General features: G+C 39.7%; 2 protein-coding genes across 2 annotated transcripts; one reads left to right on the forward strand and one right to left on the reverse strand.

Moving 5' to 3' along the window:
- The first annotated feature begins 10,775 nt into the window (after positions 1 to 10,775).
- LOC115420206 (uncharacterized) lies at positions 10,776 to 38,266 on the forward strand. The gene is made up of 3 exons (XM_030135467.1): positions 10,776 to 11,168; positions 37,229 to 37,447; positions 37,812 to 38,266. Exons 1-3 carry the CDS (start codon positions 10,861 to 10,863, stop codon positions 38,017 to 38,019), a joined length of 735 nt encoding a protein of 244 aa, XP_029991327.1. The 5' UTR covers positions 10,776 to 10,860; the 3' UTR covers positions 38,020 to 38,266.
- Positions 38,267 to 39,222: 956 nt separating this feature from the next.
- Positions 39,223 to 47,098, reverse strand: LOC115419933 (G2/M phase-specific E3 ubiquitin-protein ligase-like). The gene is made up of 9 exons (XM_030135006.1): positions 47,018 to 47,098; positions 44,716 to 44,943; positions 43,151 to 43,215; positions 42,915 to 42,998; positions 42,037 to 42,353; positions 41,428 to 41,606; positions 40,849 to 41,021; positions 39,547 to 39,761; positions 39,223 to 39,458 (listed from the first exon to the last, which is right to left on the reverse strand). The coding sequence occupies exons 1-9, from the start codon at positions 47,096 to 47,098 to the stop codon at positions 39,223 to 39,225; spliced, it is 1,578 nt and encodes a 525-aa protein (XP_029990866.1).
- Positions 47,099 to 72,089: the final 24,991 nt, after the last annotated feature.

The following is a 72,089-nucleotide window of genomic DNA, read 5'->3' on the forward strand; positions in this document are numbered from 1 at the left end:
CAGCCAGAATATGTGCAGTTGAAAAGCTCAGTGTCAGCCCTGAAATGATGTTTATGTTGACATTGTGTGTTTTGGTCTGATGCCCCGCCCATCACCTGTCTGCTAATCACAGAGTCAGAAGCCTTTCAGCATCCAGGTTGCCAGATCCCCGTGGGCTGCAGCTGGAACATTTCTGATCACAAATGTCTGATGTTATTAAACCTAAAAGGACTCTTATTATTCCCAAATACATCGTGACAAAGTGAGAAATAAAACAAGGAGATGTATAGGAGATGATTTAGAAACATGGAGATGGCTGAAAGAGGAGAAGGATTTGAAGACCGACGCCGGCCCTGCCTTAGTCTGACCACCGGTAAGAGCCACTCAGAGCCGGGGTCGCGGCCTCTTCACCTGGTCCTTTCTTCCGGGGCCGGGCAGCAGTCTCTTCTCCTGGCCCCGGTGAAGAGACTGCCGGTCCGGGACTGGTGAACAGACCAGGTACCGGTGTAGGACTTGTCTCTTGCCATGGTAGCTCCTTGTAGTTCAGTGTTTTCTGTGGAAGTGACCTGTTCATTTAGCGGTGTGTAATCCGAACGAGGGGGGGGGGAGTGTTCGGTCCGTGGTTCGGGGGGATCGGTAGCTCGGTGTCCGTGGTTCGGTCGGGGGGTTCGGTTGATAGTTCGGCGTCTGTGGTTTGGTGTGTAGGGGGGGGATCAGTAGTCCAGAAAGTGTGTGTGTGTGTGTGTGTGTGTGGGGGGGGTTCGGTAGTTCGGCGTCCGTTGTTCGGTCGGGGGGGGGGGGGGTCGGTAGTCCGGTGTCTGTGGTTCGGTGGTGGTGGGGGGGTGTCGGTAGTTCGGCGTCCGTGGTTCGGTGGTGGTGGTGGGGGTGTTGGAGCTCCTGAATCTTCGCAAATTTTTATTTGACTGTGCAGGACGTTTGTTCTGGCCTGTTATATATTAGACTTATGTAGAGTAAGTCTGGTGATGATTTTTTTGTATGAAATTTATGGTGTGGTGGCAAGGAGTAGAGGAAACGCTAGTAGTGGATGCTCATGCGGGATCTGGCAACCCCTAGCCTGGGCGGAGGAGGAGGGGATACCACGTTCTACAGTATTTTGAATGTAACTGCAGTACCAGTTTTGGCCACAATCCTACATACTGCAGCTTTAAACAAGATGACTGACAACAGCAACAACAATAATAATAACAATAATAATATGAAAGATAAAAAATTGAAATGAAGTAAGGTCAGGAGTGTCTATTTTATTATATGAATGTATTTATTGTGTTTTATCTATCACCATTTATTCTCACGATTTATTTTGTATTCAGTACATGATAAACATTATTTAATGTTTTTTTCACAAAACATTTCAAGTACCCCTGGGCTTCTTCCAAGTACCCATGGGGGTACGCGTATCCCACTTTGGGAACCCCTGCACTACATGATCTATTTTCAACACAGCCTAAACAGTGGTTTTGGTAGTGTTTTAATAATGTTTCAATGTGTCTTTCTTTTGCAGTTTCATTACATATAATTTGCCCCTCCAATTGTGTTTGTGGGTATCATATGGGCTCCAATGTCAGTCTGTCATCATTTCTCTTTCTCCTACTCACATCACTACACATACATTTTTGTGACTGTGTTTTTTTTTCCCATCTGCAGAATTGTGTTGGATTAAGATGCGAGAGCAGCACAGTTTGCCACTGACTGCAGCCTAGTGGAGGTCATTCTGCTGGAGCGATACTGCCTACATGACCATGAGGGCACTATATTTGGCAGGTTTGGCATTCATCACTTGGGTATTGCCTTGAATGTCAGCAGGATGGTAAAGTATGATGTACTGAATTGTTCTGCTCTCATGGTGAATTTTAATAAGTTAACACAATAACAAATTTGCTTTTACGAAAGGAGTGTTTGCATGTGTGCAAATGTGTGGTAGCACGCATGTATTGTTACAATATCCAATCTTATTTGTCTTTTTTTCTCCTCTCCTGGCCCCAGCCACAAGATGAACACAACAGTGATGAAGGATGAAGCCCCTGCCTACTCCTCAGGCACTGCTGCAGACAGAAGAGCAACACCACATTCCCAAAAATTCTTCCCACCACATTCAATGCTGCTAACATCTGTAGACTGCTACCAGCTGCGATACTGCCACATCCTCCTCACTCATGTTTACAGGCCACAGTCATTGTTCCTCCTTCTTGTCCACCAGCTCTCCTATCATTAGCTACACTCTGTACTATCCACCACTCCCTTAACCCTATTCAGGATAACCGAAAAACTTACATCTCTGGATAACCAGGGTCCAAATGGACCCTGTTTTTCAAAAAATCTCCAAAAATGTATTTGAAGTCCAATTTTTATGATCAATAGCTCAACTGAAAGCCTGGATTGTCCACTTTTAGATAAACTGCAGATAATTTGGATCAAAGTAGTCTGTAAGGGTCCCATATCTCAGGTTCATCCAGGGTCATGCAAAAAAATAGGAACGTTTTTTCATCCACAGGGTCCGTTTGGACCTTGGTTATCTTGAATAGGGTTAAGCCTCTGCTGTTCCCTGTACCACCTCCTGGAGGAGGAGCAGGCACAACATACCTAAAGGAAGGATAACTGTTCAAGTTTCATTTGTGAGCCACACACTTCATCTGTGGCATGAGTGGCCACAGGTGCAACAGACAGATCAGACACCCTGGCCACAGGTGCAAGCATGGGATCTCCAGCTCCCAAGTTGATGGGATGACTGGACCAATGGCTGGCTTACATGATAAAAAGACACGATAAGGCAGCCCCCCCCCCCCCCGCCCATTAATTGAAAAGCATATAAATGTTGCAAACGAATCTCCCAATGCAGTGTGCCATGTAGTGATGGAAAAACGCAATTGTTTGTTACACATTGAAGCCTATTACAGACAAAATGCAAATGCTGGTGTTTGCAGGATTGTATAGTTTTTGTTTTTTTTTCTTTTTAAATATTTATGCTCATATTATCAAATTACGAGGTTATAAAACAGTGCTCAGATCATCAAGTCCTCATCAGAACCCATTTCCAGTCAAGGGTCTTGTTTGCTGTTTTGGCCTATGTTGAGATTTATGCAAGGAAATTATGTAGTCATAGGGTTAGGGTTAGGGTTAGGGTTAGGGTTAGCCTAACCCTAACCTAGCCTAACCCTAACCCTAACCCTTTCCTTGCATAAAGGCACTGAATAGCCCCTTTGTCCCCTTTCTGTGTGTGCATGCATATTGTCTGTGTGTGTGTTCGTGTGTACAAAGTTTTCTCTTCCAAATGAATACATGGACTGCGTTAAAAGGTGTGATTAGCCTGACTGCATCTGAACCTTAATTAAATAGAACGGAATCTGAGCTTCAGCAGAAGTTCCTTGATTAAAGTCAACAATTCTGCAGTTTCATGTCTGCAAACATTTCAAGTATGATTAAATTTCCTGAAGACTAATGTCATCGGTAAACCAGTCAGAATGTGCATCTCAAGGCTACAGCTTATACTTTTACAGAAGATAAAATAGTGAGGAATATTATGTTGTTACTTGGGGTATACTTTGGCCAGTTACACTGGGTCAGAGAAACATGCACACACATGATTTCATCGCACTCCCACCTGACTGAAAACAAGCATGATTGTTTTGATGTTTTTATTTGTTGTTTATATGATGCACAGATTGGATTGCACTTTTAATATCATTGTACTTTTTACAATGACAATAAAGATATTCTATTCTATGTAGTGTTTAACTTTGAAAATTTGTAGTGAGGAGTAGTCTTAGAATTTTAAGTTTCATGACTTTCATTTTATTCAGACCAGTTAGATTATTTGAACATTATGTTCCAATTGCATGTTGTTTTGTTTTTGTTGTGCTTTTATTTTAATGTGTAAACACCTGAGGCGATTTGTCAAAGACTGCAAGGGAAGCTCAGCTTCCCCTAAAATTACAAAAATTAAATGGTCAAATATGTACGTTTGTGTTGACATTTCATTGACTACAAATGTGTTTGAACACGTTCATCTCAAATACGAGTTCGTACAGAATCAGCTTTATCACAAATCAACGGACTCGATGTTGTTCACTTCTCATACATTCCCGGTGTGCTGTTTTCTCGTTCGATCTCTGCTCAGTGCATTTGCCCGTAGACGCTCAGCGTCCATGGACTTCAATGGGACTGAGTGGAAATTTTTTTTTCATTGCCTCAAACCTGGATGGTAATTGGATAAATGCCACAATGTTGTCCCGCCCTCTGGGGGTGAATGGAGCTGTGGGCAGAGCTCGGCCGGGCTGGACGCTGGGCTTCCACATGCTGATTGGAGGATCAGTCAAAAGGCAATCCCGCTTGATTGACAGCTGTTTTGAGCTCAACTCCTTCACTTGACACAGTTCAATTTAATACCGTCACGCATTCTGCTTGTGAAATCGAGAGAGAAACCACTAACGAAATTACTTGTTCATTTCTTACACTGTAAATAATCAAAGGGTCCCAATTTTTCACACCAGTTCATGACGCTCTAGGTTCAACCAGTGTCCAAGTGCGCAGTGAGCTGTCTAGTCACAAGTTGGGTCTTCAGAAGTAGTTGGAGTTGCGAAGTAGTGGAGCACTAGCTTCTATGGAGATTTAAAAGTGTGCTAGTTCAAGAAACCATCCTAACGGATTGTTCGAGTTGGCAAATTTGAGGTAAGTCTATTTATTTATCTCAGTTTAAAGAATAATTTTTCTATAGTATATCTGCTTATCATATTAAAGTTATCTAATGTGATATAACAGGCGTCTGTCACAGCATGGGCAGATTAGGCCATCTTATTGTTACTGAAAGCCATCATGATTGACAATATGCCAGTAATTTTTGGATTATCGCTATATGATACATGGTTGGCGCATTGTATTGAAAATCTGAAAGCCATTTTATTTTATCTTGGTATTTAGAATTTGTCAGGTGTGCAAAGTTTTTTTTTTTAAATGATCATAAAAATGATAATAACGTTGGAGTTGCCCAATATATCACCACAATGTAGAATTTCAACTTTTCTACAACAAGGAACTGTAAAATATTACTGGATAATTCCAAGGAGGGACAGGCACTTGTCATTTTTTTTATTTTTATTTTTTCAGTCGAGTGAGGGGACGGGGTATGTTACCTTGTGTTGTATTTTTCCAGGCACCCTTGTTCTATCCCTCCCACAGGTGTCTGTATGGCCTGTGCACTGAGGCGCCAATAAGGGGGGGACGCAAAGATGACAAATCAAGGGGCTCAAACAGTAGTGGAGTGGGCCCGGAGAGTTAGAGCGCTCCGACAACCATGGTGCGCTACTCCCCCACTCCGAAAATCATCACTGCATGAAAAACCAGATTATCACCCCCATAAACACCAGCTAACTTCAATGATTCCCGGTAATTTTCGTGAGTTTACAGAGCAGATCAGCTATGCCGGCAACTGCCGGGAATGGAGCGTCAAAGGTGGAGGTTAACACCTTACAGCAGAGGTGTGAATGGCCCTAATTTACATTTGAATGTAACTGTCCTTATAGCAGAGGTGTGAATGGCCCTAATTTACATTTGAATGTAACTGACCTCAGAAACACCCATTGGATTTTTTTGTTTGTTTGCTTTTTTTCTTTTTTTTTTTTTTAACCCTTTCATGCACACTGGTCACTACAGTGGACAGTTATTCTACAGCCGTTCTCTTATATATTCATGGATTTTGTTGTTTTAGTTCCATATCATCCAACACAGTGGACACTTATGCATCATCCCATTCACAGCAATTCATACCATTAGTGTAACTTTGCTGTTCTTGATAAACCTGATCTAGAGTAACATGTTTAAGTGTAAATCAATTGTTGTTATTAGTCTGTAATTAACAGTTTGTGTAAAAAAAATTGCGTTTTTTTTTTTTGCCTATTATCTCCATGAAGTGAGTAATGACTGGTATTAGAGTGTTAAAATGTGAGAAAACATCAGAGTAGCAGCATTAAAAATAAATGTCTGGTAAAGGTTCATACTGTCTTCCACATATAATTATTGTAGGTCAATCATTTATCAGACAAACTAGTAAAGAGAGTAAACAAACAACTACCCCTGTCTGACAAATGAATTACCTAAAATAAGCATTAAAAATGTTTTTATTTCATAGTTTTGACACAAAATATCAGTAAATACATGTTTCCGTGCTTCAAAAGTTAAATGTATGGTGTCCAGCTGAGTGGACATTTTTGCAGCTCCATGAGAAATAGGTTCAGAAGAAAATTTTCTTCAGGCATGCTTTTTTCATGCCCAAAGAGGAATAAAAACACTCAGGAAAAAAAATCTTGATTAAGGGTCTCATAATTCATGCATGAAAGGGTTAATATCAACCCACTGGATGTTACCACAGACATTTCTAAGGACAGCTCACATGTGATTGGATAGTATTGGTCATCTGTGCGGCATTATAATGTGCCCCACCCATTAGAAATAATAATGTTATTTTTAATGTTTTTATTATTCAGGTTTTTATTTGTTTATTTATTGTTGCAGGCATTTATTGTTGTTGCATTTATTGTTGCATAATTTACATACTGAAAACATCACCACCAATATCCACACCAATGTGTGTGTGTGTGTGTGTGTGTGTGTGTGTGTGTGTGTGTGTGTGTGTGTGAAAGAGAGAGAGAGAGAGAGAGAGAGAGAGAGAGAGAGAGAGAGAGAGAGAATTTCACCTTGCAGGCACGCCTGCCTCCCTCCAATGTGGAATGGGCTATTTATTTCAAATCAGCAGGCCTATATTGCATAGAATATGTACAAAAGTCAAGCCCTGGGCCATTTAGCTGCAATGTCACAATGCAATAGAATGTTAATATTATCTCTGTCTTCCCCACCCTCCCTACAGTATTCTCCCCACTGAAGCATTGGTGTGCGTGACAAACGATTTCAGTGCAGATCAAATTTGCTTGGAGTGGGAAATGGAAAGTATGTTTAAGAAAGCATTAAATATTTTCTGACATAAAAAGTTAGAAAAGTTGAAAGACAACCGTTATAGGCTTCTTTACTGTCACACATCTGCTCTTAATTTGCACACACACTGTAATAAATAATTCTGTGGTCATTTAGAGTTTAATTAATGTATTTGATCACATATATTCAATACAATTGTGTCTTTGGTTTTGTGGCAATCATTTAATTAGATTTCAAATAAAAATGTTCGAAATAAAATCTACTCATTGTAGTTAAATAAAACATAAGCCTTCTGTTTATTACCTCCGCCAAGGAGGTTATGTTTTTGCCAGGATTTGTTTGTTTGTCTGTCTGTCTGTCTGTCTGTTTGTTTGTTTGTTTGTCTGTCCGTTAGTGTGCAACATAACTCAAAAAGTTATGGACAGATTTGGATGAAATTTTCAGGGTTTGTTGGAAATGGGATAAGGAAGAAATGATTAAATTTTGGTGGTGATCGGGGGTGGGGGGGTCCCATGGGGGGGGCCACTGATCGTTAGTGTGCAACATAACTCAAAAAGTTATGGACAGATTTGAATGAAATTTTCAGGGTTTGTTGGAAATGGGATAAGGAAGAAATGATTAAATTTTGGTGGTGATCGGGGGTGGGGGGTCCCATGGGGGGGGGGCACTGATTGTTAGTGTGCAACATAACTCAAAAAGTTATGGACAGATTTGGATGAAATTTTCAGGGTTTGTTGGAAGTGGGATAAGGAAGAAATGATTAAATTTTGGTGGTGATCGGGGGTGGGGGGGGCCATGGGGGGGGGGGCACTGATCAGCCTTGGCGGAGGTCTGCGCTCTCCGAGTGCTTCTAGTTTAATTCCAAACACAGAGAATATCGAGTGAATTCAAATCAATGTATTCAGGTAATTTTTAATTGAAAAGCACTTCCTGCCCAAGTGCTTTTTTTTAATGAAGTGGGCTATCATCATATGACATTTGAAAAGAGTTCAGAATGCCCATCTTCTTCCCCATTGCTCATCTTGCACAATTCCTGGTTGGCTAAAGTAAGGAAACATTTTGTTTTCACTGGGCTATTCGCTCTAAAAAATAACTCAGGGCCTTAGTAAATATCACAATAATATAAAAATGTAATATCTTAATACAGTCTGTGAAAATCACTTAAGTTCTTATTTGAGTTGGGTGTACCAAAATAAATACTTAAAAATCCAACATTTAATTTTGTCTCATATTTACATCTATTATTTAAGTTCATTTCAGAAAAAGAAATGAGTATTTGAGTAAAAAATTATATTTGTAAGATATCCACTTATACCCATAAGTTTGGCGAACTTTAATTACTCATTCTAACTCAATAGTCTTCACCTCCAACAACAACTTAAAAAAAGTGAGTAAGTTTTATTACATAAAACATCATGATGTGCGCCATTTGCATATTGTGGCATGTTTGCCACATTGCATTGTGGGTATTGGGCATGTTGCTCGATTATGTGTTGCTGTTATGTGTTCAGCAGGGTTGTGGCGTTAGTGTGAATTTGGGGTTAATGTGTGTATGGTAATGTTTATTGGCCTTTATGTATCTGTTTTGTATTTTTGTTGAGGTGCACCATGAGTGAAAGCCATAGGCTGAACAATGTCTTAACAGTTCATCAATGATTGTCATCTTACTGAATTCAGTCAGTGAATCTAAACGAATTCACTTCTTTCAAATTTACTCAATAAATGTGAGTGTAAATATATTTCTATGAATAAATTGAGTAGAGCATAATTAAATTTCTTAGAGTGCAGTCATTCCTAAGATATAGGAATGTTTAGACCTAATTAATTGCTTTGGTTGAATTCAAATTAATGCACTAATCAATGTATACGATTACTGCTCAATTATATATCACTGAAATGTAAAATTAAAGACATTTGTATAAGTACTATTTACACATTCAGAAGTTTATTTTTTTTGTATCAAATCAATATTTTTGTTGAAGTTTTAATTAATTCCATTTTATTTAGCATTCAGATCTACTCATATTAAGTGGATAAGTATTAAGGACTTCATTTAATTAACATTTACTCAATACCAAACTACGGTGGCCCAGAGGTGCAACAGGCCAAAAATTTATCCACTAGACGAAAAAAATTATCTTCTACAAGAAAAAAAAAAGAGAATAACCCAAAAAAATTATCCACTATAAGAAAAAAAAAGAGAACAGCCTAAAAAAATTATCCACTAGATGAAAAAAGTTATCTACTACAAGAAAAAAAAGAGAACAGCCCAAAAAAATTATCCACTATAAGAAAAAAAAGAGAACAGCCTAAAAAAATTATCCACTAGATGAAAAAAGTTATCTACTACAAGAAAAAAAAGAGAACAGCCCAAAAAAATGATCCACTATAAGAAAAAAATAGAGAACAGCCTAAAAAAATTATCTACTAGATGAAAAAAATTATCTACTACAAGAAAAAAAAGAGAACAGCCCAAAAAAATGATCCACTATAAGAAAAAAAAAGAGAACAGCCTAAAAAAATTATCCACTAGATGAAAAAAATTATCTACTACAAGAAAAAAAAAAAGAGAACAGCCCCAAAAAATTATCCACTATAAGAAAAAAAAAAGAGAACAGGCAAAAAAAATTATCTACTAGCCCAAAAAATTATTCACTATAAGAAAAAAAAAAAAAAGAACAGGTGAAAAAAATTATCTACTATGAGAAAAAAAAGAGAGCAGCCCAAAAAAATATCCACTATAAGAAAAAAAAAAAACATCATCCACCTTTTCAATTACGGGGGCGCTGTTTTCCCGAAAGGTGTCTTGCTTTAAAATTAAGGCCACCACAAAAAATAAAAGGATAGGCTGAAAAATTTTAAGGCTTTCGGCTAATGTGGCTAATGCTAAGGAAGTACCCCACCGGAAGTGGAGGTCGTGCGCTAAAAAATAAAGTTATTTTAAAATATAGATATTTACATTAATATAGTTTGCAAAGCAGTTAAATGATTAAATACGGTTCCAGTGTCTGCTCAAGGTTAGGCATGGGCGTTAAATGGTTAAGGTTAGGGTTAGGGTATGGTTGGGGTTAGTTTTCAGTGGTAAATGCCCCTTGTGTGCACTGTGTGAAGGTTCGTTGCTAAGCTAATGCTAATGCGAAAAGTTGACGGCAACTTTGTGAACTACCAGTGCGAGTAGCAATTGTGTGATTACGGTGTTGAGTTGTTCAACTGCCTGACATTTAATATCATTTTTGATGAATATTCACTACAAGAAGTTCTAAAATTATTTTATTTTGAGAGGAGGAGAAGAGGAGCTTCCTGTGGAGCTCCACTATCATGGCATCGCCCATTTGTTTGCATGTAGACCTCTCCTCCTCAACTCAAATGGAGTGTCTTCACTAACAGTAGCTCAAGAAGGACCTTTTGTGGAGATAAAGATGTTTTGCGTTTTTTGTGGTGAACAGCTGTGCGAAGAAGGCTCATTTTGTGTGCACTGTGGTGGAGATCAAAGAGGTAATTGTTTACCATCAGAAGACCTCAATTTGTTAGACAGCTTGCTTTTTACGTACTTTCATGCAGGTCATACGTATAAGACAATAGTTGAGCTACTGAAGATGAAGCACAACATCGATCTAAGTATCCGTACTATTAAAACAAAACTAAAGAAACTAGGGTTGTTTCGACGTCGCCAATATTCCTCATGGGTCGAAGTGAGAAGGGCTATAACCCGTGAACTTGCAGGATCTGGGCGACACTTTGGCTATCGTGCAATGTGGCAAGTTCTGCGGGTGAAATACCGTCTTGTTGTGCGAAGGCATGATATAATGACTCTTTTGGCTGAAATGGATGCTCCAAGAGTACGTGCGCGAAGGAGAAGGCTATTTGTCCGTCGTAGCTACAACTCACTTGGACCCAATTATGTCTGGCACGTGGATGGTTACGACAAACTGAAACCCAATGGGTTTTGCATTGAACGGGTGTATTGACGGGTTTTCTAGAAGGTTGATGTGGCTTGAGACTGGACCCAGCAACAACAACCCAGCAGTTGTTGCCCATTATTTTGTGGAATGCGTGCGGACATTGGAAGTGGTTCCAATGCACATGAGAACTGATTGCAGAACTGAAAATGGGACACTTGCGGCCATTCAGTGTACGCTCAGATCTGGACATAATGATTACTTCGCTGGACCCAGAAGCCACATGTTTGGTTCTTCAACAAGTAATCAGAGGATTGAGTCGTGGTGGTCCTTCTTCAGGAAAGGAAGGTATGTATTTATTAGGGACCGAGCCGAAAGGTAAGGCCCTCTCACACAGTGAGAGGCCTTGCCTGCAAGCAAGGCCCTATTGTTTTTCGTTCGTTTTTTAGGGACCGAGCCGAAAGGTAAGGCCCTCTCACACAGTGAGAGGCCTTGCCTGCAAGTAAGGCCCTATTGTTTTTCGTTCGTTTTTATATTATTAGGGACCGAGCCGAAAGGTAAGGCCCTCTCACACAGTGAGAGGCCTTGCTTGCAAGCAAGGCCCTATTGTTTTTCGTTCGTTTTTATTAGGGACCGAGCCGAAAGGTAAGGCCCTCTCACACAGTGAGAGGCCTTGCCTGCAAGCAAGGCGAGCCGAAAGGTAAGGCCCTCTCACACAGTGAGAGGCCTTGCCTGCAAGCAAGGCCCTATTGTTATTCGTTCGTTATGATATTATTATTATTCACACACCACTTTGACCTGGATTTTGACCCCCTAAACATGCTCAAAAACTCACCAAATTTGGCACACATGTCAGGCGTGGTGAAAAATTTGATAAAATGTAAACATTAACCCCATAAGTGCAAAAATGAGCTCTCTAGCACCCCCTAGAAAAAAAAAACGGCCCTAGTGGCCAGTAGGAATGTCGTAGAAACATGAAACCAACGCCAAAATTTTTGTCTCATCGAGCCCGACAAATCACGTGCTGACACTCATGACCTAACTTCAACAGGAAGTTTAGAATTTGCCTTTCAAAGTAAAACGCTCAAATTGCAAACTTCCAGTAGGAATGTCGTAGACACACAAAACCAACGCCAAAACCTTCATTTAATCGAGCCCAACAAATCACGTGCTGACACCTATGAGCTATCTCCAACAGGAAGTTCGCAATATGCCTTTCAAAATAAAATTTTTAAAACTAACTCTGATTACACTGTTTGTCGTATTGACTTCTAAATAGCACCAAAAGAACCCTCCTCAAAAAAGTTACTTCGCACTTTTTCCATAACTGTCTTAGTTTTTTTTTTAGAAGCCCGCAAATTTGTGATGTTTGGAACTCATTTTTCACTTTGGAGTTTTTCCCCACATGTGACATATCTACGCGTTCAAGGGACTAAGAATAATGCTCACATGCAAAAAATTTTGAGATAGGATGTACGGTTATTGATTTATTGCAATTTGTTTATTTTCATACTTTTTCTACTTCAGACTGCCATTTGACCCCCTTAACATGCTCCAAAACTCACCAAATTTGCCATGTATGTCATGGCTGGTGAACACTTTGAATCAATATCAAATTTAACCCCTTGGGTGCCAAAATGGACTCTGTAGCGCCACCTATGTACTAAAAAACACACAAAATCCGCCCAAGTGGCCAGTAGGAATGTCACAGAAACATGAAACAAATGCCAAAATGTTGGTCTGATTGAGCCCGACAAATCATACACTGACACTCATGAGCTAACTCCAACAGGAAGTTGGCAATCTGCCTTTGAAAGTTACTCTACGTTTCTGCAATTGCTGCTTATTCATTTCACACTTTTGACAAAAGAGTTATCCCTCATTAAATTCCCACAAGTCTGCAGAATCCAAAAGTGAAAGAATTTTTCAGATACAACCTACGGTTATGGAATTATGGCGATTTTTTGAAGACTATGTTTACTTTCACTTTTCACAATTACAAAGTCCCTATAAAACTCTTCCTGGTGCAAACTTGTAAGTGTCTGTCTGTTTGCAGTGGTTCATGTAGCTGCCTATTGAAGAAGAGGACCCAGGTACAAGTCCCAGGCAATCCAATTTTTTTTTTTTTTTTTTTTTAATTTTAAAACAGGTTTTACTGCATTGTATTGTGGATATTGGAAATTTTGCACACATTCAAAAGAGCACGGAGTACATTTTTTCAAAATAAAACCCCAATTAAGAAAAATACAAAATGTCTATTACATAACTTCTTTTCATTTTTATGACCAAATGCTCAACTGTTTGTACAATGTTTCTTCATTCAAAAGTACTCTTTCTCACAGACACACATGCTCACACAATAGGGTTTTTCCAAAATAAAAGCCTTAAATATGGTAAATCATCACTTTAATGCTCAATTATTCATACAATTTCAATTCATTTTTCAAACTGATGCTTTCTCTCACATAAAAAACAAATGCACATACACAATGTACGGTTTCCAAAATAAAAGTCTCATTTTAAAGGTGATGGTGGTTTCAGCAGAGGGTCACTGGTGTTCTGTACAGATGTAAGGAGGACAGACACTAAAGGGTGGGAACTGGTATGGGGACGGAGAGGTGTGAGTGGAGCTGAGGCGTCGACAGTTACAGGTGACGGATCGCGGGGGAGGCGGATCGCCCGGTGCGAGGTCCCGCCCAATGCTGCTTGCAGCTTTAATTATTAGGGACCGAGCTGAAAGGCAAGGCCCTATTGTTATTCGTTCGTTATGATATTATTATTAGGGACCGAGCCGAAAGGTAAGGCCCTCTCACACAGTGAGAGGCCTTGCCTGCAAGCAAGGCCCTATTGTTATTCGTTCGTTTTTATTAGGGACCGAGCCGAAAGGTAAGGCCCTCTCACGCAGTGAGAGGCCTTGCCTGCAAGCAAGGCCCTATTGTTTTTCGTTCGTTTTTATATTATTATTATTCACACACCACTTTGACCTGGATTTTGACCCCCTGAACATGCACAAAAACTCACCAAATTTGGCACACATGTCAGGCCTGGCGAAAAATTTGATAAAATGTAAAAATTAACCCCATAGGTGCCAAAATGGCCTCTCTAGCGCCACCTATGTGAAAAAAACGGCAACTGCCCTAGTGGCCAGTAGGAATGTCGTACAGACATGAAACCAGTGCCAAAATTTTTGTTGGATCATGCTCTACAAATCATCCACTGACACTCATGACCTATCTGCAACAGGAACTTCGCAATATGCCTTTCAAAATAAAATTTCTAAAACTAACTCCGATGACACCGTTTGTGGTATTGACTTCTAAATAGCGCCAAAAGATAGAGTGAACCCTCCTTAATACAACGATTTCACACCTTTTCCATAACTGTCTTAGTTTCTTTTTTACAAGCCTGCAAAGTTGCGATGTTTGGAACTCATTTTTCACTTTGGAGTTTTTCCCCACATGTGACATATCTACGCGTTTACGGGACACAGCACAACTCTCACATCCAAAAATTTTTGAGATAGGATGTACGGTTATTGATTTATAACAATTTGTTTCTTTTCATACTTTTTCCACTTTAGACTGCCATTTGACCCCCTTAACATGCTCTAAAACTCACCAAATTTGCCATGTATGTCATGACTGGTGAACACTTTCATACAATATCAAAATTAACCCCTTGCATGCTAAAATGGACTCTGTAGCGCCACCTATGTACTAAAAAACACACAAAATCGGCCCTAGCGGCCAGTAGGAATGTCACAGAAACATGAAACAAATGCCAAAATGTTGGTCTGATTGAGCCCGACAAATCATACACTGACACTCATGAGCTAACTCCAACAGGAAGTTGGCAATCTGCCTTTGAAAGTTACTCTACGTTTCTGCAATTAGTACTCAGTCATTCCAGACTTTTGAATAAAAAGTTATACCTCACTCATTTCCCACAAGTCTACAGAATCCAAAAGTGAAAGAATTTTTCAGATACGACCTACGGTTATGGAATTAGGGCGATTTTTTGAAGACTATGTTTACGTTCACTTTTAACAATGACAAAGTCCCTATAAAATTCTTCTTGGTGGGCAGCTGTCTGTGGCTGTCCTTAGTGTAGTGGTTCATGTTGCTGCCTATGGCGCAAGAGGACCTGGGTTCAAGTCCCAGACAATCCAAACTTTTTTTTTTTTTTTTTTTTCTCCATCTTAAAACAGGTTTTACTGCATTGTATTTTGGATACTGGAAATTTTGCACACATTCAAAAGTACACGGAGTACATTTTTTCAAAAATAAAACCCCAAATACCAATAATACAAAATTTCTATTACATAACTTCTTTTCATTTTTATGATCAAACGCTCAACTCTTTGTACAATGTTTCTTCATTCAAAAGTACTCTTTCTCACAGACACACATGCTCACACAATAGGGTTTTTCCAAAATAAAAGCCTTAAATGTGAGACATCATCACTTTTATGCTCAATTATTCATACAATTTCAATTCATTTTTCAAACTGATTCTTTCTCTCACATACAAAACAAATGCACATACACACAGTAGGTTTTCCAAAATAAAAGTGTCATTTTAAAGGTGATGGTGGTTTCAGCAGAGGGTCGCTGGTGTTCTGTACAGATGTAAGGAGGACGGACACTAAAGGGTGGGAACTGGTATGGGGACGGAGAGGTGTGAGTGGAGCTGAGGTGTGGACGGTCACGGGAGGCGGATCGCGGGGGAGGCGGAACGCCCGGTGCGAGGTCCCGCCCAATGCTGCTTGCAGCTTTAATATTATTATTATACTTCTGTGTTTTTGAACTGGATTTTTACCCCCTAAACATGCTCAAAAACTCACCAAATTTGGCACACATGTCAGGTCTGGTGAAAAATTTGATAAAATGTAAAAATTGACCCCACAGGTGCCAAAATGAGCTCTCTAGCGCCCCCTACATACACAAAAACGGCCCTAGCAGCCACTAGGAATGTCGTAGAAACATGAAACCAATGCCAAAATTTTTGTCTCATCGAGCCCGAAAAATCACGCGCTGACACTCATGAAGTAACTCCAACAGGAAGTTAAGAATTTGCCTTTCAACATAAAATGCTCAAATTGCTAACTTCCAGTAGGAATGTCGTAGACACACGAAACCAATGCTAAAACTTTCGTTTAATTGAGCGCAACAAATCACGCACTGACACCTATGAGCTAGCTCCAACAGGAAGTTCGCAATATGCCTTTCAAAATAAAATTTTTACAACTAACTCCGATGACACCGTTTGTTGTATTGACTTCTAAATAGCACCAAAAGATAGAGTGAAGCCTCTTCAAAAAAGTGATCACGTACTTTTTCCATAACTGTCTTAGTTTTTTTTTACGGGCCTGCAAAGTTGCCATGTTTGGAACTCATTTTTTACTTTGGTGTTTTTCCCCACATGTGACATATCTACGCATTCATGGGACTCACCACAACACTCACATGCAAACATTTTTGAGATAGCATGTACGGTTATTGATTTATAACAATTTGTTTATTTTCATACTTTTTCCTCTTTAGACCCCCTTAACATGCTCCAAAACTCACCAAATTTGCCATGTATGTCATGGCTGGTAAACACTCTCATTCAAAATCAAAATTAACCCCTTGGGTGCCAAAATGGACTCTGTAGCGCCACCTATGTACTAAAAAACACACAAAATCTTCCCTAGCGGCCAGTAGGAATGTCACAGAAACATGAAAAAAATGCAAAAATGTTGGTCTGATTGAGCCCGACAAATCATACACTGACACTCATGAGCTAACGCCAACAGGAAGTTGGTAATCTGCCTTTGAAAGTTACTCTACGTTTCTGCAATTACTGCTTTTTCATTTCAGACCTCTGACAAAAAAATCTTTACCTCATTCAATTCCCACAAGTCTGCAGACTCCAAAAGTGAAAGAATTTTTAAGATACGACCTACGGTTATAGAATAATGGCGATTTTTTTCAAGTCTACGTTTTGTTTCACTTTTCATAGTAACAAAGCTGGTGCACTTTTCTAAGTGTCTATCTATGGTGCAGTGATTCATGTAGCTGCCTATGGAACAAGAGGACCCTGGTTCAAGTCCCAATCTATCTTAATTTTATTATTTTTTTAAATTTCAAAACAGGTATTACTGCATTGTATTGTGGATATTTGAAATTTTGCACACATTCAAAAGTACACGGACTACATTTTTTCAAAATGAAACCCCAATTAAGAATAATACAAAATGTCTATTACATAACTTCTTTTCATTTTTATGACCAAATGCTCAAGTGTTTGTACAATGTTTCTTCATTCAAAAGTACTCTTTCTCACAAACACACATGCTCACACAATAGGGTTTTTCAAAATTAAAGTCTTAAATGTGAGAAATCATCACTTTAATGCTCAATTATTCATACAATTTCAATTCATTTTTCAAACTGATTCTTTCTCTCACATACAAAACAAATACACACAGTAGTGTTTCCAAAATAAAAGTCTCATTTAAAGGTGATGGTGGTTTCAGCAGAGGGTCGCTGGTGTTCTGTACAGATGTAAGGAGGACAGACACTAAAGGGTGGGAACTGGTATGGGGATGGAGAGGTGTGAGTGGAGCTGAGGTGTGGACGGTCACGGGAGGTGGATCGCGGGGGAGGCGGAACGCCCGGTGCGAGATCCCGCCCAATGCTGCTTGCAGCTTTAATTATTATTAGGGACCGAGCCGAAAGGTAAGGCCCTCTCACATAGTGAGAGGCCTTGCCTGCAAGAGAGGCCCTATTGTTTTTCGTTCATTAGGGACCGAGCCGAAAGGTAAGGCCCTCTCACACAGCTTTAATTTTTATATTATTAGGGACCGAGCCGAAAGGCAAGGCCCTCTCACACAGTGAGAGGTCTTGCCTGCAAGCAAGGCCCTATTGTTATTCGTTCGTTTTTTATTAGGGACCGAGCCGAAAGGTAAGGCCCTCTCACACAGTGAGAGGCCTTACCTGCAAGCAAGGCCCTATTGTTATTCGTTCGTTTTTATATTATTAGGGACCGAGCCGAAAGGTAAGGCCCTCTCACACAGTGAGAGGCCTTGCTTGCAAGCAAGGCCCTATTGTTATTCGTTCGTTTTTATATTATTAGGGACCGAGCCGAAAGGTAAGGCCCTCTCACACAGTGAGAGGCCTTGCCTGCAAGCAAGGCCCTATTGATTTTCATTCGTTTTTATTAGGGACCGAGCCGAAAGGTAAGGCCCTCTCACACAGTGAGAGGCCTTGCCTGCAAGCAAGGCCCTATTGTTATTCGTTCGTTTTTTATTATTATTATTATTATTATTAGGGACCGAGCCGAAAGGTAAGGCCCTCTCACACAGTGAGAGGCCTTGCCTGCAAGCAAGGCCCTATTGTTATTCGTTAGTTTTTATATATATATATATATTTTTTTTTTTTCCCGATGCCACTTTGACCTGGATTTTGACCCCCTAAACATGCTCAAAAACTCCCCAAATTTGGCACACATGTCAGACCTGGCAAAAAATTTGATAAAATGAAAAAATTAACCCCATAGGTGCCAAAATGTGCTCTCTAGCGCCACCTATGTGAAAAAAATTGGCAACAGCCCTAGTGGCCAGTAGGAATGTCGTAGAGACATGTAACCAGTGCCAAAATGTTTGTTGGATGACGCACTAAAAATGATACACTGACAGTGATGACCTAACTCAAACAGGAAGTTCACAATATGCCTTTCAAAATAAAATTTTCAAAACTAACTCCGATGACACCGTTTGTCCTATTGACTTCTAAATAGCACCAAAAGATAGAGTGAACCCTCTTCACAAAAGCGATCTCGTAGCTTAGTCTTAACTGTCTTAGTTTTTTTTTTACAAGCCGTCAAAGTTGCGATGTTTGGAAGTCATTTTTCACTTTGCAGTGTTTCCCCACATGTGACATATCTACGCGTTCACGGGACTCACCACAACGTTCACATGCAAAAAATTTTTAAGATAGCATGTACGGTTATTGATTTATAACAATTTTTTTTCTTTTCATTCTTTTTCCACTTTAGACTGCCATTTGACCCCCTAAACATGCTCCAAAACTCATCAAATTTGCCATGTATGTCATGGCTGCTCAACACTTTCATACCATATCAAAATTAACCCCTTGGGTGCCAAAATGGACACTGTAGCGCCACCTATGTACTAAAAAATACACAAAATCTTCCCTAGCGGCCAGTAGGAATGTCACAGAAACATGAAACAAATGCCAAAATGTTGGTCTGATTGAGCCCGACAAATCATACACTGACACTTATGAGCTAACTCCAACAGGAAGTTGGCAATCTGCCTTTGAAAGTTACTCTACGTTTCTGCAATTACTGCTTATTCATTTTAGACTTTTGACACAAAAGTTTTATCTCATTAAATTCCCACAAGTCTGCAGAATCAAAAAGTGAAAGAATTTTTCTGATACGACCTCCGGTTATGGAATAATGGCGATTTTTGGAAGAGTGTGTGTAGTTTCACTTTTCACAATGACAATATCCCCATATAAAGGACACTGCTGCCATCTGGTGGGTGTCTGAAAATAGATCAGTGGTTAGAGCAGTGTTCTGTTATGCAGGAGTCCTGGGTTCAAACCCCAAGAAGAGAAATATCTTTTTTTTTTTTTTTTTTTTTTTTTCTTCCCTCCATCACATTTTAAAACATGTTTTGCTGTATTTTGTTGTGGATATTGGACATTTTGCACACATTACAAAGTAAACACAGTACATTTTTTTCAAAATAAAACCCTTATTAAAAATAATACATACTGTCTTTTACATAACTTCTTTTCATTTTTATGACCAAACACTCAACTGTTTGTACAATGTTTCTTCATTCAAAAGTACTCTTTCTCAAAGACACACATGCTCACACAATAGGGTTTTTCCAAAATAAAAGCCTTAACTGTGAGAAATCATCACTTTTATACTCACTTATTCATACAACTTCAATTCATTTTTCTAACTGATTCTTTCCCTCACCTACTAAACAAATGCACATACACACAGTAGGGTTTCCAAAATAAAAGTCTCATTTAAAGGTGATGGTGGTTTCAGCAGAGGGTCGCTGGTGTTCTGTACAGATGTAAGGAGGACAGACACTAAAGGGTGGGAACTGGTATGGGGACGGAGAGGTGTGAGTGGAGCTGAGGTGTCGACGATCACGGGAGGCGGATCGCGGGGGAGGCGGAATGCCCGGTGTGAGGTCCTGCCCAATGCTGCTTGCAGCTTTAATTATTATTATGGACCGAGCTGAAAGGTAAGGCCCTCTCACGCAGTGAGAGGCCTTGCCTGCAAGCAAGGCCCTATTGTTTTTCGTTCGTTTTTATATTATTAGGGACCGAGCCGAAAGGTAAGGCCCTCTCACACAGTGAGAGGCCTTGCCTGCAAGGAAGGCCCTATTGTTATTCGTTCGTTTTTTATTATTATTATTATTATTATTATTAGGGACCGAGCCGAAAGGTAAGGCCCTCTCACACAGTGAGAGGCCTTGCCTGCAAGCAAGGCCCTATTGTTATTCGTTCGTTTTTAGGGACCGAGCAGAAAGGCAAGGCCCTCTCACGCAGTGAGAGGCCTTGCCTGCAAGCAAGGCCCTATTGTTTTTCGTTCGTTTTTATATTATTAGGGACCGAGCCGAAAGGTAAGGCCCTCTCACGCAGTGAGAGGCCTTGCCTGCAAGCAAGGCCCTATTGTTTTTCGTTCGTTTTTATATTATTAGGGACCGAGCCGAAAGGTAAGGCCCTCTCACACAGTGAGAGGCCTTGCCTGCAAGCAAGGCCCTATTGTTATTCGTTCGTTTTTTAGGGACCGAGCCGAAAGGTAAGGCCCTCTCACACAGTGAGAGGCCTTGCCTGCAAGCAAGGCCCTATTGTTTTTCGTTCGTTTTTATATTATTAGGGACCGAGCCGAAAGGTAAGGCCCTCTCACACAGTGAGAGGCCTTGCCTGCAAGCAAGGCCCTATTGTTTTTCGTTCGTTTTTATATTATTATTATTATTATTTTTCCGTGACGCTTTAAACTGGAATTTGCCCCCCCTAAACATGCTCAAAAACTCACCAAATTTGGCACACATGTCAGGCCTGGCGAAAAATTTGATAAAATGTAAAAATTAACCCCATAGGTGCCAAAATGGCCTCTCTAGCGCCACCTATGTGAAAAAAATGGGAAAAGCCCTAGTAGCCACTAGGAATGTCGTACAGACATGAAACCAGTGCCAAAATTCTTGTTGGATGAAGCACTACAAATCATCCACTGACACTTATGACCTAACTCCAACAGGAAGTTCGCAATATGCCTTTCAAAATAAAATTTCTAAAACTAACTCCGATGACACCGTTTGTCATATTGACTTCTAAATAGCATCAAAAGATAGAGTGAAACCTCCTCAAAAAAGTGATCTCTCACTTTTTCCGGAACTGTCTTAGTTTTTTTTTTACAAGCCCGCAAAGTTGTGATGTTTGGGACTCATTTTTCACTTTGCAGTTTTTCCTGACATGTGACATATCTACACGTTCATGGGACTCAGCACAATGCTCACATGCAAAAATTTTTGAGATAGGATGTACGGTTGTTGATTTATAACAATTCTTTTATTTTCATACTTTTTCAACTTTAGACTGCCATTTGACCCCCTTAACATGCTTCAAAACTCACCAAATTTGCCATGTATGTCATGGCTGGTGAACACTTTCATACAATATCAAAATTAACCCCTTGGGTGCCAAAATGGACTCTGTAGCGCCACCTATGTACTAAAAAACACACAAAATCTACCCTAGCAGCCAGTAGGAATGTCACAGAAACATGAAACAAATGCCAAAATGTTGGTCTGATTGAGCCCGACAAATCATACACTGACACTCATGAGCTAACTCCAACAGGAAGTTGGCAATCTGCCTTTGAAAGTTACTCTACGTTTCTGCAATTACTGCTTATTCATTTCAGAGTTTTGACATAAAAGTTAGACCTCTTTGAATTCCCACAAGTCTGCAGAATCCAAAAGTGAAAGAATTTTTCAGATACGACCTACGGTTATGGAATTATAGCGATTTTTTGAAGACTATGTTTAGTTTTACTTTTCCAAATGGCAAAATCCCTATAAAAGTCTTGCTGGTGCACATTTTCACATGTCTCTCTGTAGTACAGTGGTTCATGTAGCTACCTATGGAGTTGAAGGACCCTGGTTCAAGTCCCAGGTAATCCACAAATTTTTTTTTTTTTTAATTTTATTTTAAAACAGGTTTTACTGCATTGTATTGTGGATATTGGAAATTTTGCACACATTCAAAAGTACACGGAGTACATTTTTTCAAAATAAAACCAAAATTAAGAATAATACAAAATGTCTATTACATAACTTCTTTTCATTTTTATGACCAAACACTCAACTGTTTGTACAATGTTTCTTCATTCAAAAGTACTCTTTCTCACAGACACACATCCTCACACAATAGGGTTTTTCCAAAATAAAAGCCTTAAATGTGGTAAATCATCACTTTTATACTCACTTATTCATACAATTTCAATTAATTTTTCAACCTGATTCTTTCTCTCACATACAAAACAAATGCACATACACACAGTAGGGTTTCCAAAATAAAAGTCTCATTTTAAAGGTGATGGTGGTTTCAGCAGAGGGTCACTGGTGTTCTGTACAGATGTAAGGAGGACAGCCACTAAAGGATGGGAACTGGTATGGGGACGGAGAGGTGTGAGTGGAGCTGAAGCGTCGACAGTCACGGGTGGCGGATCGCGGGGGAGGCGGATCGCCCGGTGCGAGGTCCCGCCCAATACTGCTTGCAGCTTTAATTAGGGACCGAGCCGAAAGGTAAGGCCCTCTCACGCAGTGAGAGGCCTTGCCTGCAAGCAAGGCCCTATTGTTTTTCGTTCGTTTTTATTAGGGACCGAGCCGAAAGGTAAGGCCCTCTCACACAGTGAGAGGCCTTGCCTGCAAGCAAGGCCCTATTGTTTTTCGTTCGTTTTTATATTATTAGGGACCGAGCCGAAAGGTAAGGCCCTCTCACACAGTGAGAGGCCTTGCCTGCAAGCAAGGCCCTATTGTTTTTCGTTCGTTTTTATATTATTATTATTATTATTATTATTTTTCCGTGACGCTTTAAACTGGAATTTGCCCCCCTAAACATGCTCAAAAACTCACCAAATTTGGCACACATGTCAGGCCTGGCGAAAAATTTGATAAAATGTAAAAATTAACCCCATAGGTGCCAAAATGGCCTCTCTAGCGCCACCTATGTGAAAAAAAATGGAAAAAGCCCTAGTGGCCACTAGGAATGTCATACAGACATGAAACCAGTGCCAAAATTCTTGTTGGATGAAGCACTACAAATCATCCACTGACACTTATGACCTAACTCCAACAGGAAGTTCGCAATATGCCTTTCAAAATAAAATTTCTAAAACTAACTCCGATGACACCGTTTGTCATATTGACTTCTAAATAGCATCAAAAGATAGAGTGAAACCTTCTCAAAAAAGTGATCTCTCACTTTTTCCGGAACTGTCTTAGTTTTTTTTTTACAAGCCTGCAAAGTTGTGATGTTTGGAACTCATTTTTCACTTTGCAGTTTTTCCTGACATGTGACATATCTACACGTTCATGGGACTCAGCACAATGCTCACATGCAAAAATTTTTGAGATAGGATGTACGGTTGTTGATTTATAACAATTCTTTTATTTTCATACTTTTTCCACTTTAGACTGCCATTTGACCCCCTTAACATGCTCCAAAACTCACCAAATTTGCCATGTATGTCATGGCTGGTGAACACTTTCATACAATATCAAAAATTAACCCCTTGGGTGCCAAAATGGACTCTGTAGCGCCACCTATGTACTAAAAAATACACAAAATCTGCCCTAGCAGCCAGTAGGAATGTCACAGAAACATGAAACAAATGCCAAAATGTTGGTCTGATTGAGCCCGACAAATCATACACTGACACTCATGAGCTAACTCCAACAGGAAGTTGGCAATCTGCCTTTGAAAGTTACTCTACGTTTCTGCAATTACTGCTTATTCATTTCAGAGTTTTGACATAAAAGTTAGACCTCATTGAATTCCCACAAGTCTGCAGAATCCAAAAGTGAAAGAATTTTTCAGATACGACCTACGGTTATGGAATTATAGCGATTTTTTGAAGACTATGTTTAGTTTCACTTTTCCAAATGGCAAAATCCCTATAAAAGTCTTGCTGGTGCACATTTTCACATGTCTCTGTAGTGCAGTGGTTCATGTAGCTGCCTATGGAGCAGAAGGACCCTGGTTCAAGTCCCAGGTAATCCAAAAGTTTTTTTTTTATAATTTTATTTTAAAACAGGTTTTACTGCATTGTATTGTGGATATTGGAAATTTTGCACACATTCAAAAGTACACGGAGTACATTTTTTCAAAATAAAACCAAAATTAAGAATAATACAAAATGTCTATTACATAACTTCTTTTCATTTTTATGACCAAACACTCAACTGTTTGTACAATGTTTCTTCATTCAAAAGTACTCTTTCTCACAGACACACATCCTCACACAATAGGGTTTTTCCAAAATAAAAGGCTTAAATGTGGTAAATCATCACTTTTATACTCACTTATTCATACAATTTCAATTCATTTTTCAAACTGATTCTTTCTCTCACATTAAAAACAAATGCACATACACACAGTAGGGTTTCCAAAATAAAAGTCTCATTTTAAAGGTGATGGGGGTTTCAGCAGAGGGTCACTGGTGTTCTGTACAGATGTAAGGAGGACAGACACTAAAGGATGGGAACTGGTATGGGGACGGACAGGTGTGAGTGGAGCTGAGGCGTCGACAGTCACGGGTGGCGGATCGCGGGGGAGGCAGATCGCCCGGTGCGAGGTCCCGCCCAATGCTGCTTGCAGCTTTAATTATTATTATTATTATTATTATTATTTTTCCGTGACGCTTTAAACTGGATTTTGACCCCCTAAACATGCTCAAAAACTCACCAAATTTGGCACACATGTCAGGCCTGGCGAAAAATTTGATAAAATGTAAAAATTAACCCCATAGGTGCCAAAATGGCCTCTCTAGCGCCACCTATGTGAAAAAAATGGGAAAAGCCCTAGTGGCCACTAGGAATGTCGTACAGACATGAAACCAGTGCCAAAATTCTTGTTGGATGAAGCACTACAAATCATCCGCTGACACTTATGACCTAACTCCAACAGGAAGTTCGCAATATGCCTTTCAAAATAAAATTTCTAAAACTAACTCCGATGACACCGTTTGTCATATAGACTTCTAAATAGCATCAAAAGATAGAGTGAAACCTCCTCAAAAAAGTGATCTCTCACTTTTTCCGGAACTGTCTTAGTTTTTTTTTACAAGCCCGCAAAGTTGTGATGTTTGGAACTCATTTTTCACTTTGCAGTTTTTCCTGACATGTGACATATCTACACGTTCATGGGACTCAGCACAATGCTCACATGCAAAAATTTTTGAGATAGGATGTACGGTTGTTGATTTATAACAATTCTTTTATTTTCATACTTTTTCCACTTTAGACTGCCATTTGACCCCCTTAACATGCTCCAAAACTCACCAAATTTGCCATGTATGTCATGGCTGGTGAACACTTTCATACAATATCAAAAATTAACCCCTTGGGTGCCAAAATGGACTCTGTAGCGCCACCTATGTACTAAAAAACACACAAAATCTGCCCTAGCAGCCAGTAGGAATATCACAGAAACATGAAACAAATGCCAAAATGTTGGTCTGATTGAGCCTGACAAATCATACACTGACACTCATGAGCTAACTCCAACAGGAAGTTGGCAATCTGCCTTTGAAAGTTACTCTACGTTTTTGCAATTACTGCTTATTCATTTCAGAGTTTTGACATAAAAGTTAGACCTCATTGAATACCCACAAGTCTGCAGAATCCAAAAGTGAAAGAATTTTTCAGATACGACCTACGGTTATGGAATTATGGTGATTTTTTAAAGACTAAGTTTAGTTTCACTTTTCACAATGGCAAAATCCCTATAAAAGTCTTGCAGGTGCATTTTAAACATGTCTCTCTGTAGTGCAGTGGTGCATGTAGCTGACTGTGGAGCAGAAGGACCCTAGTTCAAGTCCCAGGCGATCCAAAATTTTTTTTTTTTTTTTTTTTTTTTAAAAACAGGTTTTATTGCATTGTATTGTGGATATTGGAAATTTTGCACACATTCAAAAGTACACGGAGTACATTTTTTCAAAATAAAACCCCAATTAAGAATAATACAAAATGTCTATTGCATAACTTCTTTTATTTTTATGACCAAACGCTCAACTGTTTGTACAATGTTTCTTCATTCAAAAGTACTCTTTCTCACAGACACACATGCTCACACAATAGGGTTTTTCCAAAATAAATGCCTTAAATGTGATAAATCATCACTTTTATACTCACTTATTCATACAACTTCAATTCATTTTTCAAACTGATTCTTTCTCTCACATACAAAACAAATGCACATACACACAGTAGGGTTTCCAAAATAAAAGTCTCATTTTAAAGGTGATGGTGGCTTCAGCAGAGGGTCGCTGGTGTTCTGTACAGATGTAAGGAGGACGGACACTAAAGGGTGGGAACTGGTATGGGGACGGAGAGGTGTGAGTGGAGCTGAGGTGTGGAGGGTCACGGGAGGCGGATCGCAGGGGAGGCGGATCACGCGGGGGGGCGGATCGCGTGGGAGGCGGATCGCCCGGTGCGAGGTCCCGCCCAATGCTGCTTGCAGCTTTAATTATTATTATTATTATACTTCCGTCTCTTTCAACTGGATTTTGACCCCCTAAACATGCTCCAAAACTCACCAAATTTGGCACACATGTCAGGCCTGGCGAAAAATTTGATACAATGAAAAAATTAACCCCATAGGTGCCAAAATGGGCTCGCTAGCGCCACCTATGTAAAAAAAACCGTTAACGGCCCTAGTGGCCAGTAGGTTTGTCGTACAAACATGGAACCAGTGCCAAAATGTTTGTTGGATGAAGCACTACAAATGATATACTGACACTTATGACCTAACTCCAACAGGAAGTTCACAATATGCCTTTCAAAATAAGATTTCTATAACTAACTCCGATGACACCGTTTGTCGTATTGACTTCTAAATAGCACCAAAAGATAGAGTGAACCCTCCTCAACAAAGTGATCTCGTAGCTTAGTCTTAACTGTCTTAGTTTTTTTTTTAGAAGCCCATGAATTTTCGATGTTTGGAACTCATTTTCCACTTTGCTATTTTTCCCCACATGTGACATATCTACGCATTCACAGGACTCACCACAACACTCACATGCAAAAATTTTTGAGATAGAATTTACGGTTATTGATTTATAGCAATTTGTTTCTTTTCATACTTTTTCCACTTTAGACTGCCATTTGACCCCCTTAACATGCTCCAAAACTCACCAAATTTGCCATGTATGTCATGGCTGGTGAACACTTTCATACAATATCACAATTAACCCCTTGGGTGCCAAAATACACTCTGTAGCACCACCTTTGTACTAAAAAACACACAAAATCTGCCCTAGCAGCCAGTAGGAATGTCACAGAAACATGAAACAAATGCCAAAATGTTGGTCTGATTGAGCCCGACAAATCATACACTGACACTCATGAGCTAACTCCAACAGGAAGTTGGCAATCTGCCTTTGAAAGTTACTCTACGTTTCTGCAATTACTGCTTATTCATTTCAGAGTTTTGACATAAAAGTTAGACCTCATTGAATTCCCACAAGTCTGCAGAATCCAAAAGTGAAAGAATTTTTCAGATACGACCTACGGTTATGGAATTATAGCGATTTTTTGAAGACTATGTTTAGTTTCACTTTTCCAAATGGCAAAATCCCTATAAAAGTCTTGCTGGTGCACATTTTCACATGTCTCTGTAGTGCAGTGGTTCATGTAGCTGCCTATGGAGCAGAAGGACCCTGGTTCAAGTCCCAGGTAATCCAAAAGTTTTTTTTTTATAATTTTATTTTAAAACAGGTTTTACTGCATTGTATTGTGGATATTGGAAATTTTGCACACATTCAAAAGTACACGGAGTACATTTTTTCAAAATAAAACCAAAATTAAGAATAATACAAAATGTCTATTACATAACTTCTTTTCATTTTATGACCAAACACTCAACTGTTTGTACAATGTTTCTTCATTCAAAAGTACTCTTTCTCACAGACACACATCCTCACACAATAGGGTTTTTCCAAAATAAAAGGCTTAAATGTGGTAAATCATCACTTTTATACTCACTTATTCATACAATTTCAATTCATTTTTCAAACTGATTCTTTCTCTCACATTAAAAACAAATGCACATACACACAGTAGGGTTTCCAAAATAAAAGTCTCATTTTAAAGGTGATGGGGGTTTCAGCAGAGGGTCACTGGTGTTCTGTACAGATGTAAGGAGGACAGACACTAAAGGATGGGAACTGGTATGGGGACGGACAGGTGTGAGTGGAGCTGAGGCGTCGACAGTCACGGGTGGCGGATCGCGGGGGAGGCAGATCGCCCGGTGCGAGGTCCCGCCCAATGCTGCTTGCAGCTTTAATTATTATTATTATTATTATTATTATTTTTCCGTGACGCTTTAAACTGGATTTTGACCCCCTAAACATGCTCAAAAACTCACCAAATTTGGCACACATGTCAGGCCTGGCGAAAAATTTGATAAAATGTAAAAATTAACCCCATAGGTGCCAAAATGGCCTCTCTAGCGCCACCTATGTGAAAAAAATGGGAAAAGCCCTAGTGGCCACTAGGAATGTCGTACAGACATGAAACCAGTGCCAAAATTCTTGTTGGATGAAGCACTACAAATCATCCGCTGACACTTATGACCTAACTCCAACAGGAAGTTCGCAATATGCCTTTCAAAATAAAATTTCTAAAACTAACTCCGATGACACCGTTTGTCATATAGACTTCTAAATAGCATCAAAAGATAGAGTGAAACCTCCTCAAAAAAGTGATCTCTCACTTTTTCCGGAACTGTCTTAGTTTTTTTTTTACAAGCCCGCAAAGTTGTGATGTTTGGAACTCATTTTTCACTTTGCAGTTTTTCCTGACATGTGACATATCTACACGTTCAGGGGACTCAGCACAATGCTCACATGCAAAAATTTTTGAGATAGGATGTACGGTTGTTGATTTATAACAATTCTTTTATTTTCATACTTTTTCCACTTTAGACTGCCATTTGACCCCCTTAACATGCTCCAAAACTCACCAAATTTGCCATGTATGTCATGGCTGGTGAACACTTTCATACAATATCAAAAATTAACCCCTTGGGTGCCAAAATGGACTCTGTAGCGCCACCTATGTACTAAAAAACACACAAAATCTGCCCTAGCAGCCAGTAGGAATATCACAGAAACATGAAACAAATGCCAAAATGTTGGTCTGATTGAGCCTGACAAATCATACACTGACACTCATGAGCTAACTCCAACAGGAAGTTGGCAATCTGCCTTTGAAAGTTACTCTACGTTTTTGCAATTACTGCTTATTCATTTCAGAGTTTTGACATAAAAGTTAGACCTCATTGAATACCCACAAGTCTGCAGAATCCAAAAGTGAAAGAATTTTTCAGATACGACCTACGGTTATGGAATTATGGTGATTTTTTAAAGACTAAGTTTAGTTTCACTTTTCACAATGGCAAAATCCCTATAAAAGTCTTGCAGGTGCATTTTAAACATGTCTCTCTGTAGTGCAGTGGTGCATGTAGCTGACTGTGGAGCAGAAGGACCCTAGTTCAAGTCCCAGGCGATCCAAAATTTTTTTTTTTTTTTTTTTTTTTTTAAAAACAGGTTTTATTGCATTGTATTGTGGATATTGGAAATTTTGCACACATTCAAAAGTACACGGAGTACATTTTTTCAAAATAAAACCCCAATTAAGAATAATACAAAATGTCTATTGCATAACTTCTTTTTATTTTTATGACCAAACGCTCAACTGTTTGTACAATGTTTCTTCATTCAAAAGTACTCTTTCTCACAGACACACATGCTCACACAATAGGGTTTTTCCAAAATAAATGCCTTAAATGTGATAAATCATCACTTTTATACTCACTTATTCATACAACTTCAATTCATTTTTCAAACTGATTCTTTCTCTCACATACAAAACAAATGCACATACACACAGTAGGGTTTCCAAAATAAAAGTCTCATTTTAAAGGTGATGGTGGCTTCAGCAGAGGGTCGCTGGTGTTCTGTACAGATGTAAGGAGGACGGACACTAAAGGGTGGGAACTGGTATGGGGACGGAGAGGTGTGAGTGGAGCTGAGGTGTGGAGGGTCACGGGAGGCGGATCGCAGGGGAGGCGGATCACGCGGGGGGGCGGATCGCGTGGGAGGCGGATCGCCCGGTGCGAGGTCCCGCCCAATGCTGCTTGCAGCTTTAATTATTATTATTATTATACTTCCGTCTCTTTCAACTGGATTTTGACCCCCTAAACATGCTCCAAAACTCACCAAATTTGGCACACATGTCAGGCCTGGCGAAAAATTTGATACAATGAAAAAATTAACCCCATAGGTGCCAAAATGGGCTCGCTAGCGCCACCTATGTAAAAAAAAACGTTAACGGCCCTAGTGGCCAGTAGGTTTGTCGTACAAACATGGAACCAGTGCCAAAATGTTTGTTGGATGAAGCACTACAAATGATATACTGACACTTATGACCTAACTCCAACAGGAAGTTCACAATATGCCTTTCAAAATAAGATTTCTATAACTAACTCCGATGACACCGTTTGTCGTATTTACTTCTAAATAGCACCAAAAGATAGAGTGAACCCTCCTCAACAAAGTGATCTCGTAGCTTAGTCTTAACTGTCTTAGTTTTTTTTTTAGAAGCCCATGAATTTTCGATTTTTGGAACTCATTTTCCACTTTGCTATTTTTCCCCACATGTGACATATCTACGCATTCACAGGACTCACCACAACACTCACATGCAAAAATTTTTGAGATAGAATTTACGGTTATTGATTTATAGCAATTTGTTTCTTTTCATACTTTTTCCACTTTAGACTGCCATTTGACCCCCTTAACATGCTCCAAAACTCACCAAATTTGCCATGTATGTCATGGCTGGTGAACACTTTCATACAATATCACAATTAACCCCTTGGGTGCCAAAATACACTCTGTAGCACCACCTTTGTACTAAAAAACACACAAAATCTGCCCTAGCAGCCAGTAGGAATGTCACAGAAACATGAAACAAATGCCAAAATGTTGGTCTGATTGAGCCCGACAAATCATACACTGACACTCATGAGCTAACTCCAACAGGAAGTTGGCAATCTGCCTTTGAAAGTTACTCTACGTTTCTGCAATTACTGCTTATTCATTTCAGAGTTTTGACATAAAAGTTAGACCTCTTTGAATTCCCACAAGTCTGCAGAATCCAAAAGTGAAAGAATTTTTCAGATACGACCTACGGTTATGGAATTATAGCGATTTTTTGAAGACTATGTTTAGTTTCACTTTTCCAAATGGCAAAATCCCTATAAAAGTCTTGCTGGTGCACATTTTCACATGTCTCTCTGTAGTGCAGTGGTTAATGTAACTGTCTATAGAGCCGAAGGACCCCGGTTCAAGTTCCGGGTAATTCAAAAGTTTTTTTTTTTTTATTTTATTTTAAAACAGGTTTTACTGCATTGTATTGTGGATATTGGAAATTTTGCACACATTCAAAAGTACACGGAGTACATTTTTTCAAAATAAAACCAAAATTAAGAATAATACAAAATGTCTATTACATAACTTCTTTTCATTTTTATGACCAAACACTCAACTGTTTGTACAATGTTTCTTCATTCAAAAGTACTCTTTCTCACAGACACACATCCTCACACAATAGGGTTTTTCCAAAATAAAAGCCTTAAATGTGGTAAATCATCACTTTTATACTCACTTATTCATACAATTTCAATTCATTTTTCAAACTGATTCTTTCTCTCACATTAAAAACAAATGCACATACACACAGTAGGGTTTCCAAATAAAAGTCTCATTTTAAAGGTGATGGTGGTTTCAGCAGAGGGTCACTGGTGTTCTGTACAGATGTAAGGAGGACAGACACTAAAGGATGGGAACTGGTATGGGGACGGAGAGGTGTGAGTGGAGCTGAGGCGTCGACAGTCACGGGTGGCGGATCGCGGGGGAGGCGGATCGCCCGGTGCGAGGTCCCGCCCAATGCTGCTTGCAGCTTTAATTATTATTATTATTATACTATCGTCACTTTAAACTGGATTTTGACCCCCTGAACATGCTCAAAAACTCACCAAATTTGGCACACATGTCAGGCCTGGTGAAAAATTTGATAAAATGAAAAAATTAACACCATAGGTGCCAAAATGGGCTCTCTAGCGCCACCTATGTGAAAAATATGGCAAATGCCCTAGTGGCCAGTAGGAATGTCGTAGAGAAATAGAACCAGTGCCAAAATGTTGGTTGGAAAAAGCACTAAAAATCATCCACTGACACTTATGACCTAATTCCAACAGGAAGTTCGCAATATGCCTTTCAAAATAAAATTTCTAAAACTTACTCTGATGACACCGTTTGTCGTATTGACTTCTAAATAGCACCAAAAGATAGACTGAACCCTCCTCACAAAAGTGATCTCGTAGCTTAGTCTTAACTGTCCTAGTTTTTTTTTTACAAGCCCGCAAATTTGTGATGTTTGGAAGTCATTTTTCACTTTGCAGTTTTTCCCCACATGTGACATATCTACGCGTTCAGGGAACTCACCACAACGTTCACATGCAAAAAATTTTGAGATAGGATGTACGGTTATTGATTTATGAGAATTTGTTTCTTTTCATACTTTTTCCTCTTTAGACTGCCATTTGACCCCCTTAACATGCGCCAAAACTCACCAAATTTGCCATGTATGTCATGGCTGGTGAACACTTTGATTCAATATCAAAATTAACCCCTTGGGTGCCAAAATGGACTCTGTAGCTCCACCTATGTACTAAAAAACACACAAAATCCGCCCTAGCGGCCAGTAGGAATGTCACAGAAACATGAAACAAATGCCAAAATGTTGGTCTGATTGAGCCCGACAAATCATACACTGACACTCATGAGCTAACTCCAACAGGAAGTTGGCAATCTGCCTTTGAAAGTTACTCTACGTTTCTGCAATTACTGCTTATTCATTTCAGAGTTTTGACATAAAAGTTAGACCTCATTGAATTCCCACGAGTCTGCAGAATCCAAAAGTGAAAGAATTTTTCAGATACGACCTACGGTTATGGAATTATAGCGATTTTTTGAAGACTATGTTTAGTTTCACTTTTCCAAATGGCAAAATCCCTATAAAAGTCTTGCTGGTGCACATTTTCACATGTTTCTCTGTAGTGCAGTGGTTCATGTAGCTGTCTATGGAGCTGAAGGACCCTGGTTAAAGTCCCAGGTAATCCAAAAAATTTTTTTTTTTTAATTTTATTTTAAAACAGGTTTTACTGCATTGTATTGTGGATATTGGAAATTTTGCACACATTCAAAAGTACACGGAGTACATTTTTTCAAAATAAAACCAAAATTAAGAATAATACAAAATGTCTATTACATAACTTCTTTTCATTTTTATGACCAAACACTCAACTGTTTGTACAATGTTTCTTCATTCAAAAGTACTCTTTCTCACAGACACACATCCTCACACAATAGGGTTTTTCCAAAATAAAAGCCTTAAATGTGGTAAATCATCACTTTTATACTCACTTATTCATACAATTTCAATTCATTTTTCAAACTGATTCTTTCTCTCACATTAAAAACAAATGCACATACACACAGTAGGGTTTCCAAAATAAAAGTCTCATTTTAAAGGTGATGGTGGTTTCAGCAGAGGGTCACTGGTGTTCTGTACAGATGTAAGGAGGACAGACACTAAAGGATGGGAACTGGTATGGGGACGGAGAGGTGTGAGTGGAGCTGAGGCGTCGACAGTCACGGGTGGCGGATCGCGGGGGAGGCGGATCGCCCGGTGCGAGGTCCCGCCCAATGCTGCTTGCAGCTTTAATTATTATTATTATTATACTATCGTCACTTTAAACTGGATTTTGACCCCCTGAACATGCTCAAAAACTCACCAAATTTGGCACACATGTCAGGCCTGGTGAAAAATTTGATAAAATGAAAAAATTAACACCATAGGTGCCAAAATGGGCTCTCTAGCGCCACCTATGTGAAAAATATGGCAAATGCCCTAGTGGCCAGTAGGAATGTCGTAGAGAAATAGAACCAGTGCCAAAATGTTGGTTGGAAAAAGCACTAAAAATCATCCACTGACACTTATGACCTAATTCCAACAGGAAGTTCGCAATATGCCTTTCAAAATAAAATTTCTAAAACTTACTCTGATGACACCGTTTGTCGTATTGACTTCTAAATAGCACCAAAAGATAGACTGAACCCTCCTCACAAAAGTGATCTCGTAGCTTAGTCTTAACTGTCCTAGTTTTTTTTTTACAAGCCCGCAAATTTGTGATGTTTGGAAGTCATTTTTCACTTTGCAGTTTTTCCCCACATGTGACATATCTACGCGTTCAGGGAACTCACCACAACGTTCACATGCAAAAAATTTTGAGATAGGATGTACGGTTATTGATTTATGAGAATTTGTTTCTTTTCATACTTTTTCCTCTTTAGACTGCCATTTGACCCCCTTAACATGCGCCAAAACTCACCAAATTTGCCATGTATGTCATGGCTGGTGAACACTTTGATTCAATATCAAAATTAACCCCTTGGGTGCCAAAATGGACTCTGTAGCTCCACCTATGTACTAAAAAACACACAAAATCCGCCCTAGCGGCCAGTAGGAATGTCACAGAAACATGAAACAAATGCCAAAATGTTGGTCTGATTGAGCCCGACAAATCATACACTGACACTCATGAGCTAACTCCAACAGGAAGTTGGCAATCTGCCTTTGAAAGTTACTCTACGTTTCTGCAATTACTGCTTATTCATTTCAGAGTTTTGACATAAAAGTTAGACCTCATTGAATTCCCACGAGTCTGCAGAATCCAAAAGTGAAAGAATTTTTCAGATACGACCTACGGTTATGGAATTATAGCGATTTTTTGAAGACTATGTTTAGTTTCACTTTTCCAAATGGCAAAATCCCTATAAAAGTCTTGCTGGTGCACATTTTCACATGTTTCTCTGTAGTGCAGTGGTTCATGTAGCTGTCTATGGAGCTGAAGGACCCTGGTTCAAGTCCCAGGTAATCCAAAAAATTTTTTTTTTTTAATTTTATTTTAAAACAGGTTTACTGCATTGTATTGTGGATATTGGAAATTTTGCACACATTCAAAAGTACACGGAGTACATTTTTTCAAAATAAAACCAAAATTAAGAATAATACAAAATGTCTATTACATAACTTCTTTTCATTTTTATGACCAAACACTCAACTGTTTGTACAATGTTTCTTCATTCAAAAGTACTCTTTCTCACAGACACACATCCTCACACAATAGGGTTTTTCCAAAATAAAAGCCTTAAATGTGGTAAATCATCACTTTTATACTCACTTATTCATACAATTTCAATTCATTTTTCAAACTGATTCTTTCTCTCACATTAAAACAAATGCACATACACACAGTAGGGTTTCCAAAATAAAAGTCTCATTTTAAAGGTGGTGGGGGTTTCAGCAGAGGGTCACTGGTGTTCTGTACAGATGTAAGGAGGACAGACACTAAAGGATGGGAACTGGTATGGGGACGGACAGGTGTGAGTGGAGCTGAGGCGTCGACAGTCACGGGTGGCGGATCGCGGGGGAGGCGGATCGCCCGGTGCGAGGTCCCGCCCAATGCTGCTTGCAGCTTTAATTATTATTATTATTCACACACCACTTTGACCTGGATTTTGACCCCCTGAACATGCACGAAAACTCACCAAATTTGGCACACATGTCAGGCCTGGCGAAAAATTTGATAAAATGAAAAAATTAACCCCATAGGTGCCAAAATGGGCTCTCTAGCGCCACCTATGTGAAAAAAACGGCAACTGCCCTAGTGGCCAGTAGGAATGTCGTACAGACATGAAACCAGTGCCAAAATTTTTGTTGGATGAAGCACTACAAATCATCCACTGACACTCATGACCTATCTGTAACAGGAACTTCGCAATATGCCTTTCAAAATAAAATTTCTAAAACTAACTCCGATGACACCGTTTGTGGTATTGACTTCTAAATAGCGCCAAAAGATAGAGTGAACCCTCCTTAATACAACGATTTCACACCTTTTCCATAACTGTCTTAGTTTCTTTTTTACAAGCCTGCAAAGTTGCGATGTTTGGAACTCATTTTTCACTTTGGAGTTTTTCCCCACATGTGACATATCTACGCGTTCACGGGACTCAGTACAACTCTCACATCCAAAAATTTTTGAGATAGGGTGTACGGTTATTGATTTATAACAATTTGTTTCTTTTCATACTTTTTCCACTTTAGACTGCCATTTGACCCCCTTAACATGCTCCAAAACTCACCAAATTTGCCATGTATGTCATGGCTGGTGAACACTTTCATACAATATCAAAATTAACCCCTTGCATGCTAAAATGGACTCTGTAGCGCCACTTATGTACTAAAAAACACACAAAATCGGCCCTAGCGGCCAGTAGGAATGTCACAGAAACATGAAACAAATGCCAAAATGTTGGTCTGATTGAGCCCGACAAATCCTACACTGACACTCATGAACTAACTCCAACAGGAAGTTGGCAATCTGCCTTTGAAAGTTACTCTACGTTTCTGCAATTAGTACTCAGTCATTCCAGACTTTTGAATAAAAAGTTATACCTCACTCAATTCCCACAAGTCTGCAGAATCCAAAAGTGAAATAATTTTTCAGATACGACCTACGGTTATGGAATTATGGCGATTTTTTGAAGACTATGTTTACTTTCACTTTTAACAATGACAAAGTCCCTATAAAACTCTTCTTGGTGGGCAGCTGTATGTGTCTGTCCTTAGTGCAGTGGTTCATGTAGCTGCCTATGGAACAAGAGGTCCCAGACAATCCAAATTTTAGGTGTGAGTGGACCTGAGGTTTCGACAGTCAGGGGAGGCGGATCGCGGGGGAGGCGGAACGCCCGGTGTGAGGTCCCGCCCAATGCTGCCTGCAGCTTTAATTATTATTGTTTTGTTTGTTTGTTTTGTTTTTTTTAAATAAAAGCTACTGCTAAACAAAATCGCATAATGGGCCTTTCTCTATTAACATACATGTTAGGTGAGGCTAGCTGATGAACTGTGCCATTCAGGACTAATGGCTTTACATAAATATCTTCTTATTTTTCAGTGCACAGTTTTGGATACAGCTTTTTGGGGACATGCAGACCCAAGGACACTTTAACGGAAGTCACGAACACCAGTGCTTGATGCGTTTCTGTTTTGGAGCATTAATTCAAGTGGAACTGCAAGAGTGTAGGCAGCTGTGGAACCTTCACCGTGTTTGCCAGTCAAGGTTCTCTCGATGTCCCGGGGGCATCCCAGATGAGCTTTACAATCTACCTCATAGGTAAGTTCATTCAGATGGCTGCACATATAGAGGCAATGATAGAATCCTGATATGTTTTAAATATAGAGGACCAATCCATATTTTATTTCTATGATTTTAAAATGTTATTCTGGTACAAAAAAGTTCAGTGAATCATCCTTCTCCTGTCACTCACGTCATGCTGCCACACACTTGACGTGAGCCTGTCCTGTCGTAATTCTTTTTCCACTTAGTTTTACTTACCAGACACTATTAGGATTAATCAATGTAGATACGTTTCTGTGTTGAAACACACGGTTGCCTATACAGTGCCCTCGCTGCTCTGGTGCTGTGTATTTACTGAACGTTAATTGGATGATATTAACAAAATTTCTTTACTCAAAAGGTATGATTCAAGAGACTGTGGCTTCCCTATCAACATTCAAGACCTGGTGCAATTTCAGCAGTTTACAGAACGCCAGGATATATGCGGTGATGCAGAGTTAAAAAGAATGTTCCTGCAGGAAGTAACCCGAAACAACCTTGCCATTCCTGAGAACTGGGAGAATGGAGTGGAACTTTATCTTAACCTGAAAGAACTTGTAATGTTATAGCCTGTTGCTCTGTTAGAATGCCATGACAAATAGTCTACTACTATATAGCAGTGCTTGGAAATTGTTTCGTCATGCCCCCCCTTGAGTGATCAACTCTGCTCCCCAGCCAAGCAAATAAATAAAATTGACTTATTGTCCAAGTACAGATGACCAATTTTGATGTATGAAACATTAACAGGTAAACATTAATAAACTTTTTGAATTCTAGGTTATGTAATTGTCATCAAATTGCCCTGCAAAAAAAAGTACCTGACTCACTAAACTACTCAAGTGCTAGACAACACACCAGCCTAAAAGCCAGCTTTTTAGTTACACACAATCCAAAAGGTTGCATATTGCTTATCAGCCACATTTAACACTCAAAAGATCTGTTAAGTGCTGAATTTAGTGGTCCGTGTCTATATTCATTAAAAATGTAAGGAGCTGTCCAGTACTTAAACCACAGACTCTAACTTAACATATACCCCACATTGCCAGCTGTTTAAACATCTTCAATAGAAAAACAAGGACGCAGTTTGATGTAACTGTATTGAGTTTATTCAAATTTAAAACACTTGTAGGACACTGTAAAAGCTGTGTATTTTGTGCTGTGGGTCTGTGTGACACCATGCATTTATGCAACATTAATGTTTGGGGGGGGGGGGGGGGTATTTAACCCTTTTATGCATGAATTATGAGAACCTTACTCAAGATTTTTTTTCCCTGAGTGTTTTTATCCCTCTTTAGGCATAAAAATAACAATTCTATTGATTTTTTTTAGCCTATTTTTTATGGAGTTACAAAAATGTCCACTCAGGCGGACACCATGTTTTGTTTTAGAACCAAAGAAACTTGTATTTACTGATACACTGTGTGAAAACTATGAAATGAAAACATTTTTAATGCTGCTAATCTGATGTTTTCTCACATTTTAACATACCTGCATGGACAGAATATGCAAAAAAAAAACAAAACTTAATTACAGTCTAATAAGCAGTTTTTTTACTCTCAAACATCTTACTGCAGATCAGGTTTATCTAGAACAGCAAAGTTACAGTAACTGTATGAATTGCAGTGTCTGGGATGATGCATAAGCATCCACTGTTGGCTAATACGGAACTAAAACCACAAAATCCATGAATATACACTCGAACAGCTGTCCACTGTAGTAAACAGTGTGGATGAAAGGGTTAAACGGTATAGCACTTGTGATGTGTTAAATACTTAGGCACATCCGAACCCAGGGGAGTTTATTATGCCAAAAGTCATATTTTCTTTAAATTGAGAGTATTCCCCCAACAGTGGTAATTTTAAAGTGTTGGCACAGGTGTTGGCCATTGTCAAAGGGGAGGTCAAGTGAAATTCCAGAGTTGGAGGAGGTTGTAGCCCAGCTGGTGGAATTGAAGACACACCTGTTGAAAAGGTGAGCACTTCCTCCAACTTCACTGAAGTCTGGTGTTCTGTGAGAGACATACAAATGTTGCATTACAACCAGCATGCGCAGTTTAACTTTAAATATCATACAATTACAAGTGAATGTCAATAAACCTTCACAGTCCAGAAGGAATTCAGCCCAAAAACCAAGGGCTTTTTCTTCATGATATCTTTGGTTGCTACCAGAAAGACTTCGTTTTGGTTTGAAAAGACGCTCCATGTCCAAAGCTTTAAGTTCATTGCCAGTGTGGCAGAGGACTGGCATCATAACGGTCGTATGCTGTTTCACTGCTGTGAAGAAATTCAAAGTTTCAAGTCCTTCTTTGAATCTGAAAAAAAAAAAAAAAATCTTGCAGTATTACATGGAATTCATTTGGAATCAACTAGAAAATTTCATTACTATTTTCATTTTCATGACTATATTCATTCATTTTCTTAACCCGCTTCATCCTCACTAGGGTTGTGGGGGTCGCTGGAGCCTATCCCAGCTACTTATGAGCGAAGGTGGGGTACACCCTGGACATGTCACCAGTTCATCACAGGGCTGACATACACACATATCATATATATATATATATATATATATATATACACACACACACACACATATATATATATATATATATATATATATATATATATATATATATATATACACACACACACACATATATATACATATATACACATATATATACATATATACACATATATATACATATATACATATATATATACATATATACACATATATATACATATATACACATATATATATATATATATACAGACAAACAGTCACTCTCACATTCACACCTATGGGAAATTTAGGTTAACCCATTAACCTATCAGTGCATGTCTTTGGATGGTGGGAGGAATCCGCAGTACCCGGAGAGAACCCACAGACACAGGGAGCACATGCAAACTCCACACAGAAAGGTCCCACCCCCATGGAATCGAACCCAGAACCTTCTTGCTGTGAGGCATGGGTGCTATCCACTGCACCACCGTGTCACCCCAGTGTAAGAGAAATATTCTTATATTCACTAATTCTGATTCCAATTTCTGAAATATTTCTCCAGTGCAAGAGAAATATTTCAGAAATTGGAATCAGAATTAGTGTATTGCCATTGTTAATGATAATGATGATCAGGATACTCAAAGAAGGTATTTAGTGGAATGATGCAAACATGAAATGTAGAGTATAATGTAGAGTAGACTTAAAAAAAAATGTTAAATTGTTCAAAAAAAAAAAAGCTCCAACAATGATTTTTGTGTACAGCTGAAAGCCAATTATTCACAAAATAATCCTCGATCAAATAAAAGTTGAAGCCCCTACATCAGTGCTATACCAAATATTTTTCAAATAAACAAACACTACATTTCTTCATCTCCTTTTGGACTTTGTTACCATACCTGCTGATTGCACTGTGGTTTCTGTGCAGCATGTACCACTTCAGGTATTCATTCACAATGTCATCTTTGTCCTCTAAGACCTTCACATGCTTTAGACAGCCAGCAGTTGCAAACATAGTGTTGTTCTTCAGAAGTAGGTCCCTCAATGACTCCAATGAGGATGCATTTTTGATCTAAAAAGAAACACCAAAATATCTATTGAATACACTGATTATAAAAATGTGGAATTACCAAATCACGCACACATTATATAATAATTAAAGGTTTGATGATTGGTTAAATTTTAGAGGAACAAATATGAAAAAACAATTTATGACATCCTCTCTTTTTAATTGGACAAGGTATCACAAAATAATCAATTTCTAGTCAATGAACATAATGTGTGTGCACTTGAAAACCCTCAGCCTTCAGCTTACGTCAAAGTTTTTGCATTTACAGATGGACAGACACATGATGAACTGATGACAATATCCTGTGGCGAGGGCCGAGGGTAAAAAAACCCCCACTGATCTAATCTGCACTGTATCTAATACAAAGTTGATTATGGCCTCATGACCCTCCTCAAAAACCATAAAATACCTCAGTCAGAACTTTCCCTATGTCCTCGTCCTGTATATCACTGACAGTGGCATGGAATGTTGGGAGTTCCAACATGTAGTTGATGAGGTCTTTTGAGAGGAAGTTCGGTCCAGGCCCTCCGTGTACTACGGATACTGTGATCATTTGCCCTGCTCCAAAGTACTCATCCTCTCTGCCTGCTGCTCACATAAAATGCAGTTTAATGTAGAATTGCACTTAAACAATAAAATAGGAGTGAATATAGCACCAATGGAATTTTATGTATGCAAGATGATTTGAGTGACACTGCATTAATTATTTATGTAACCTGTGTTATTACCATGAAAAACTGAATCAGTGAATTCACTGCCCTCTCATGACCCCCCAGTGGCCTGTGCAAAATATGATTACAGATGGACTTTGGAAAGAAATACAAAGACATTGCAGTGCACAAACCTTTTTTTTGTGAATATGATTTGTGAATGTACATTAATTTGTATGGTTGCATATTACTCAAATCAATAATGTGCATGCAACTAGAAACAATTACAAACAAATCTCTCTGTACACGTATAAATCCTTTTGATATCATTTTCATTCCACCTAAACACACTATTGAAAGTATTGTACCTGCTGCATTGTATACAATATAGCGACTATGTGGAGGGCCTTCAAAGATTTGCCTTGATTGCAGTTGCTTCATAAGGAGTGTAAGAAACTCCCTCTTAGGGCCACCAGTGTCAATGCCATCTTCTTGAGTTCCAATGTCATCTGTAAACCTTACATGCAGGTCTTTTTGTGCGGAAAAGGAAGTTCTCTTGAAGCCTCTCATAGCCCCGTCCCAAACATCTGTGCGGCAGATGTTAAATCTACTTATGCTGCTGTGATCAATGCAAACAGCTAAGTTTGCAATGATATCTCCTACTGTCAGTGACTGGTCCTCTACCCTGTATTAAAAGAATAGTTAGACATGAAAAATGTGACAGCATTCATATAAAATAATTAGCATTGGTGCTCAGATCACAGGGTGACTGTTAAAAGTGGAGTGCTCATGTGAATTCCATCTTGTTTAGGCAACATGAAGGTACTTTGTGATTGTGTGCAGAGGAAGGGGTTGCCTAAGAAACGTGGGGACACTGAGAGTAAGGGAATGTGAGGACTTGCATGAGGTTGGAAAATAGGAAGATGATTTGTCATGTTGGTAAGGCAGACAGATAGATATGGTAAGGATGTGCAGCAGGTTAGGATGAATAAGGATAGAGATGGAAATGTATTGACAAGTACCAGTACTGTATTGAGAAGTTGGAAAGACTACATTGAAGGATTAATTAAAGGAAAGAATGAGAGGGAATGGAGCAAATGCAGTGATTGTTGGGGGCCAGGACAAAATTGAGATTAAAACAGGTAAGTTCAGGATGGCACTGAAAATAATGAAGTCTGAAGTAGTAAAGAAGCTCAAAACATGTATGATAGCTTTGAGACAGTGGAAGGTGATTTATTCTACTTACACTGCATACTCTGTGTCCCCATTATTTTCAGGTGCAGAGTCATCGTCAGACTCAGCTGAAGGTGCATATACCGTAGTATATTTACTGTGATGGTAAAGCATTAAATGCATTTAAAACTTTGCATTAATTTCATTTCATTCATTTATTCCGAACAAGAAAGCATTAACAAAACTTGCCTGCAATATATATGTAAATACAATCATTCATTCATTTGAAAATTATATGCTGTGACATACCTATAACATGTGTCTTGAGAAAACCCTGTTGATGTGGAAGGCATCTCATCATCAGAGAGAACAACCTAAAAAGAGAAATAACTATGAAAGATTGCTTTCAGGGCATGGTACACACATGCCTCCTATTCTCCTCCTACAACTCCTAACAACAGTAATAATAATAATAATAATAATAATAATAATAATAATAATACCAAAGGCATTGTGAGGTCTGGTTGGCCATGACTGGAGGAAAAAAAGAGACATTTCAAGGTGTTTAAAGGAGAGTTTAACACCAAAGTAATACATGAAGAAGATATGTAGATTTGTTAAGGCCCTTTCAAAAAAACACAAAGTATTTATTTTTATTTATATACAACATATTTATTTAATATGTATTAATTTTATTCATGCACAAAAAAATGCAATGTTATACTGAACCTTTCTTCTCTTCTTGGATCCACTGGTGTAGCAGTCTAAATTTAGAAGAAAACAAAGTGAGATTTAACATTGGTTCTTCAGTTAGAAGAGTTAAGCATTAATTCACAGCACATAGTGGATAGGACAATAATCACACTTTTTTGAAGCGCTACACTTTCATTTAGCTTACTTCATTATTACTTCCATGAAGCTAGATTGATTGCTATATTATGTAGTTGTACAGTAAACATTCCTATTTAGATTGTCAGAAATGAAGATTAAAATTTAATATTTTGATATTACAAGCAATGTTTTCTTCTTCTACACTTTCTATTTAAGTGTAAACATCCAGTCATAAAAAGGAGCAGCCACTGTTTTATTTCAATTAGGCACAATTAATGCTAACTACCAACACTGGTCTTTCATGTCGGCTGGACTGGAAGGAACAAAGGCTTATGATTTTTAGAGGAGTTTTTGCAGCCAAAAAACAAAGCATTTTAGCCATAGGATAATTACACACTCATATCAACAACACTATTTTGCAAGAATTTCAGTTATACAATAGCATGTACAACAACCCAATATTTAATATTTAGTTCTTTCTATACTTATTGCAGAGGTCGCCAACACTCAGCATCAGGACCTCATAGCTGTTAACAGACTGAACCTCATCCAAGTTTGTGGCAATTTAGGAATGAATCAGAAACGAGCAGGAATAGGAGCTGTTAATGTCAGGAATTTGCTACACCTTATAAAGGGCACCTAATATACTAAGAATTTTTTTTTTTTTTTTACCTTTCTGCCTTTAAATTGTTCTGGTTCCCAGACCTAGAGAGCAAAAGCAATGGTTATTATAGACCTTATCGAAGTTACACACCAATATAGTGGCACAATTACCAATTTTGATTTTAGACTACAAATAAACTAAGAAACAGAAAAGGGGAAAATAACTTACAATAGTGTCATCAAGATCTGGTTCTCTTATGTTCACTTGAATTTCAGGGTCTGAATCAGAGTCTGCAAAATAATGAAAAATAAGTTGCCATAGGCCTAAGGAGTTTATGTGGAGAGTAAACAGCATTCATACCTTCAAAATGAGAGTCATGGCATAAATACAAGCATATGCCAGAATATGGCTTTCCAATTGCTTCTTTGTAAGCCTTGACCGTGAAGGGCTCTGTCGTGCCAGGAATTGTTTCCACCTTTGTACAGTCATTGTACAAGAAGTGGTATACGCCCTTTTCCAGGTCTTGGTTGAAAGTCAACATTTTCATTTTAGCTTTCTCCAAAACTTTTGTGGCATTGTCGCCAGCTTCCACAGGAACATTCATTTTTTTCCCTCGGAGACGTTTCAACCCTCCATCCTCAGACGGGACAAAAACGCCAACATTTATCTGCAAAGGGAAAAGGGATTAATTATTTATTAAAGGAATAAATTACATGATAAAACGAATATTATATTAGTATATTTTAAATAGTGTACAGTAATCAAAGTCTCAAACGCTTTGGGAGTATGCATCATAGAGGTCTTTGTAGTTCAGACCACCATATTGTTCTATGTAATCTAATATTCTTCACTGCGATTTTAAGGATGAAGCAAAGACTAAACATACCTAGACTAAACCATCTGAATCAACAAAAAGTCAGGAGAAAATATGAGACAAAACAAAACGACTAAATAAAACCTAAACCTAGTCTTATCCTGGACATCTAAACAACCCTCACATAGAACATGCTACGGAGCTGAGCAACAATGGGCATGGCAGCCACACAGATCAGTGAGGTCGTCTAACTTGTTGTTAATAATTGCTGGTTTGCTGATAACTTATTAGAACAGTGGTTTTCCAACTGTAGACATGTACCACTGGTGGTAGGTGATATTCCTCTGTTGGTACTGTCTTCTGCGGTTCTAGTCAATACATATTTTAATAACAAACAATTTTTATTTATGCTTTTTCTTTGGTCTCAGTCTAGATGATATCCGGAACACCAGATATCAAGATGGTAGTTCATGCAGAAATTTTGTCAACTACTAGACTGTGCCATATTTTTCATAATTTTCTTTACCCCTTACAGACCGTCAGGTGAACCCGGTTTTCATTTCATCTTGCTCCGACCCTCTACAATCATGCAATGTTGACTTCATAAAAAAGATGTATTCATGTTATGTTTGAAAGTAAAAGCTGTCGTCTGATATTCCTGCAGTTTTTTTGTGATCGGTGTTTTAATTCTGTACTAGCTCAGTCTAGCTGTAATAAGATTATTCCCCTAGAGTGGTGAAGCAGCCGTCACATGATTGTGTCAGGCCAATGTAATGGCCGTGTCTAGTAAAAAAAGGGAAACAAGGCTGCCTCCTGGGTTCAGCAGGCTTGAACGACAATGTAGAAAATACTCAAATAGTTCCTTGAAAGACAAGTGGAAGAGATTATAAACAATTCCACTTGTGTCTTAGGGATGTAAGCAACAAAAATACAAATTGAAAATTGGATGATGATAAGAGAAAGGGTCTCCAAAGCCGTTTGTTTCCATACCTGGGCATAACCTATGTATTTTCCTATAGACAACTGTAGCAATCCTGCTGATTTCTTACAAGGGATTATTGTAAGACGTCTTCTCTAACTGAACATGTGCGACCCTGATCCTTCTCCTAACAGTACATTGCACTGAATTTTAAAAGATTTGTTTTAGCATTGGAGATTTAACACTGGTTATGTTCTTGTCTGGGTTCTGGGTTGGCACTGGGGTGCCACGGCACCCGGCACCAAGCCCTGGTACCGCGGTGCCACGGCACCTAGCGTTGGCCCCGAGGTTATGCGGCACCACCGGCACCTCAAACCAAGGTGCCGCGGCACCGAGCCGTGGTACCGGAAGTGAGCCACCGGCGGTGTAGGTGCCTCAATATGCACTCGCTGTCTCTCGGCCCTCGAGGATCTGAGTTTGACACCCCTGGTTTATAACAATCCCTCATAGCAAAACATGAACCGAGCTACTACTACTAACACCTATCAGAAAAAAAAACTGCAGGAATATCAGATAACAACTTTTAGTTGCCACGTTGGTGTGAATAGATCTTTTTCTTTATGAGGTCAACGTTACGTCGTTGTAGAGGGTCGGAGTGTTATTAAATTTCAAAGCACATTTTCGTGTTTCGCCTGACGGCCTGTGAGTGAAAAATGTTCCAGATGACAACAGCAACTCCACCATGCTACAGCATAACGTTTTTGACGATTTAGGAGAACAAAGCCTTAACAGTGAGAAAGCGGCGTGTGAGAGGGAGTTGACATGGCCGCACTCCGCTGAGCCCACCGCCCAGGTTGGCCACCGCAATCCGCGTTCGTGGGCCGACCTAACACTGTGGCGCTATACCGTGTCCTTTCTAATCAGCATGACTGAATAAAGTTTCTTAAAATTCACATATGAGAACATAATGTACAAATATACGTAAAGCTATAGCAAATTACACTTTACCTTAACTGTGTGTGGTGGGGCTGGAGCTTTCTGTTTTGGGCAGGAGAACCTCAGGCGTTCTTTAGACTTTTCTTTCCTCATACTGAGGAATGTGGCAAGTTGGTCTGAAATACAGCAAATGCACTGATTGGTGGAATTTTTGAAATAACGACTTGAGCACACCCTATTTCTGCTTAATTAGCTTAATAGTTATTAGCATCTTCTCGCTTACCTGGTGCTTTTGAAACTCTGTCCACAGAATTAGACTCAGCGCCGTTGTGATTTTGAAGAAAACAAACTTCTTTCCCACAGTGATTGCAGTAAGTCTGTATTATTTGTAAATGTTTGCCACAAAATGGGCAAAACATGTTTCCTCCCCTCTTGGCGTGCCTGGAATGAACCGTGAACTCAATGACACTTTCTCAGCATTAGCCACATGAGCTGAAGGCCTTGACTTGAGGAGGAGGAGGGGTCTAACTGCAACAAATTGGTGATGCCATGATAGTGGAGCTCCACAGGAAGCTCCTCTTCTCCTCCTTTCAAAATAAAATAATTTTAGAACTTCTTGTAGTGAATATTCATCAAAAATGATATTAAATGTCAGGCAGTTGAACAATTCAACACCGTAATCACACAATTGCTTACTCGCACTGGTAGTTCACAAAGTTGCCGTCAACTTTTCGCATTAGCATTAGCTTAGCAACGAACCTTCACACAGTGCACACAAGGGGCATTTACCACTGAAAACTAACCCCAACCATACCCTAACCCTAACCTTAACCATTTAACGCTCATGCCTAACCTTGAGCAGACACTGGAACCGTATTTAATCATTTAACTGCTTTGCAAACTATATTAATGTAAATATCTATATTTTAAAATAACTTTATTTTTTAGCGCATGACCTCCACTTCCGGTGGGGTACTTCCTTAGCATTAGCCACATTAGCCGAAAGCCTTAAAATTTTTCAGCCTATCCTTTTATTTTTTGTGGTGGCCTTAATTTTAAAGCAAGACACCTTTCGGGAAAACAGCGCCCCCGTGATTGAAAAGGTGGATGATGTTTTTTTTTTTTTTTTCATATAGTGGATATTTTTTTGGGCTGCTCTCTTTTTTTTTTTTCTCATAGTAGATAATTTTTTTCGCCTGTTCTTTTTTTTTTTTTTTTTTTTTTTCTTATAGTGAATAATATTTTGGGCTAGTAGATAATTTTTTTTGCCTGTTCTCTTTTTTTTCTTATAGTGGATATTTTTTTTGGGCTGTTCTCTTTTTTTTCTTGTAGTAGATAATTTTTTTCATCTAGTGGATAATTTTTTTAGGTTGTTCTTTTTTTTCTTATAGTGGATAATTTTTTGGGCTGTTCTCTTTTTTTTTCTTGTAGTAGATAATATTTTTATCCAGTGGATAATTTTTTTTAGGCTGTTCTCTTTTTTTCTTACAGTGGATAATTTTTTTAGGCTGTTCTCTTTTTTTCTTTTAGTAGATAATTTTTTTCATCTAGTGGATGATTTTTTTAGGCTGTTCTCTTTTTTTCTTATAGTGGATAATTTTTTTGGGCTGTTCTCTTTTTTTTCTTGTAGTAGATAATTTTTTTCATCTAGTGGATAATTTTTTTAGGCTGTTCTCTTTTTTTATAGTGGGTAATTTTTTGGGGCTGTTCTCTTTTTTTCTTGTAGTAAATAATTTTTTTCATTTAGTGGATAATTTTTTTAGGCTGTTCTCTTTTTTTTCTTATAGTGGATAATTTTTTTGGGCTGTTCTCTTTTTTTTCTTGTAGTAGATAATTTTTTTCATCTAGTGGATAATTTTTTTAGGCTGTTCTCTTTTTTTTTCTTATAGTGGATAATTTTTGGGGGGCTGTTCTCTTTTTTTTTTCTTGTAGTAGATAATTTTTTTCATCTAGTGGATAATTTTTTGGCCTGTTGCACCTCTGGGCCACCGTACCAAACAGAGTGGAATTTAATTAATAATATTGCTTGTAATGTGTTGCCTTAATTTTATTGAGTAGATGGGGGGTATCTTTTTTTACAGTGCAGGGTGTGTTTGATGTGTCGGCCAGAGTTAAAGGCTCTATAATTACTATTACTATTAAAAAGAGTATCTTAATCAATATATTGTGGCTGCTGAAAAGTTATCACAAGATTGTTTATTGTTTATAATCTATTGCACGAACTGTAAGAACAATTTGGCAAATTTAAACAGAGCATGAAATGAAGTTTACAAGGCACACAGAGAGTACCAAAGGGTAGAGGTAATTCACTGGTAAATATTATAGAGGAAAAAAGTTATAGAAAAGTAAGTAAGTAAGTAATAATAAAAAAAAAAAAAAAAAAAAAAAAAGGCAAGTAAAATTAATATTTACAAAAAAAGGTGGTAAATATTGAAGCAAACTAGAAAAGTACTCAGAGCGCAGTCCGCCAAGGCAGATCAGTGCAAACCCCCCCCCCCCCCCCCCCCCCCCCGATCACCACCAAAATTTAATCATTTGTTCCTTGTGCCAGTATCAACATTTCCTGTAATTTTCATCCAAATCCATCCATAACTTTTTGAGTTATTTTGCACACTGAAAGACAGACAGACAAACCAACGCCGGCAAAAACATAACCTTCTTGGCAGAGGTAATAATGTGTATGTAACTACATGGGCTTATAAGGCTGAGGGAAACCAGTCATCACACACACAACTTCATACACACTGTATGACAAATATTTCTATTTTCCCCAGGCTCACATCAGGTCTTCACAGGTGTTGAATCATTTCTGGCCTGCACGGGTTCAGAATGTGCATTTTGTGAGAAAAAAGAACTTGCTGATAAAAATCACCTGAACCTCAAACACCTTCACCATGCAGTTTACATCCTGGAAGACAACTAAGGTAAAGTATGAAGTAAAGTAGCCTATAGGCCATGATGATGATGCATGAAAGGGTTGTAGTATTGACTGCCCAATTTTCTTTCCTGTTGTTATTTCTGCAGAGAAAATTGCAGTGGCATGTCTTTGCAACGATGGACTGGACAAAACAAGAAGCCATTATCATTGCCCCTTCTGCAAATTTAAACCTTTTAGCAGGGCCACAAAGTTTATGAAGCATTTAAAGACTTCACATGGTATGTGTTCTGCACTGACGTGTTGGTATAGATTTGTTTCTTATCAACAAAGAATCTGCTCACTGCAGTATGTTTTGAGTTGAATGTGGTAATGGATTGGTAATAAGCATACATTTAATGTCAGAGGTTGTGTTTTTTGTTGACATGAACACTGAAATTTTATGCATTGCTCATAAACACTATGTAAGGTTTGTTAAAAAAAAAAGTGAGCAACCCTCAAATTGCTAATGCTTGCAGTGCACATATGACATTTGAGGCAAAAATTTTCACTAATACCACCATACTTTAATCTGTTACTCTTTTCCAAATGCAAGAATATAATGACAAGAAAAGGGAAATGTGCCAGGAAATCTATCCTTTGGCCCATTTTTTGTTCATTGTTATCATATAACGTTGTGTGCCTGATGCCATGATACCACAAGTTCACAATCTCTGTCTCCTGCAGGTGTTCATTCAGAGAAAAAAGGAGGTATGAAAACATTGACTTTGGGTTTCCTTTGCCAATTAAGAATGCATATTTCAGATGATGGACCTAAAATGTGTTTCATTTGATTTCATCACTCAACATCAATCATGTTATTATTAATAATGTTTATTGCCGGATCACATCTCATAAACATTTCCCAGTAATGTATTCTGATCCAAACACATTTGAATAACTTATGTCTAACACCTGAAATTTTGTTTGAGATTTTTTTCTTAAAATTTTGTTTACCCAATTTTGTAATAGCAAAAGAAAAAAAGGTTTAACTACATTACATAATAAGGGACAAGTACTATACAGTATCATTTAAACATAGAATTTATGTTGTGTTGGCCTTTAAATTCACTCTGTAACATCAAAATATTGTCTTTTGTGTATTTTATTTTATTTTATTTTTTTTGTTTTTTTAAAGAAATTAAGACTACAGTTAAGAGGAAAGCTGCCAGCACAGGAGTTGAGGACACAACATCATCACCTGGAGAAAAAGACTCCAAAAAGCTGGGATGACCCCACTGCACAACTGTGTCGGGCACGACAAGTAACCTTAGGCGGCATATGAGAGACATGCATGGGGAAGAAGCAAGTCACATGGTTTGCATAGACCCGACTAATGGCCTTTATGTGACCCCAAAGCACAATAGAGCACCCATTATACCTGTGCATGTCAGAAAATCTACAAATCCTCCATTCATTGGATGTGAGGTGGAGAATTGCAGAAGGTTTATGCAGCTGGCATGCTCTTCGGGTAACCCTGGGAAAGAGTGCAAGCACTTAGAAAGAACACGTAACGCAAAGCCATATATGATGCCTGCACCTCTGACCCAGGAGTCACTTACCACCATGCTGGACAATGGACTCATATCTTCTGAATGGAGCAGACAATGCGAAGCTCTAAATGCAGCAGCAAGGGATGCCAGCGCCGATAGTGTATTCCCAATTTTCTATGGGGATGAGGGGTACTCTAGCCGATGGTATTTTTTCTCTGTTTTTACGAATGAGTTGGACAGCTGGTGTCCATTTGGCAAGACAAGGGTCACTTTTGACACCATGACTGGGCAGTGGAACTGTGGGTGCCGGAGGACTGCTAAGTCCTACCGGTGTGTTCATTGTAGGATTACCATGTGGTGGATTTTCCAAGAGTCCCCTGGCACACTTAGAGCGACACCGGACCTTTCAGCTGAGGACATCTTTGACTTGGAGACTCACATACTTGAAAATGCAATTCCATGTCAGTCACTAAATTTGGACACAGACAAAATCATCCATTTAACTGAATATTTCAATGACAAAAAGCGCATCCCACCACCACAACAATTAGCTGTCACACTAAAATCAATAGAAAAGGATCCACCATCTTGTTTCATTCCCCATGAGGAAACCTGTCCCTTCTGTCCTGGTCCAACCCCGCCCAACCTCAATGGTCCAAAAATTATTACAAACAAGGCAATAGTGTACGGCATCGGTTATATAAAAAAAAGGTATGACTCTTCATTATCATCACCATTATTTTTGCTATTGTTGAGCATGCTGTTGTTAAGTGGTGTTCACCTTTACCTCAAAATTACAGATGCCTCTGTAGCAGTCATGGAATGCCCAGTGTGTGGCATGTATGTGAGATTCCAGGAGTACACTTCTGGATTCCACAATTATAACAATTGGACTGTCCTCACCTTTCCCCTCTGTGAACTTCTGTTGTCAGTTTTTGCGGTATGACTGCCATAAACACTTCAAATGAAATACACAGTGACATTACCACAATCTATCTACATAAGAAGAGATCACATGGCTTGAATATCTCTCAACTATTTACAGCTACTATCACCTTAAAATAATTAAAAGTCTGCACTGTTATTTCATTACAGAACAAAACAGCCACTGGAAGAATGCTGAACACTCTGCAGTTCTTCAATGACAACCGTTACCACCATCAGACTGTTCGGAAAGCTTTCCACCATTTTCTATCCATGTGTGACTTTGACTTTGTATTCAGTTGCTATCAGTGTGGACACCATCCACCTGTGGTGATAGCAGATGCCAACTGGAAACTTGCCTTTGATGTACCACGTAAGATTCTCTCTGCCATTTACAATTTTAGCTCTGCTTCAGGTGAAAGTACTAACAGGATGCATTTCACAAATTGAATGTTGCAATTTATGCCTGCACACATAAACACATATATAACATGCTGTTATGTTATTTAATTGAAATGTCTTCTTTTCTATTTCTAATTTACGAGTCTTGAGACATATTAGGCATCCCTGTCAGTGGTAGTCAAACTGTAATTCTTTCTGTTTGTGTGCCTGCAGTTGGAACCTTTCAAAGGCCAAAGCCAGAGCAAATATCAGAACAAGATCTAGCGATAGATATTGTCAAGACCTGGTGTGACATGGATAAGGCCGAAATTGCTGAAGGCTTCATATCAGGTTAGCATTGCAAATGATATGATCCCCTTGGCCATTTTAGTATCTATGGGGTTTGAATTTGTTCAAGGATATTTGAATATGTTCTAGGGTATATAACCATTACAGCAAATTGTCTGTTGTGTGTACAAAATAAATTAATTTTTTACAATATGTATTTCATTTGTATGCAGGAACAAAATTCATCAATCCATACTCTAGAGGTCTGCAGTATTCAACCTTGGCACCATGGATGGGACAGCACACCAGGGTGGGGAGAATCCTCCCTAAAACGGAGACATTGAAGGCACTTCAAAAAAGAACGGATGACAAGAAGCCTCCCACCAGTCAGAAAATTAACAAAGATATAATCCTTGACCTCATAGAGATGAAGAGAGTAAGCATTTACTTTCACATTTTGTTGTATGACTCACTGTTATGGCTTCAATTGTTGCATTTGCAAGTGCATCATGCAAACACTTCTTTTTATGGTACAACTCTTTCCTCCAATGTATACACTAGTTTTAGTAGTAGTACTACTACTACTAGTAATAATAATAATAATAATAATAATAATAATAATAATAATAACAACAACAACAACAACAGTTTACAGCCTCAAAAGAAAGAGCTGCAGGATGCTTGCTCAGCCCTGGGTGTGTCCTGTGAGGGTTCAGTGTAATGGGAGTAGTACAGAGGCTGAACCCAAAAGCAAGACCACTAGACAGACGTGAAGTTGAGTGTGTTTATTAAACACTTCAACAAAGGGAAAAACACAACACAGAATAATTAATAAGTCTGTGATGCCACTGAGTCCGGGGTTTGACGTCTGGGCCATGAGTGGAATGAGCTGGCGACCAGCGTGGCCGAGCCAGAAAAAACCCAATGGAACCCCGGCTAGGGGCAAACAAAGGGAGGTCAAAAAAACAGGCCAGGTCATACACGGAAAAGCAGATAATTAAGCAACGGTACATGGGGGACAGGCAAAAACTCACGGTCAGTAATCCAGGCGTATGGTCGAAGCACAGGTAATCGGTGCTGAAACAGAGTCGGGTACACGAACCACGTCGTAGACGAGTAGGCAGAACAGGAACAGGCAGAATCGGTGGTCGAAGGACGAAACGGGTCAAAACGGGAAGACAGACTGACAGGATCCAAAACGCTGGTAAGTGAGCACAACAAGTTGTAGAACACAAACTGGCAAACAGGGAAAGACACAGGGTTTAAATACACAAGAGGGCGGGAAGACAATTGGACACAGGTGGAGACAATCAAGGAGGAATCAGGTAATCAGCACAGGTGGACACAATCAGGGAAAGGAAGTAAAGACACCAGACATGACACATGAGAGAAACTTAACAAAATAAAACAGGAAATGACAGACAAAACAGAAAAGACAGACAAATCCAGACACAGTCTGGAAGCCGACATGACAGTAACCCCCTCTAGGGGACGGCACCGGACGGCCCAGGAACCTCCGGGTGGCGCTGATGGAAGTCCCGGATCAGGTCCGGGTCCAAGATGTATCCTTCCCAGTCCACTAAATACTGGAACCCCCTCCCTCGACGACGGGCCGCAAGGAGCCAGCGAACCGTGTAGGCTAGGTCTCCATCAATAATCCAGGGTGGTGGTGGTGGCTGGGTGGGCGGGACTAACCGGCTCTCTTTAGCAGGCTTAACTTGACTGATGTGGAACGTTGGGTGGATTCTCATAGTCCTAGGTAGTTTAAGGCGAACAGAGACAGGGTTAATGACTTGAAATAGGGAAAGGGCCCACGAACCTGGGTGCCAGTTTTCGGCTCTCCACCCTCAAAGGGAGATGCCGGGTCGACAGCCACACACGCTGGTCACGCTGGTAGACCGGAGCCAGAGTCCTGTGCCGGTCCGCCGGTGTCTTGTAGATGCCAGACGCCTTTAGCAGAGCCTGTCTGGCACGAATCCAGGTCCTCTTACACCTCCTTATCAGAGCCAGGGCTGACGGCACGCTGACGTCCTTTTCCAGGGCCGGGAACAGAGGAGGTTGATATCCAAAAACTACATGAAATGGAGACAGACCAGAGGAAGCACAGGGTAACGAGTTGTGGGCGTATTCCACCCAGATCAGCTGGCGGCTCCAGGATGCAGGATTGTGGGAGGCCAAAACTCTAAGACCGGCCTCCAACACCTGGTTGAGCCGCTCAGTCTGACCGTTAGACTGGGGGTGGTAGCCCGAGGACAGACTGACAGAAGCCCCGATGAGGGAGCAAAAAGCACGCCAGAAACGTGCAACAAACTGAGGGCCCCTATCTGAAATGATGTCCCTAGGGAACCCATGTAGACGGCAGACATGAAACAACACTGCCTCTGCCTCTTTGGCCGAGGGGAGCTTAGGTAGTGGGACAAAATGAACCATTTTAGAAAATCGATCCACAATAGTCAAAACAGTGGTATTTCCATCTGACGGGGGCAGCCCCGTCACAAAGTCCAATGACACATCAGACCAGGGTCTACTAGGAACAGATAATGGATGTAATAAACCAACCGGGGGTTTATTGGAGGTTTTGCACGCCGCACAGACGGGACAGGCAGCGACATACTCCGCCACCTCCTTCTCCATGGCGGGCCACCAGAAGCGCTGTTTAATAAAAAACACGGTCCGCTGGACTCCCGGGTGACATGTCAGCCTGGATGTGTGGGCCCAGTGAATGACCTGCGGGCGGAGATGAGCGGGAACAAACAGACGGTCTGGCAGAATGCCAGCCGGAATGTCACAGTCATTTAAAGCATTCCTAACTGATTTCTCAATCTCCCACTGCACAGCCCCCACCACACAGGTCTCGGGCAGGATAGTTTCAGGTTCAGATCTAGCTTTATTAGGCATAAACAGTCTGGACAAGGCATCAGGCTTAACATTCTTGGAACCAGCCCGATAAGAAAGAGAAAAATTGAAACGAGTAAAAAACAATGCCCACCTAGCCTGACGGGAGTTGAGTCTTTTAGCGGTCCGCAGATACTCAAGGTTCTTGTGATCCGTCCAGATCAGGAACGGAACCTCCGTTCCCTCCAGCCAATGACGCCATTCCTCCAAGGCCACCTTGATAGCTAGCAATTCTGTTGCCGATGTCATAATTGCTCTCTGCTTTAGACAGTCTCCTGGAGAGGAAGGTGCACGGATGAAGCCTGTTGTCTTTTGGTGGTCGTTGAGAAATGATAGCTCCAACCCCCAAATCCGAGGCATCCACCTCCACAACAAACTGAAGCACTGGATCCGGGACTGACAGGATGGGAGCTGAAGTGAACGACTTCTTCAGCCTTTTAAAAGCTGCTTCAGCTTCGGTGCTCCAGCTGAAAACAGACTTTGGAGAGGTTAGAGCATGCAAAGGGGCAGCCACACTGCTGAACCCCCTAATGAATTTCCTATAAAAATTAGGAAAACCAAGGAACCTCTGGACATCCTTACGATTGGTGGGAGTGGGCCAGTCCCTGACGGCACTGACCTTCTCTGGGTCCATCTGCACACTCCCCTCTGCTATGATGAACCCCAGAAAGGACACAGACGAGCGGTGAAATTCACACTTCTCAGCTTTAACAAATAGCTGATTTTGGAGGAGCCTCTGAAGCTCTTGGCGAACATGCTGGACGTGTGACACCTCATCAGGAGAAAAAAAATCAGAATGTCGTCTAAATAGACGAACACAAACACAGTGAGCATGTCACGCAAAACATCATTCACCAGGGCTTGGAAGACGGCGGGGGCGTTGGCGAGACCAAACGGCATAACCAAATACTCATAGTGCCCACTGGGGGTGTTAAATGCCGTCTTCCACTCGTCTCCTTCTCTAATTCTGACTAAATGGTAGGCATTTCAGAGGTCTAATTTCGTGAACACTTTGGCTCCATGTAACAGTTCAAACGCTGACGACATAAGTGGCAAAGGGTATCTGTTACGGACAGTAATGTCATTTAGGCCACGGTAATCAATACAAGGACGGAGACTCTTATCTTTTTTATCGACAAAGAAGAATCCCGCCCCAGCTGGAGATGAGGAGGGCCAGATTAGGTCGGCTGCTAATGACTCATCGATGTACTTCATCGCAGCCGTCTCCGGACCCAACAGGGAATACAGCCTCCCCTTAGGGGGACAGGTGCCAGGGCGCAGATCGATGGCACAATCATAGGATCTGTGTGGGGGCAAAGCAGTGGCACGGGATTTATTGAAAACCTGCTTAAGGTCATGATAACACTCCGGTACCTTGTTGAGGGCAGGAAAATCAGTCTCTGGCTCTTTCTGGGTCTCAACCGATGCCACCGTTACCGGAACAGGCTCTGGAGAGGAATCAGGGTTCTGGATCTCCCCACCATGATCTACACAGCCCTCTCCCCAGGACAGAACTTCTCCCGTCTTCCAGTCTATCTGAGGGTTATGGATAGAGAGCCACGGATGACCTAAAATAAGGGGCTGAGCATCAGAATGATAAACGTGAAAACTGAGCTTCTCAGAGTGGCCATCACGGAACTGGACTGTGACCAGTTGGGTACGTAGGACCACCCGACAGATGATGTGGTTATCCAGTGCTCGAGCCTCCAGAGGGCGCTGAACCGGTACCAGACCAAGATGGAGCTGTCTGGCTAGTCTGTCATCCATTAGGTTAGCGTCTGAGCCGGAGTCTATCAGGATGGATTGCTGCAGAGAAACAGAATCAGTGGACAGACCGATCATAGGTTGCATCCGAGAGGCATTGGAAACATACACAGTGCGGCTCAGCAAAGACCCTTCACCTGTCGTGGTTTTAGACTTCAGGGGACAGTTGATGACTCTGTGCCCCTCCTGACCACAATACAGACACAGACCTGCAAACAGGCGACGTTGATGTTCCTCTGCAGACAGACGTGTTTGGCCCAACTGCATAGGCTCCTCCCTAGAGCCTTGGCCAGATTCCGGGACTGGGTGAGGAGGCTCTACATGTGACTTGTTGTTACCAGCTGAGGGAGACTGACGGACCCATGAAGACTCCGGCTGCCACATGGCTGTTTGATCTGTGACCTGGATAGCTGCCGTGATGACGTCATCCAACGAGTGGAGTTCCTGACGAAGCGCCATCTCTCGTCCGATGGAACGGTTAAGATCAGTCTGAAAAGCAGTTATCAAAGCCTATTCATTCCACCCTGACTCTACTGCCAAAGAGCGAAATTCACTCACATACTGTCTGACAGGGCGCTCTCCCTGCCTCAGCCTCATTAGCCTCTGTCCAGCTTGTTGACCTCTTACAGGATGATCATAAATTCTTTTTAATTTGGCCAACAGGCTAGACGCCGACTGAACTATGGGTGAACCTTGTTCAAAAACAGAGCTGAAAAAACTTAATGGGGGTCCCTCCAACAAACTAGCCACATACACTATTTTAGCAGACTCGCTGGAAAAACGTCGTGGCTGGGAGTCAAAAATTAGTCGAATCTGAGTGCAGAAACTTCAACATGTGTTACCTGCATACTTGGACGGAGGTGGAATATTTGGTTCCTCCGGGGGTCTCTCAGGTGGATCGGGTTCGACCGGTGGAATCAGAGCAGAGGCCTGGTTACAGGTGAGTTGGGAAATCTGTGTGGCGAGCTGAATCATTCTGTCCATTAGGGAATGCAGAATCTGCTCATGTCCCCCCTGGCGTTGCCCCTGGGAACGGACTGCTTCCCGGACCTGGTCTAGGTCTGCTGGGTTCACGGTTTTGGCCAGTTTGTACTGTAATGGGACTAGTACAGAGGCTGAACCCAAAAGCAAGACCACTAGACAGACGTGAAGTTGAGTGTGTTTATTAAACACTTCAACAAAGGGAAAAACACAACACAGAATAATTAATAAGTCTGTGATGCCACTGAGTCCGGGGTTTGACGTCTGGGCCGTGAGTGGAATCAGCTGGCGACCAGCGTGGCCGAGCCAGGAAAAACCCAATGGAACCCCAACTAGGGACAAACAAAGGGAGGTCAAAAAAACAGGCCAGGTCATACACGGAAAAGCAGATAATTAAGCAACGGTACATGGGGGACAGGCAAAAACTCACGGTCAGTAATCGAGGCGTATGGTCGAAGCACAGGTAATTGGTGGAGGCTGAGGTATCAAGGGGAGTAGGCAGAAACAGAGTCGGGTACACGAACCAGGCCGTAGACGAGTAGGCAGAACAGGAACAGGCAGAATCAGTGGTCGAAGGACGAAACGGGTCAAAACGGGAAGACAGACTGACAGGATCCAAAACGCTGGTAAGTGAGCACAACAAGTTGTAGAACACAAACTGGCAAACAAACAGGGAAAGACACAGGGTTTAAATACACAAGAGGGCAGGAAGACAAGTGGACACAGGTGGAGACAATCAGGGAGGAGTCAGGTAATCAGCACAGGTGGACACAATCAGGGAAATGAAGTAAAGACACCAGACATGACACATGAGGGAAACTTAACAAAATAAAACAGGAAATGACAGACAAAACAGAAAAGACAGACAAATCCAGACACAGTCTGGAAGCCGACATGACATTCAGTTGCAGATCTCACCAACAGGCTGCAGGAACTACTCAATTTTAAGGATATTCATCCAAAGCTTTTTATAAAATTGCAAAAAGCTGGAGGTGAGACAAATTAGAAAAATAAATTCATACTTTATGTCATGTAAAAAAAACTACAACAGAATTTTGCCGAACTTTTCCCTCTACTTTTAGGAGGTGTTCTTCACTTTTCATGCCCATATGGAGTGGTATATTACGTTAATGTCTTACTTTGGACTGAGTCTGCAAGGGACCACACCGATGGGCTCCTTAGTTTTAAGGTCTGGCCAACATGTTATATATCAGATGTAGCAGGTCAGGTTGCACGGCACACCAACAACAGGACCAGACAAAAGTATTTTCAGCCCAATGATGGACGGTTGTGTCCCTCAACCTCAGAAAATGTCACGAAAGCTTTAAACAAAGAGCTGAGGATTGAACTGCCATGGGTGAACAACCTGAGGTCACCATTACCAATTGAGGCATCAGACCAGCATAAAGAATCCGGACATCCAGTCACACGAACGAATGACAGATATTCTTTATATGACAGATTTCATCAAAAAAATCAAAAACGTCCAACAGAAAAGTTGAGGAGCCTCAACCTCTGCCCTGCCCTGCATACAGAAATAAATTCCTCAGTTGCCAAACAACTCAACCGGGATCTTGCATCTGTGAGGTACTCATTGTGCCAGATGAAAGAGAATCATTTCAACCAGTCGGTCAGAATAATAATGGATCAGCACAATTATAAAATAAATAAGAAATTCAAAGACAGCATGGAAGCAATGTGCCAGGAAGTGCTGGACGTAAATACGTATGGGATGCTGGGACTCAAATTAGCAGGTGAGTTCAGCAAATTCAATTTCAAACAGGCAAAAAAAAAAAAAAAAGATAATGCATGACAACATGACTGTGTTCAAGTTTGCTTATAGAAACTGTGTTTTCATAAAATTCAGAGCTGAGGACGACGGTATCAGCACAAACCACCAAAACAAAACCTCCATCTTCCAGCTTCAAGGCATATTCATATAGTGCCAAAGATGCCTCTAAGGTTAGTTATAAAGCTGACATGATACATTATTCATAATTCTGTTCCTTCTACCTATTAAGCTCATTAGTTGAACTGTTGACATTTTGTTATATTTATGTAGAGCAAACTAAGGACGTTGCTGGAGGGAAACCGGATAGACTCTCAGGCCCTATCCTACACTAAACGCAGATATTCCTTTTCCCTGAGGGACATCCAAACAGTTTGCCCTCTGGAGTTGCTGGAGGAAACATCAATGAGTATGCAATGGCTGACAGACATGGTGGGTACAGATCAATACTGTTGGTGCTACTCAGACAAAGACTATTCTATGAATGGAAACCATGACTACAATTATAAGACATTAGAAGTGATCATATGTTAAATTTACAGGCAGTGAATTACAGAGTTGTTCAGCTTGCAACAAAGCGGGAAGGGGTAAATACTCATTTACTCATATTGCATGTTATCCATGTTGTATGGAGTTTAATTGCTGTACTGACTGAACTTTCTTGTTGTGGTGGGATGCTTTGTACACAGATGACTTCATTGTCTGGAACAGGGATTGGGCTTCTCATGGAATGGTCCTTGATTCCAACATCAAGTATATTCCAGTAAGTATGCATTAGGTTTTTGGTTATTTGTTAGTTTTGTTTTTTTTAATTTGAAATCATTCAGAATCTTCTAAAACTATAATCTCATATGTGATATAGGCTGCGGACACTATACTGTTTCCAAGGATAGTTGGCCCTTCAGCACCTGAGTGAGGGAATCATTTTATTCTTTGGGTGAGCCATATTTGTGTATATATCAAACAGAAAATTCTAAAGCTAACCCATCCCTTGAATGTATGTTGCAAATACTAGCCATGTTGCATTAAATGAATATATACTTTTCCATGCTATATAAACATGTGTTTCATATTTCCCTCAAGGTCCTTTCCTTTACTAATAAGGAGATTCGGGTATATGATTCCCTGGAGAAGTATAGTAGTGGCATTTCTGCAAAGGACATGGACAAAAAAGTACAAAAAAAATCTCAAAATACAGAATATCTATGTAATGTGGTAATAACAATCCTGATACTGTTGTTTTTTTAATTTTGTAGAAATGCCTTCAGGGCCCGTGGGGGTTTGGAAAATTGGAAAGTAGTGTATCCCCCTCAGTGGACACAGCAAGATAGCGTTAACTGTGGCATTTTTGTGATGACTGTGAGTCTTCCTTCCTCAATCTTTCATTTTTACTGTTCTCTGTAATGTATTCCTTAACACTCTTCTTATGATATAGGCTGCTGAAAATGAAGTCTTCTCCATTAAAATGGAAGGGGAAAGTTTGACCTCCAATCAATGACGGAGGATACGGCTCCGTCTCCACCATGCTACAGAAATGGTGGAAGGGGTGGATTATGAGGTAAGACTAAAGATTGTACTGATATGTGATATCAAATTAATATTACATGAGTAATGAATTAACAGTGAAACATTTGGTTAAATTGAGACTGCTTTGTGTCTTAGGATTTTCTGTTGTAATAGTAATTTTACATTGAGTGTTATAAGTGTATTTTGTGCCCCCTTGTAGTGCTGCTGTTCGCTCCTTAATAAAAAGAGAACGTTGAAACAACGACAGGTTATGGGCCCAGAGGTCGCTGAAAAAAAAGCTGCTGAACACGGATTTTGTGTGTCAAAAACGGTGTTGTGGAGTTCACAATGGAAGATAAACTGTTTATTGACAAGCTGAGCGGACCGGAGAACTGGGCGACTTGGAAATTTCAGTTGGAGCATCTTCTGAAAGCGAAAGGACTGTGGGGTATGGTACAAGAGACTGAACAATTAGCGGCAGATGCTAATGCTAACACACGAGCTGAGTTTGAAAGACGGAAAGAAAAGGCATTTTCCGTGTTGGTGCTAAACGTGAGTACACCGCAGTTATACTTGATAACAAGTTGTAAGACTCCCAAAGAAGCATGGGATACGTTAAAAGGCCAGTTTGAAAGAGATACTATTGCAAACAAGCTATTCCTAAAGAAGAAGTACTTCCGATGTGAAATGAAGGAAGGAGAAAATCTCAATGATCATTTAAAACGAATGAAGGAGCTAACTGATCAGCTAGGCGCAATAGGTTCTGTGATTGAAGAAGAGGACCAAGTTGTCACACTTTTGGGAAGTTTACCACCTAGTTATGCAACAGTTGTTACGGCTTTGGAAACAAAAATGGACAATTTAACGCTACAGTTTGTACAGCAAGCGTTAATAAACGAAGAACAAAAACGAGTGCATGCTGATAGTAGCACAGTGTCCAGTGGTGCATCAGCCATGTCAACTCAAGTGCGTGGAAATATGCAGGATAAGCCAAAAACAGTGGGAGCAGACAGCCCCAGTTCATGGAGATGTTACAAATGTGGGAAAGAGAGGCATATCAAACGTGATTGTCCAAGTTTAAAAAAGAAATACAAAACTCACAAGGCTAAAAGCATGATGTACAAGGGTGAAGAGGACTCATGTGAGGGTGCATTTGTTGTAAATGAGGAAAATCAAAGTGAGTTACAACAAGGAGACTGGTTGATTGATTCAGGTGCATCAAAACACATGACATGGAGTAAAGAAGGACTTCAACACTATCAACAGTTCTCAGAGCCACAATCTGTGAAACTTGGTGATGGGAGAGTGGTTGAGGTTCTAGGACTAGGCAATATAAAATTAAGAATGTCATTCAGAGTTAGTGATGTTAAGAATGTCACAATGTATGATGTACTGTATGTTCCCAAATTATCTATGAATCTTTTCTCAGTGGGAGCTGCTGCCAGGAAAGGTAATACGGTGCAGTTCAAAAAGTCTCGCTGCTACATTTGTGGAAAAGATGGAACTCTTCTAGGAATGGGAACACAGAAATCTGATGGGTTGTATCAGCTGGACACCAAGGGAAGCTATACAACTTGTCATGGAGCATCAAGTGCATCAGTTACGGCAAGTCTGTGGCATCAGCGCTTAGGACACACTTCAAAGCTTAAAGGACTCAAAAACCTGGTAAAAGGAGTGAACTTTACTGCAGAAGAGGAGGAAACCTTCTGTGAAGCTTGTGTTGAGGGCAAGATGTCTAGAAAGCTTTGCAAACCAGTGGGAGAAATACGCTCAAAACATAAGTTGCAACTTGTCCATAGTGATGTCTGTGGCCCTATGCAGACTGAATCCATAGGTGGAGCAAAATATTTTTTAACTTTTATTGATGACTTCTCCAGATGTTGTAAGGTGTATTTTATGAAAGAGAAAAATGAAGTTCTGAGCAAGTTCAAGGAGTTTGAAAAAATATTCTCAAATGAAAGTGGGCAAAAAGTGACAACACTCAGAACAGATAATGGTGGGGAATACACATCTAAAGAATTTCAAGAGTATTTGAAAGCTCAAGGCATACACCATGAAATGACTGTACCACACACACCTCAGCAAAATGGTGTTGCAGAAAGAAAAAACAGGACTTTAGTGGAAGCAGCTAGAAGTATGCTGTTTCATGCAAAGCTACCAAACATGTACTGGGCAGAAGCTGTTGCAACTGGAGCTTACATACAGAACAGGTTGCCCACAACTGTTCTAAAGAAAGAGACACCCTATCAAAGATGGTATGGGAAAAAGCCAGACATCAGTCACATAAGAGTATTTGGTTGTGTTGCTTATGCTCATGTTCCAGACACAGAGAGAAAGAAGCTGGAGAAAAAGGCTGTGAAGCTTCGCTTCATAGGATATGCGAACAATGCCAAAGGTTACCGTTTGTGGGATGAAGAAAAAAGGAGAGTATTCATTCGTCGAGATGTTATCTTTAATGAAACAGATTTTTGGTGTAAACAGGGTAAAAATGTATCCTGTTCAGATTCAAAAAATGAGGTGACACTAAGCACAGATGAAAGGCAAACAGATACTAACGACACTACTGTCAGTGAGGCTGAAAAAGAAAGAGGCAGGATTAGAAAGCCTCCAAAGAGATTTGGATATGAAGAGTTTGCTGAAGTAGTAACTGTTGAACATTATGCTAATATGTGTTGTGTTACAGAACCAAGTACACTGAAAGAAGCCATGTTGAGTCCGAATCCAAAGGAATGGCAGGAAGCAGCTGATCTGGAATACGAGTCACTGCTGGAAAGTGATACATGGGATTTAGTGGATTTACCTAAGGATCGCAAAGCAATTGGATCAAAATGGGTGTTCAAAGTCAAGCATCACAGTGATGGACGAGTGGAACGATACAAGTGCAGACTTGTTGCTAAAGGCTACGCACAGATTTACGGTGATGATTATGATGAAACCTTTTCACCAGTGGTACGATTCAGCTCCATCCGAACACTATTATCCTTTGCTGTGCAGAACAACTTAATTGTGCATCAAATGGATGTTGTAACTGCATTCTTAAATGAACACTTGGAAGAGGAAATCTACATGGAGCAACCAGATGGTTACATCAAACCAGGACAAGAACATCTGGTGTGTAAAGTAAACAAGTCAATATATGGACTAAAGCAGTCTCCACGTTGCTGGAACAAAACCTTCACAGAGTTCATGAAAGACATTGGTTTTATCCAGAGCACTTCAGATCAGTGTGTGTTTGTTAGATCAGGTCAGGAGGTTGAAATATTGGCTGTGTATGTTGATGATTTGATTTTAATGACAGAGTCAACAGAGAGGATGAACAAGTTAAAGGACATTCTGAAGAAGCACTACAAAATGAAGGACATGGGTGAGCTATCCTACATCCTGGGCATTTCTGTCATCCAAGACAAAACAAAAAAACATGTTTTGCTTCATCAGAGACAATATGTTGAGAACATTCTAAAAAAATATGGAATGGACAATGCCAATCCAGCCTCAACACCAGCTGACACAAATGTCAAGTTGAGGAAAAATGATGATGTCAGTAAACCAGTAAACCCCAGCACTTATCAGTCCATGGTAGGAAGTTTACTGTATGTTGCTATGGCCACACGACCAGACATAGCACAAGCAGTGAGTGTGGTATCTAAGTTCAATGCAAATCCAAACACGGCACATCTCACAGCTGTGAAGAGAATCCTAAGATACTTGAAAGGCGCTCGAAACCTTGTTCTAAAATATGAAAGGTCAGAAACTGGAACTTTGGTTGGATTCTCAGATGCTGATTGGGCCGGTGATCAGGATGATCGACGCTCTACTACTGGAAACATCTTTCTTCTTGCTGGAGGAGCAGTGAATTGGCTAAGCAAGAAACAAGCAACAGTTGCGCTTTCAACTGCAGAGGCTGAATATGTTGCATTAAGTCAAGCTGCGCAAGAAGGAACTTGGCTGAGACGACTACTAACTGAACTTGGAATGGAGACTACACCAACAATGATCCTGGAGGACAATCAAGGAGCAATTGCAATCGCAAAGAATCCAGTTGATCATGCAAGAACAAAGCACATAGACATTCGCTATCACTACATCCGTGAATGTGTGAAAAATGGAGAAATACAACTGCAGTATTGCTCAACAAATAAAATGAAGGCTGATATCTTAACTAAGCCATTACCTAGACAGAGGTTTGAATATCTCAGAGAGGAGATTGGGCTGTGTTCCATTTAAAATGTGTCTATGACAGGCCTTCACAGTATTCATTGTTAGATAGGCTTAAAAAATGTGTAACTTAAAGTTTTTGTGTTCTAAAACAAACAAAAAAAAGGCCTATGTCTTTGAAAACAAAACAAAACAAAACAAAAACTGTAATGTTTACAAGTTACAGATATGTTTTTTGAGCAGTACCAGTGGAATATGTAAATGCCATCATAAAAATTAAGTGGGAGTGTTGTAATAGTAATTTTACAATGAGTGTTATAAGTGTATTTTGTGCCCCCTTGTGGCACTGCTGTTCGCTCCTTAAAAAAAAGAGAACGTTGAAACAACGACATTTTCCCCGCACAAAAAAAGAGGTGTTGGAAACAGAGAGGTTAGAAGAGAAACTTCAAAGAGCAGAGGCCAAAAAACCAGACTCAGTCATTGCCTTGCATGGAAGATAAAGGCCTGCTTGTTCCAACGGGCCACTGGGTCATCCAGGTACTTAAGAAGTGAAAGGTTTCCTTTAATCATAGCGTCTTCTCATGATTAGACAGAAAAGAAGTAGTTTGCATGAACTGATGCACGCTAATGTTCAGAACTGACATGACAAAATGGCATTGTCATTCAAAAAGCTCTGCAACAACACAGCTCCAACTACAAGGAACGTCGCAATGTGTTCCAACTGAAACAAGTCATTGCATGTGGTACTGTCTGCTTTTAAGTCTGGCATCATCCTATAAAAAAATGTTTTTAAGATCCTCTGGCCCATTCATCCTCTTGGCCAAGAACACGCAGATCAACGTCTCCAAATACATGCACTGTTGTAAATTCAATTTCCTTCCAGAATGTGAATTTGCTTACATTCATATGAGAAAACAGACAGGTGGGAATTGTCAGTATTCTGTAATGTCATTCACTGGAAGTGAATTTATCTGTAATTAGATTTAATGTGATGTTGTTACACATGATATAACAATCAGGCGTGCTGCTTTGAAAACAAGGTCCACTCCACCCTTCAATAATTAATGAGGAAAAACATGAATTTCTCACTTGCATATCTTACACAGGGTTTATCATGACCATATAAAAACATATAAATGGATCCAGTGCTCAGCCTGCCAGAATTGCATACATTTTCAGTGTGCCGGAGTGGATGGAGAATCATCAGCCAAGGATTATTCCTGTGGCTGCAACAGTGTCCCAGATTTGTAAGAACAATTTAATTTAATGTTGTATATAGTATCACAGCTGTGTTTACAAAAGAAGTAAACAAATATACAAATATGAGTCCTCACTAACGTCATAACAATTTACAAAAAAATTTAATAATTACAAAATATGTATTTATAAGAAAGTTTCTGTGCTCTTTTAAAAAGTTCCTGTGAAAAGCAAAATGCATTTAATCTTCCGCTGATCGTCACATTTGCTTATTTCAGATACAATGTTCTGGAAAAGGCTGCACCCTCACAAATTTTGAGTACCACCGAGATACAGGTAAAATATGCTTTCTTTATTTAGCTTCAAGGTGTAGCTTCAGACACATATTATCAGTTTCTTCTCCCAGTGCTGATTTCCTGTTTTTTTATACATGTGCTGTTTTAAATGGTTTACATTTGGTATTGCAAACATTCTTATGCAATTTATACTTCAAATGTAATCTTATGTTACAGGATCTGGAGAAGGCTCTCCTTTGTGGAGATATTCTCTCAAACAGAATGGTGCTATGGAAAAACAAATCATTCGACCCGGAACTAAAAAAAATACTACAGGGACCACCACAGTCTTCTGACCGACACATTGGTATGAACAAAGTTAAATCATTTGGTATATGTTAACACAGACATGTATTGAATTTCACGTTGACGCCATGTGACTGTATTTTCAGAAGGACGTTTGTTTTAATAAAAGTATGTTCTCTCACTTAAGTGAATAACTTGTCAGCAAAGTAAAACAGTTTGTATTTGGAACCTGTTTTTCACAATAGCACTGTCAAATAACATTTCTCTTGTTTCTTTCTATAGACTGAGGAACTCAGCCAAAGAATACTTTTAGTCCTTTCAGAGACGGAACCCAAAACTGTTGAATACATTTACTATGTAATTCTGCCAGAGGTGAGCTGACAGACCTCTTATTGAACGCCTTCTAATAATGAGTCTTCTACTTTGAGATACAGTAAATAGAAAATTGAAAATGTGACCCTTAGCAAGTCTACAAAAGTCGTTGTGACACTGCTTTGTCTTTTGTGGTTATTCCTCACATTGTAGGTTATCATATTGTGGATGAGAAAAAACTATGGCCTGGGACGGTACCAGGTCGAAGATCTTCTCAGAAAATATGGAGATAAGAGGTAGACTACACATGATGTTGTCTTTCTGTAGACTCCTGAATAGGCCTATATTCTGGAAGTTCTCTATTATGTCAATGTGTCAACCCTAGTACTTTTCTGTGCTGTGCTACATGTCTGACTCTGGAAAAAAAGTGCCAAACAAACCAAATTTCTGTTTCTTTATTACGGCACAGCTAGGACTCCATTTTTTTGGGCAACATGAAATTTTGCAAATGCCAATCCAGAATGATGTGACACATAAATACACAAAGTAACCTACTCAAAACATTTGCAACTACAATAGAGAGGGAATATTGTGGTGCCTACGAATGCAGATTTTATTTTTTTACAAAGAAAGAGAACAGTTTGCCTATTTTTAGTGTTTATTTAAAAGAATATTATCATTAGACTTAGGCCTTGCCGTTATGCTGTGTTGCTTTTTTCCTTTGTTCCCACATTGTGGACTGCCTTGAGTCAAATTTTCAAAAATTATTTGGCCTATGTTCACAATAGAAAGTTGATGGTTGGTGGAAGCAGTCCAAGAAGCAGCCTTTTTAGCAGAATTAAACTCTTAATATGGTCACACAAATAAAAGAACACAGATGCTCTCTCTTTTTCAGGTCTGCAGGGAGTGGGGATGGCAGCACAGATGAGGTAGGTTTGAGAAATGTTAATCTTTTGTAAATGATTATTGATCTGAAATATCATCAATACTGCAACCTTTCTGAAAGGCGTGTGGATTAACCCACACATGCTGCTTGACAGGTTGAGAAGATGAGCCAATGTTTCATGAGTTTAGCTGAGCCTTAATGCCTTCATTTGCACAAGCCATTATTAGTTCCAGTATTGAACTACTGTTCCAAAATAAATTTAATAAACCGAATGCCCATACTTTTCTTTAAAGGAAAACCCCCAGCATCGTTTCAAGAAATTAATCAAGGACTCTGAAGCTGCGATGGAGTGGTGCAAGAAACAGAGGTTTGAAGGAAAAGTCCTGTTTCCTCCATACTTCAGTATGGACATTGATGAACAACAGGAGACCCTCGAACAAATGAACAAGTGGATGGGGGACCATGATGAAGATTCTCCGATTCATAAAATGATTTTTATTTTTTCAAATAAGAATGATTTCGAATTTTTTGTGCTGAAATTACTGACAAGAGGAATTACAGGGTGAATTGTGGGTTTGAGTAGGCCAACGGTTTAATCCTTTAGGGGGAAAGTGACTATTTTTGGTAATGTCTGAACACATTACAACACAATGATAGCAATATTTTCAGTGAGGACATGTCAAATGTGGTCTGCAGGGTTAGCAAGGTCCACCTCTGCATGAACAGTTAGTGTAACTGCTTTGTTAGGTACCATGAAGTAATGTACTAATGTAAGGAAAGATGTTCAAAGAGATAATGTGTATGTTGAGAGGTGTCTGTACTAGCACGTATGTTGTTCTAGTGCTGTAAAATAAATGTTCCTTTCAACGTATATGTACTTTTCTTGTGTTTTTTTTAAAATATATAATTCTTGGATTTATTTATTTGTTGCCACTTATGGCAAGGAACCAAGTATGGTAACTTCATTGACCTTGTTTTTTTGTTGTTGTGTTTTTGTTTTGTTTTTTACATAACGTTTTAAAAAAAATTGACAAATTTTACAAAAGTAATAAAGTCTTGTTATATCCTTCAATAACACACTAATGTTGAAATTTTGAATTTCAGAGGGTTAAGGGTTAACAAAAGCAAAATATTAATAGTGTAATAACTTATTATTTTAAAAAACAAAACAAAAAAAACCCAAACTTTTGACCAAATGCATGTTACTGACTTGACTTCTTCCCTGGAGTCTCTGTGCTTTATCGCCTTTATCTCAAGTTCTCCCAGGATCATCACAGGTTTTCCGTGGATCGACTCTGGACCTGTTGCTGTTATCTTGCCTCTCTCCTCCTTCATCGTCATCACTCACTTATCCATATAGTTACGACAGTGTTTATGATATTGTTCCATAAATGGTAGAGGTTGCTACTATTTGCACTAACTGTTGTAGTAGTAGTATATCCACTTTTAATACTTGTATTTGTAGTAGTAGTATTAACAGTTATGTACATTTGTTCTGGTTTGTAGCAATTATACTAACACCAGCTGATCAACTTTTGACAGTTCTAGTTCAGTTATCTGTGCATCAATTGAATCCATGCATCAATTGCACCCCCACCCCCAGTCTCTCACTCTCTCTTTTACTCCAACTGGTCAAGGCAGATGGCTATTCTCCAGGGATCAGGGTCTGCTCTAGGTTTCTGCCTGTTAAAGGGAAGTTTTTCCTTCCACTGTCACCAGTCACCAGTGTTTGCTCCAGGAGGATTCTGGTGGGTTTCTGTAAATTGGCTTGAGCGTCTGGTTTCGACCAACTCTATTTGTAAAGTGTCATGACAACTTTTGTTGTGATTTGGCGATATATAAATAAAATTTGATTTAATTTGACCAGTATCAATTATTTCTAATTTATTATGTATATGTGCTTATACCTTGTTCTTTTCATGACAAATGGCTCCTTATTCCCCCTCAAACGTTTTCCATTGCATATCTATGACATTGGATTGTATTACGATTATACAGGCCCCAGTTTTCCAAAAGCTTTTATTATCACATTTTTGTAAAGGTTTGCCAAAAAAAAAAAAAAAAACAGTGGGAAGAATACAACAATCACCATGCAAACGCAACAACGAAGTCAGTGTTTATATGTGAATCTCTTTGTGCAAGTACGCCATCTGCTGGTAATGAGTTGGAACTCCTCTATGTAGCACTGACATTGTTCAAAACACCGCTCCGAACAACGTGCTTCCTTAGCTCACAGTCCAATTGATAGGAACCCTTGGCACCGCACCATGGCACCTGGCATCATGCCATGGTACTGGGCCGTGGTACCGCAGCGCCTCGGCACCTGGCAACGAGCTGAGCTGTGGTACCGAGCCATGGTACGCGGTGCCGTGCTGTGGTACCTGGCACCGAGCTGTGGCACCGAGCTGCGGCACCGCGGTGCCACGGCACCTAGTGTTAGCCCCGAGCAGTGGCACCTTGCACCGAGGTGCCGCGACACCGAGCCGTGGTACCGGAAGTGAGCCACCGGCGATGTCGGTGCCACAATATGCACTCGCTGTCTCTCCGAAAAGAAGCTGTTTTGGTCACTTTGAGAAAAGCATGTTTTTTCTCAAACAGAACTTCATGACCTGATAAGACTTCTACAAAACAGGCATAAACCACTTATTTCTGGCTTGTTTTTAGTATTTTCTTACTTTTCTGACTAGATTAGTAAAATGTGCTTTTTGAGCGTTTCACAAGAAAAGAAGCTGTTTTGGTCACTTTGAGACAGGGATGTTTTTTCTACAGCAGAACTTCATGAATTGATAAGACTTTGACAAAAGAGTGAAAAAAAAAACTACCTCTTATTTCTGAATTGTTTCTTGTGTTTTCTTGCTTTTCTGACAAGATTGGTAAAAATGTCATTTTTGAGCGCTTCACACGAAAAGACTTTGGTCACTTTGAGACAAGGATGTTTTTTTCTCAAGCAGAACTTCCTACGGAGCCCGTAAAGGGACATATGCTTTTTTTTTTTTTTTTTTTTTTTTTTTTTTTTTTTTTTTGTATGCACGAGATACTGTCTCGTGCGCGCGTGAAAATTTCTCATGAGCACGAGAA

This window comes from Sphaeramia orbicularis, chromosome 5 (genome assembly GCF_902148855.1).
Source record: "Sphaeramia orbicularis chromosome 5, fSphaOr1.1, whole genome shotgun sequence".
Taxonomy (NCBI): Eukaryota; Metazoa; Chordata; class Actinopteri; order Kurtiformes; family Apogonidae; genus Sphaeramia; species Sphaeramia orbicularis.

What these genes read in the sequence shown, in the direction of transcription:
- LOC115419933 (XM_030135006.1), bottom strand. Translation starts at nt 47,098, where the DNA reads ATGAGGAAAGAAAAGTCTAAAGAACGCCTGAGGTTCTCCTGCCCAAAA. An exon ending in GGGGACACAGAGTATGCAGT is followed by an intron (nt 42,354 to 42,914) that starts GTAAGTAGAATA and finishes CTTTTAATACAG; the next exon opens with GGTAGAGGACCAGTCACTGA. An exon ending in TAGGGAAAGTTCTGACTGAG is followed by an intron (nt 41,022 to 41,427) that starts GTATTTTATGGT and finishes GTTTCTTTTTAG; the next exon opens with ATCAAAAATGCATCCTCATT.
- LOC115420206 (XM_030135467.1), top strand. Translation starts at nt 10,861, where the DNA reads ATGGGTTTTGCATTGAACGGGTGTATTGACGGGTTTTCTAGAAGGTTG. An exon ending in TCCTTCTTCAGGAAAGGAAG is followed by an intron (nt 11,169 to 37,228) that starts GTATGTATTTAT and finishes CTTATTTTTCAG; the next exon opens with TGCACAGTTTTGGATACAGC. An exon ending in CTTTACAATCTACCTCATAG is followed by an intron (nt 37,448 to 37,811) that starts GTAAGTTCATTC and finishes TTTACTCAAAAG; the next exon opens with GTATGATTCAAGAGACTGTG.